We start from the raw sequence: 72,089 nt of genomic DNA, 5'->3' as shown, positions 1-72,089 counted from the left end.
AAATGGAGAAGGAGAAGAGAAGAGGGTCCTGAGTAGAGACATGGAGGTGAGTGGGCATGATGTAGATAAAGATTCCACAAAGAGTATATTAAAGGAGTGCTCAGAGAGATAGTGATAGAAACAGGAAAAATAAGTGCTATGATGACCTATAAAGAGAGAGTATCCAGCAAATGAGGGTGATTAAGAAGGTCAAAAGATAAAGGAAAATCATGAAGTTTGAGAACTGACACAAGGCAATGAGATCTGGCAATTAAGAGATTGTAGATAAATTTCAAGAAAATTTTTGGTTGAATGATGAGGTAAAAAGATAAGAAAGCAAAGCATTAAGGAGAGAGTGAGAAGAAAGAAAGTGGAGATACATATTGTAAATGGTCTTCTCAAGGAGTTTAACCATAAAAAGGAGTACATACATAGAATAATAGCTAGCAGGGATAGATGAATCAAATGAGGTTTTTGGGGGATCAGGGAGACATGGACGTATTTGTAGGCAATAGAGAAGTAACCAGTAGACAGGGAATAATTGAATATCACTGAGAGAGTAGGAATGATGGAGAGGACAGTCTGTTGGAGAAGATAGATGATGGGATTAAACCAGGACTGAACTTGGAAGAGCAAGATCTTCAATAAGATAAAGGGGAAAGGGTCTCAAGAGAAGAGGACATTGTAGAGTTGAACTGGTTTACCAGAGTCAAGATGGTTAAGAGGAGAGAATTTAGCCAGTGTGGGGATGATGGCCTAGAAAAATACTGAGAAGTTGAGGGATTGGAGGCCATGAGGGGGCTGAAGAAAAGAGATTGGAGTTGCAAGTCAGAGGGGGAAGTGGAATGACAACAGATTATGTATGACTAAGGGAATTTCAGAGTTTATCAACATGGATGCAGAACACTCATGGGTGATGGCAAGATCAAGGGTATAACCATCTGCTGTCTTTATTCCTACACATATGCTGCTGAACAAAGCTGGGGAAAATCATGAAAACTATGTTGAATGGGTCCATTACGAATTTACATTTATCCCTCCTCAAACCTTCCATGGCTCTTCCTACTCTGTTTTCTGGAGCTGAGAACTTCGCTTCATATTTCATAGAAAACATTAAGGCCATTCACAGAAGGCTCCTTCTTCTCTCTTCTTTCTCATTTCAGATCATTCAGATAGATGGCTTCTCAACTGTCTCCTCCTTCATCCCTTAGAGACTCCACTTTCTTGATTGGCAGCATCTTAGCCTAGAGAGGGGCAGCTAGGTGGCAGAATGGATAGAGTGATGGAAAGGTCCTTTAACCCTGTTTGCCTTAGTTTCCTCATCTGTACAATGATATAGAGAATAAAATGACAAACCACTCTAGTATCTTTGCCAAGAAAACCCCATATGGGGTCAAGAGGAACCAGAAACAACTGAAATAACTAAACAAGTGGCCTAGGGAAGCGAGAGTCTGTGTAAACAGTCTACCATCAGTCACTACTCTGAGGAAAGGAAATCTTAGCCTTTGTCAACATGAACTACCCTACACTAGTTATGAAGCTATGTCCAATTTGTTTTTTAATTTGATGAATGACATCTGGGCCATAGGATGTCCCATAGCAGGGGAAAAGCAAGTTGAATTGTGCAAAAACATTAGATATGGAGGGGCTAGTACTATTGGCATTTCAATCTCTGAGGATTTAGGAAATTTGCTTTAAAGATCTTTTGTGATATAAAGAAGGCTAGTGTTTGGCAATGAAGGGACCTGGGTTCAAGTTTGAGCTTTTAGAACTCTCTGGCTTTGTATCTTTGGGCAGGTTTCTGAATCTCAACTTCTTCATCTGTAAAATGAAGTTAATAATAGCAGCTACCCCTAGGGTTGTTGTGAGGATCAGATGAGATAATGTATGTAAAGTGCTTTACAAAACCTTTAAAAAACACTATATAAGTGCTAGCTATTATTATAATTGAGAAACTGCTGTGGTATGAGAGGCAACATAGCTTAATGAAGTGAGTCTTATGCCTGGAATCAGGAAACCTGGGCTTGGGTCCTGGATCTAATACTTACAAGCTATGTACAACTTAGTAAGTCAGTGAGCCCAAGCCATTTATATATTTCATAGCTATACTTCCAAAGTCAGTGTTACTATTCCTTTGAGCCTTTTATATCTGCCATATTGCTTTAAACCCTGATTTCCCCATCTGTTAAATGGACACCATAACATGTGGATTGCCTTCCTGACAGGTCTGTGGGGAGAAGTGCCTTGTAAATTTTAAAGGTGCTATGGAAAGATGACTTATTATAGAAAAATAAAACAAAGCCCAAACAAAGAGGCTGGATGAGGGCTGGCACAAGGGTTGGGGTGTGTAAGCACTTTTCTTCCAAGGGGTTGTTATGAGGTTCAAATGAGGTAATAATAATAACAATAATAATAATAATAACTAACATTTATGTGGTATCTATGTGCCAGGTATTTTACAATTATTATCTCATTTGATCATCAAAACAACCTGGAAGGTTGGTGCTATTATTATCCCCATTTTACATATAAGGAAACTGAGGCAGGCAGAGACTTAAGTCATTTGCCCAAAGTCACATAGCTAGTAAGTGTCTGAGTCTGGATTTGACCTCAGATATTCTTGACTCCAGACCCAGAACTCTGTCCACTATGATCCACCCAGCTGCTTCTATATGACAATGTATATAAGTATTTGGAGACCTTAAATGCTCCATTGATGGCTCCTCTTAACTCCCCACTGTGGATGTCTTTTTTAGAAGCCAGATGCTGGTTCTTGCTTAGCCCTTTTGTTTTATTTTGTTTCTGGTCACTACAGAGGCCATGACTGAAATGCTGTCAGTAGGCAGTAGTTGTTGACCTGATAGCAACTTCCACTTAGGGATCCCAGAATGTCCTGGCAGAAGCTCGTGCACTGAAGCCTCCTTGTCCTGCAGAGTTTATTCCCTGTTAGAATGCTTGACATGGCTCCCAGAGTAACAATCCAGTCCGATTTGGTGGAGAGATGAACAAAGGAAATGGGGAAAGGTCACCTTTCTGAATGACATCTGAGACATTTCCCCTGGCAAATAGAACTATGGGAGGCTACTGTCAATTCTGCTTGGATGTAATTTGCCAGTGAAGGAAAATCATCACTCTTCACTTCTTTTTTTTTAATCTGATCAATGCTTTCAGTGTAATATAATAGAAAGAAGAGGTTTTGGAAACTAACTTCCTCTTTCCATCGACTACATTGTGATTTAGAAGTGTCTGGCTTAGTTCTATTACAGGCTGCAAGATGGTGGAGAGGCTTGGATAATCCTTTTCCATAGCATGGGCTGTGGAATAAGGACAAGACTGAGAGTCCAGCTATTCCATTCAAACTTGATAGAGCAGGTAGATGATAGAGCAGCTGACTGTGGGTCAGGAGGTCAGGAAATCTATAGAGACTGGAAGAATGCGTCAATAATGGCACTGAGATGAGTCCAAGGACTCAGAGGAATGTAGACTTCTAGAGCTGGCAAGGATCTTAGTGATGATCTCTAGTAGTCCTTTCATTTTATGGAGGAGATAAGCGAGGCTGGGAGAAGTTAGATGAATGGCCACACAGGCCATCTACAGCAGAACCTGGATCAGGATGGTCTCAGATGTCACAGGAAACAAAGTTCCAGAGTCTAGAACGTCCGAGATCCATCTAGGCAAGGCACCAGGAAGCAGAAATGAATTGATTCTAGGATGGAGTCTATTAGTCCTTTCTCCTCTTGTATCTTTGCTTAACAGTCAACTATGATATGTAATCAAAATCAAGGGTGATTCTGGGCCCTACAGACCCCCCCTCACTCCACTCCCTCTTTCCTAATCAGATAGACCTGTTTAAAACAAGGGAATACATAGTTGGGTTATTAGATATCATTTACATATGAGGTCTAAAAGACAGAGGGCAAATAAGGGAATGTTTAATTAGGATCCAGACAGATTTAGTAATTGGTTAGTCGGGTCTTTTGTAGACCTCTGCTCGATAGCCATGTTGTATAGAGGCTGATGGGGCAGATGGGTGGCACAATAGATAAAGTGCAAGGCTTAGAGTCAGGAAGACTCATTTTCCTGAGTTCAAATATGGCTTTAGACACTTACTAGCTGGGTGACTGTAGGCAAATCACTTAGCCCTGTTTGCCTCAGTTCTTCATTTGTCAAAAAAAAGAGCTGGAAAAGGAATTGCCAAACACCCCAATATCTTTGCCAAGAATACTCCAAATGGGGTCATGAAGAATTAGATAGAACTGAAGCAACTGAACAATGACAACAAATAGAGACTGGTAGTCTTGTCTAGTTGAATAGACATAGATTCTGTCTTTGTCCTGTAGCTCAGAAGGACTAAATCTCAAAGGATGTAGCTGTCTGTGTTTGTCTGACACTCTACCCTTTCCCTACTAGATCCTAAACTCTCTGAGAATAGGAATAGAATTTTATTTAAATTTTACATCTCTCCTAGCACTGAACAAAACTACATAAAGTAGGTACTTAATAAACTTATATTCATTATAATACCTCTACAAATGTGTGCATTTCTATAACTGAAGACAGTGTGGTTTAGTGGAAAGAGCCCAGAACTTAAAAGTGGGAGTGAACTGGGTTTGACTCCTATCTCTTGTGCTTACTAGCCAGGGGACAATGGGCAAATCCTTTGCCTCGGAGAGTATTTTCTTATCTGTAAAATTCAGATGATAATGCAGATGTGACTTACCTCAGGGTTGCAGTGAGGCTCAAAAGGGATTGTGTATAAGTGTTTTGCAAACCTTAAAGAATTTTAAGTGAATTCTTCCTTAGCAGTTTATGCAGCACAATTGGCTTTGTCCCACTCTCCTCTATTCAGACCTCTGGCTTAATCATCAACACACATTTATTTAGTACCTCCAGGCTCAGATACTACACACTAACCATTTAGAGTTACAAAGACAAATGTGAAACAGTTTACATCTCTGGGGTATTGTGGGAACTAGTTGACATGGTGATCTTTTTCTTCCTTTCTCTCTGGAGAATAGACATCTGCTTGGAATTGTCTAAATACTCTGGAGTCTAGACAAAGTAACAAAAGGAGCTCATAGTTCTATGATACTTGAAGTTTTGCAAATAATCAAATTTCATTTGATCCTAATAATAATGAGAGCTAACATTTATCTAGCACTTACTATGTGTGAGGCATTATGCTAAGTGCTTTACAATTATTATCTCATTTGATTCTTATAACAAGTCTGGGAGGTTGGTGCTATTATTATCCCCTTTTTACAGATGAAGAAACAGGCAAATAGAGGTGAAGTGGTGCCCAAGGTCACTGCCCTGTGCAGTAGGTACCATTTTATAGATGAAGAAACTTAGGCTCAGAGAGGTTAAGTTAAACCAAGGTCACACAGCAACTAAGGATCTGATGTGGGATTTGAATCCAGGTCTTCCTGAAACCAAGTTTAGGATGCTAGCAACTAACTCATGTTGTCTCTGGATAGATCATTTCCCAAAATTGTAAGACTTCTCTAGATCCCTGCCTATGAAGAGGAATGGCCCTGAGATATCTGCTTCCAAATTCATTTCATGTATGTGGGTCATCCTTGGTCCTGATCAATCCAGAGCTTTGAGGATATATTTACCATGGGTTTAAATACAGATCCTTGTAGTATTAAATGTACACAAGTCCAGTGAAGGGCAACCTGATAGATAAACATTTAATTGGAAGTTAGAAAACCTGATGCTTTTGTTAGTTGTGTGAATGTGTATGTGTGTGTGTGTGTGTGTATTATACTGGGTCAGTGTGCTAAAGTGAAAAAAGAATTCTCCTGGAATTAAGAAGACCTTGGGCCTCATCCTGGTTCTGAGAAACCTTGAGCAAGGCACTTAAACTCCCTATACCTTGGTTTTCTCATCTGCAAAATGAAGGGTTTAGCCTAGAGCATCTCTCCAGTTTCTTTCCATGTCTGGTCTTTTATGGAATCCTGCACAGCACCATTTGTCTGCCTTCCCTGCTAGTAGTTTCACAGGTTTGGTTCCATACCTCTGACCCATGTGACCTAAAGCATAAATTTAATACTATGCAAAGTAATTCCCCCCCATGTTACCCAGATCATTGGGAGGCAGGAGTACAGAAGGTGGCTTTACTTGTTATTTGCAAGCTTTTTCCCAAAGGAAGCACTTATGGAAGTTTCCAGTTTTCCAGGAATCTAGGGGACAGAAGGAGAACACAGCTCGTATACTTTCCTTTCTATAGCTCCCATTCGGGGACAGCTTGCTTTCATTGTGATCTTGGACAATCCCCAATCTTTTGCTGAGAAACCAATGACAGGGGTTGATTTTTTAAAACAGAAACTGCCACAATAAAGAATGGTTTCTCTAAATCCATTCCTACGTTGAGTCCTAGAAGCCGCTATTCTGGACCTTTTACCTGGAAACAGAGCAAGTGTCATCACTTTAGAAGTCCAAGTTTGTTATTTCAGCACTTTATAGAAATTGCTGTTTTTTCCCTTCCTTTAAGTGCTTTTCTTGCACTTAGGGAAGAGGAAAGTTCATCTAATCGTTGTGTTTTGTCCGAGGTAGAAGTAAAGACTGTTTTCCCTCTTATTTTTTTTAAAACTTCTTTATTAAATAAACTGAACTCAAATAAGTCAATTTTCCACTGAAAGAAGCAGCCTTTGAAAAAAGAAATACTCAGGTATCACATGGTACCTTTATTAATAATGCTCAGTGACTATTTATTACAGCTCTGACCTTAATTAGTGACTTTATTAACCCTGTTAGTAACTTGGAGTTACATTCTCTCCATCTTAGTACATGGCTTTGAAACTTTAAGCCAGCTTTGGGGTAAAAGCCTACTGCTTTCCATAGTTGACTGGCTTTCTATGTTTCAAGTAAAAGATGTTCCATTTACTGTGCTCTGGCTGTGAGAGCTAGTTAATGAGACAGCCTCGCTTTTTCATTTTAGCACTGCTGATCAGCTAAGAGGAATCCGTTCCATAGCTTTTTTTTTCTTCACACATGGCTCTGTGTTGATGATGGTATATTACAACTGTCTATATCTCTCTATTCATCTATCTATATCAATATATAAATATAGCTCACATCATATCTTGTCACATATTATATATATCTATATAGATCTCTATCTATATCTATACATGTGTCTGAAGCTGTAACAAGCCACTACGCCTTGGTAAATGATCTCAGAATGTGGGCTAAACTAGGTTAGGGGTAACCAATTGTCCTCAAACTATTTGGGAAGTTGAGGAGGGGGTGTCTACCTCAGGCATGTGAAGACTTTCCTCAGCAAAAGGGACACATGAGAACAATTTGTTTCAATGGCCATGAAGGCGATTGAAGCAGGTGCTGTGGAGTGCTTAGACCTTGGTTAGACATCAAAGAAATCAAGGTCATCCATTGCATCTCTGGCCATTATTAGTCGTCTTGACATTTGCCTGTTCACCGGACTTGGATGACTGGAAGAGAGAGTGAGACCAATGACTTTGTGCAACTCTGTCTCACTTAAATCCAATTTATGTGTGAGTCAAAAGATATTACCAGTGATGTAATTTTGATCCTTTCTTAGTATAAAAGACATCAACTACCAACACCCATCCATCCATCCATCCCTTCATCCATCCTTCTCTCTATCCATCCATTCCTCCCTTTCTCTCTCTCCTCTATCTGTCTCTCTCTCTATCTCTTTCTGTGTCTCTCTCTGTCTCTGTCTGTATATCTCTCCCCCCCTAAACATTTTTAGGATAAATCAGTGAGAAAATGTCTTTTTACATCTTTACATAAAATCAGTTGGTGGCAATCCTAAAATTGAAAGCAACTTTAATTTCGAGAGAAATATTTATGTAGGCAGTGTGGTACGGTAAAAAAAAAAGCATTGGGTTTGGAGAAAGAGAACCTAGGTTCATATCTTCACCTTCCCACATCCTTGCTATGTGACTAATAGGTAAATCACTTCATTCTCTGTGCCTCAATTTTGTCATCTGTAAAAATGAAGCTACTTGAGAAAAGGACTATACGTGTCCTTGCTAGATGCTGCTCCAATCTCCTGGAACAGAGGAGGTACCCAGTTTTACATGTTGAATGGGTAAGTGAGCATTTGTAATTGCCAGACAATCTTTTCAATTAATTTTAGAAGCTAATTTATCTATAATTCCCCATGATTTTTTATTATTGAGACTACACACTCCTCATAAGTTCTCCCAGTCACATTATATTTTTCCATGATTTCTCATTGCTAAGACAATTCTTTTGCTTTCAGGTTCTCTCAGTCACACTAACTCCACATCTATGAGCCCATCACCGGCCTTGACCACAGGAAAATCCACAGACAGTCACTCCAACTACATTGAGGCTCCAGTCAGTGTTCCAAGGACACTTGCCTCCCCACTGAGTGCCATTGGGTCTCCTTTGAATGCGCTGGGTTCTTCATATCGAGTCATTACATCAGCCATAGGTCCTCACTCCTTATCCCTGGCTACTTCTCCAGGTGTCAACATGGTTGGTCCAGCCAATTCTCAGGTAGGTGTTGAGTGATCTCTATGGACTTCCTCACTGGTTTTTTTTTTATGATTCCCACTAACCAACTTCACTGTTGTTGTTCATTCTGTGTCTGTTAACCTGAGAATGGGAGCAGTCTATTAAGTATCAAGAATTGGGGTAAGTAAGCTAGAGATGCAAGGAAAGGAATTGATCCTTGCCTTTGAGGAGCTTAAAACCTAGTAAAATTAATGAGAAAAAAAGGAAACATATAATAGCATTTAGCTTTTTAACTATATTTTCCAGGAATATATTTGAATCATTCTGTGACCTCATCAGTTTGAGAGTTTCCTCCAATCATGCAAATCACAACTGATCCACATTTGACGATTCTGTGAGATCCTTTTTCAGGCTTTCCCAAAGGTTTGCCACAGGAGGGTTCATCCTTTTTTTAACCTTCTCCTCACAGAATCTCTTGTTTACTTCAAAATTGGAATTAATTGCTGACTTCATCATCTTTCCTAATTTTTTAGATGCTAGTCAGTCAGCTCTCACTTATTAAGTGCCTAATATGTGCCAGGCATTGTACTGAGTCTGAGGATGCAGAGAAAGGCAAAAGACTGTCCTTGCTCTCAATGAGTTTATAGTCTAAGAGGGTAGATGATGTTCAAAGAACTATACAACCAATAAATGGGGGTTAATTTTAAGGAGAAGACACTAAAACTAATGAAGCCTGAGAAAGACTTCTTACAAATAGGAAGACTTTAGATGAGACTTGAAGGAAGTCAGGGAAGTTAAGAAGTAGAAACAAAGAGGAAGATGTTCTTCCCTTCCCTCCACCAAAAAAGTCCTTTATTTATTTTGTACATGCATATCTCCATCCATACAAACACATACATTTAGAAATATACATACATGTATAACCTAGATCAAATTCCTTACTGTTTCTGGGAAGGGAGAGGGAAAGGAGGAAGGGAGACAATTTGGATCTTTTTCCTTGAGAAAACTTATGTGGAAAATTGTTATTACATGTAATTTGTAAAGTAAAATATCTTCACAAAAAAGAAATATATGTACACACATAGACACATATTTCTGTATATATAGACACACAAATATCTCTGTATACATGTGTCATATATTTTGTTGCTGTTCAGTCATTCGGTCATGTCTGACTCTTCATGATCCCATTTGAGGTTTTCTTGGCATTGACACCAGAGTGGTTTGCCATTTCCTTCTCTAGCTTATTTTATAGATGAAGAAACTGAGGCAAACAGGATGAAGTGACTTGCCCACTCTTCCTAATTTTAGGTTTGGCACTATATCCATTTGGCACTGTACTGTCTAGCTTCCCATGTAAAACATAAGCGTGTACATATAGAAATATAAATTACACATGGGGACATAACAATATAGGGCCTGGACCTGTGATTTCAATGGCAATCTCCCAATTCTTGTATCAATGCAAGTTAGCATCTTCACTGCATCTTATAGACTTAGAGACTTTCTTAAAGCATTGGTAGGTTAAGTGAGTTCCCTATGGTCATACCACCACCATGCGTCAGAGATGGGACATTCACCAACGAGGTTATCGAAGTACCAAAGTAACCACTCACATTAACATTGATGCTTTAAGATTATAAAGCATATTCTTACATGTGATATCATCTCTCTCTCTCTCCGTAACCCAAGGACATGGACAGAAGGATTATCATCCCATTTTACAGATGAGGAAACTGAGGTGCAGAAAAATGAGATAACTTACCCAGGGTCACCCAACAAATAAATGCTGGAGCTGTCCCTCTAACCCAGATCTTTGTGCCTTTTCCCTGACTTATTTTTCTGTACTATCTTGGTTCAATTTTGTGCTCTGCACACATTCCCCTGAGATTCTTTGAGATAGAGAAGGGGAGGCATAAACAGAGTTTGATGAGGATTCCTGAGCTGTCCAGAAGCACCTGGTTCTCTAACAGTGTTTGTGGGCTGGGGGAAGCATGCATGAGCCCTTTCCCTCAGCACTTAGGCTGCACCCCCAAAGCAGCCAGCAGCGTGACTGCTGAGGCAGATCTGAGCAGTTGTGACGAGCCCACAGCTTCAAAAAGCAGGCTTCAGTTGGACTTCCTCTAATGGAACCAGACAGCCAGGTGCTGGGGGACCTAGAAACCAGGCAGCTAATGGATTGGGCTCAAGTGATTGTCTCAAAGCTCATTCATCATTGCTCTTAACACACATAAACCTCAATGCAAATACTGTATATTGATGGAGGGCACAGCACCATCCCTCGCCCTGTGCCAAACCCCCAATCTAGGTTGTTTTAGGTAAGAACAGACAGAGGAGAAGTGTTTTGTGCTTTGAAAAACTGGAAATGCTCAAAACACAGCCTGGTTACTCAGGGATGCTTCTCTAATGAGCATCCTGCTCTGGATGGAGAACTGCTGGAGAGTGTGATCTAGAAGTAATTATTGAGCTTTTATTGCATTATTTTTTAAATAAAGGAGTAGAGAAGTAGCATGATGAAGCATGTACAGTCAAGAAGACCTGGATTAAAATCCTCCCTCAGACATGTACTAGCTATGTGACCCTGGGCAAGTCATTTAAGTTTGGATCTTAGCTGTTCCATCTGTAAACTAGGAGGATGTATCCAATGACCTTTAAGTTCCATCATTCTCTAAATCTGTGATTCTATGTCTGTAGAATATTCCAACACATTTTTTTGGTGGATTCCCCCACCTTAGAGGTCTCTAAGAAGAGGCCAGACTAGTTAGTGGTCACTATTTGTTGGGTTATGTTATAGTGCGATTCCCCTATTTCCAACTCTCCAATTCTCTGATTCCCCTTCTAGAAATATTAAAGTTGGAGATGAGTTATTTTTCCTGAGAAGTAATATTCGCCAATTGCATTTATTTAGTGTTCTATTATGTTCTTGCCACTATTAGGTACTGAGAATATAAATCTTTCAGAACCAGAAGGTTGTTTATTTTTCCCCTTTAGTAGGTCTGAAAGTGCTCTTTTCCTTTCAATCTATATTTTCCCATTATTTTCCTTAATATTTTAGATGTTCCTCCAAATGAATTTTGTCTTTACTTTTACATAATTCTATAAAGTATACCTTTGAACAGATATATTGCTATAAATTAACCGTGGTAGTATTTTCATTTTTATTATATTGGCATATATCTTGTATTATTGTAATAAAACAGATATATATATATATATGTATATATATATATATATATATAAAACATACCAGCTCTTATATAATATATTGGCATAGTCTTGCTATAAGCATTGACTATTTTTCAAGCTATTATTTTTTTCTTATTTTGTAATTGAATCAATCAAAGTATTGAGTGTGTTTTGGTAACTTGATCCCCAAATATTTTATGTATTTTAAGGTTATTCTGAATGGGATTTTCCTTTCCATTATTGCTGCTTTGGAGAGGCCATGAGGAGGGAATAATCATTTATTAAGCTTTATTCTTATACTTATTGGGAAACCATTTATCCCCGTGCATATGATGCTTAAACATATGTAATATACTTAAAGTTTTCCCTCTATATCTATTAAGATAATTGTAAAGTTTTGAGTATTTTTGTTTCTACTATAATTTATTATGGCAATTACTTTTATAATCTGGAACCATTCTTCCATCCCTGGTATAAATTCAAATTGGTCAAAATGAATAACTTTTTGGATAAATTGCTATAGTTTTTTGTCAGAATTTTATTTAAAAATTATCAGGTAATATTCTTTAATGATGTTGGTCCATAATTCTCTTTTTTTTGTTTTCTTATTTTAAATATTGGGGATCATGTATTAGGATTTGTCTCATAAGAGGGGCTTGGTAAGGTGTTTTCTTACTCAGTTTAGGAGAATAATTAGTGTAGTATGAGTGCTAAATGTTCTTGAATGTTTGATAACAAATCCATCAGGCCCAGGAGGACTCCCCTCTCCCCCTTTAGTAGTTTCTTTATAGTCTATTCTATTTACTTTTCTGAGACTGGAATCCTTATTTTGAATCCTGTTAGTTTTGGCATTTTACATGTTTGAAAGCAGACCTCTATTTTTTTTTGTATGACCAGTTTTGTTGATATATAATTTCGTATTAGTTTTTGACCATCCTTTTGTGATTTGCTTTGTTCATTTTTTATTTGTTCATTTGATCTGATACCCTCTTGAGCAGAATAGAATTGGAGGATTAAGCTATAATGTGGTCAGATGGAGGCTAGAAATGCTATTCTGAATCTGACCAGTTAAGCTAACTCACCATTCGCTGTTCCTAGAGAAGGGATGCCCAGTATCACAAACTGCATTAGGCTCTAGGATAAATGAATAAGTTGGCAGATCATTTGTTTTTGGCTGCTCTGCCCTACTTCCAGCCTCTTTCATTCTGATGTTCAATGCCTTCATGCTACCTTCTGGCTTTACTGTTCTATACTCTACCTGGACCTGCCTCTAATATTTTTTCTTATTCCTGCCTTCCTTTCCTCTTCATCAAAACTTTCCTTGCATCTTGGTCTTCCTGGTTCTTGTTTCCTATAAATGGCATGATGGATAATATGGAGTCAATGATTAACTCTTCTGCTTCTTGACATTTTAATTGAGAGTTCCTGAAGAGGATATTTTAACCCAAAGAAGTAATCCAAACTGGGAATTTCCAGTGTCACAGGAATAGACCTCTAGTAGAAAGGCTGAGCCTTATGCTATCCTTCAAACCACTCCACATAGGAGACTGCCTTCTTGGTCTAGAGAATTGTCCATATTCCTGGTGTTCTCCTATTGGCCCTGAATCTTTCCCTTATTTTTCTGTTTCTGAAGGCCATTTGACATGCTGCCCAAGTCACTGACAGCCAGAGTGCTAACAGTTGTAATAGTGGATGTGATCATATAGAGATCCAGAATGCAGCTTCCAGGGCTTCTAAAGTTGGTCTGGAAGAGATATTAAGCTTTCAGAATTCCAATAGCCCAGGGCCTTAAGCCAGGTTAAGTCCCAAATGGGCTTATAAGAAGAGAAGCTTCTTGTATGGTTTTGAAACAGAAACCTTGTACTCAAGGAAGGGAGGAGAAGTAAAGGGCAGGACAAAAGAGTGAGAAGAAATCTCAGTAGAACTTTAGCTAGATATTCCTACACCCTTTCTTTCTCCCATCTCCATTATCCCCAGTTTCCTTTCTATCTCTATGCCTTTGTCTTACCCATTGACTTCATCCCTCTCTTGTCATGACATACATTTCAGGGTCCAAATACTATCTACAAGGTGTTCAGTTTGTCTGATCCATGTATAAAATACTGTTTTCCATTCATCCCCCAAGCAAGTGTATATTAACCTCTATATCCCCTTCAGGTCTAGCTTTGGGAAAACTAAGGAATGTCACAACTCCTGCTCTTCTAAAATTCATTATCAGTAGTAAGAGGTACCATTCAATAACTATGATCATGGTAGGATCTCTCTATTTACTATATAGATTTGGTCCCCAGTTTTTTAATTTCACAAAGAGCCATTAGTGCCTCTGGGAAGTGGCATGGAAGTCAAAATGGCCCTGTGGTGGAAAGAGAACACAGAAAACTAAAAGAACTCTTGATGAGTTCAACTCCCTCATTTTATAGGTAAAGATGGTATGAGCCCTTGGCTGGTCATTGTTACAACTGTGTTACTAGTACCAAAGTCTCTAGGACTAAGTTGATTGCGTATATTCCCTAAGCCTAGGAATTTTGAGCTTCTTGGCTCCAATTTAATTGAATGGACTTAGGAGTAAAGTATCAGCTTCTTATGCATTGGACACCTCTAAGAAATTCTGGTATTTCCTAGAGAACACTGTCCAGCTGATGATGGAAGATAACTGCCTAACCTATGGACAATACCTCTCAAGTGCTGGGAGTGAGCCAAGCTGAAAGTGATCTGCCATACATTCCAAGCAATCTGTGGCCATCTCTCCCACCTCCCTTCCTATGGCAACAAAAAGTCAGGGGAAGATGACTTGCTGATGACTTCCTAGGCCTCCTGCATAGAGGAGATATTATATATCTTTATCGCTTTAGGGAGTATACAAGGTTAATTCTTCTTTAATCTATTAAGCTAACTCAATGGACAAAGAATTAATAGTGGCCCCCTGCTGCTTTAATACAGACTCAATGATTGAGATCTTTCAGATTCAAAGACTGGAAGAGATGGCAGACTAGTCCAAGCAACTATGAAAAGACATAAAAAGGAATTCTATTACTCGTGGTCCTGTCTATTCATTTGTCTCATAATTTAATCATCTCCTAAGTAGGACCAATTGGCTCAATAGTAGCCTTCCTGTCAACAGTACAGGTAAAATCTTTTCTGCAACCAAATAGCCCATTTCATTTGGGGGATGGTGTGGGGAACAGACCAAAAATGGTTGCACGAGTTCTACTGTGTGATTTCAGATGATATAATTAAGGTGAGGTGTTCTAGAATGATCAAACCTGGTTCTAGCAGTATGTGTCTGAAGCTGATCCTCAATTCTAAAGATTCTGCTTAATTTATGTTGGCAGAGATTTGGCTAATTTCTTTTTCAAGGTTTTATCCTTCATTTCTTTCTAAGACCCTCTATAAGTTGTTCCCTGGTTGCAAGCCAAATCTTAACTCATTGTCCAGAAAGTGTTAGAGTTGCTAATAAAGGCCAGTCCCTGTCTAAGATCCTGAATCATCCTTTGACTCTCAGACCAAGTCTTCAGAAAAGCTTTCTTTGAATCTGGAGACAAAATTCTCAATCATTCAGAAGGACCCCTTTCCCTTTTAATTATGTCAATTATTGACTGATCCAAATAATTAGGAAATTGGCGAGGCAACTTTGTTTTGGTCACTGGGAAAATTGTTGGATAGTGGTGGTGATGGTGTAGAATAGGTCCAGGAATACTGACAGCTTGTCTGTTAAAGCCAGAAACTCATTCAGTTTTATACCAGCTATTCCAAAATTACTATTTGTAAAACTTCTCAAGACCTTGCTTAATTTACTTGCCTTTAAAAAAGGAAATCTGTTAGAGACCAAATGATGGGTTTTAAAGCAAGACAGAGAGAAAATAGCATCAAGGTGAGTAAGTTGGCAAATATTTATTAAGCATTCCCTATATGTCAGGCATTCTGCTCAGTGCTAGTGATACAAAAAGAGGCAAAAGAAAGTCCCTGTCTTCAAGGAGCTTACAATCTAATGGGGGGAGATAACAAAATACGTACAAACAAGCTACACACACACACACACACACACACACACATACAATAAATGGGAAATAAATAAGAGGAGGAGCTCTAATTTCTTAGAAACAGAGGAATCGGCAAATAGAACTCAAGAGGATTAAGATTGTAGATCTAGAGCTGAGAGAGCCATCTAGTTCACTCTATCACTGACAGACTGGGAAACTGAGCCATTTGGAGATGAAGTGGCTTTCCCAAGGCCACACAAGTAGGAAATCCTGAGATAAGATTTGAACCTAACTCCAGAGATTTTTCTTTTGGATATGGGAGTTCTTGACTAGAAGGCTAAACTTGCATGCCCAGGGTTTATATGGCCATTCAGCTAATGGTTATGAACACCTTATGGCTCTGCCTAATCTTTGCATCTCTGGGTAATTGGGCCTAAGTACCTCATAATTTTAAGATAACCACACGCACAAAATTGTAACTTGCATCCCCAAGGCTATATCTAATATAAGTAGTTTACCCCTTCTCCCTCAAGAATGTATGAACAAAAATGTTTGGTAAATAATTAATAGTGCTGTCCAATTTGCGATAGTAATTTTTAAGCCATTAAAGAAAACTTTCGCAGAACCTTAAAAACCACTTTAGTAGCATATATTTACATAAATCAACATCATAGTTATAAATTATTCTTATCTGTTCAATGAAGCAGGTTGGGTAGGACCTCTATCCCTGAAGGAGTAGCTTAGAGATCTGTCCTCAGCCCTGTGTTCTTTAACACTTTTATCAGACTTCAGTAAAGGCACAGATGGCATGCTCATCAAATTTGCAGATGCAACAAAGCTAAGGGGGATAGCTAACACACTGGATGACAGAATGAGAATCCAAAAGCATCTTGACAGGCTAGGGGTTTGGGCTAAATCCAATAAGATGAATTTTAATGGGGATAAATGTAAATTCCTAAAATTGGATTCCAAAAAATCAGCTTCAAGTATACCAGATGGAGGAGGCATGGTTAGACAGCAGATCATTTGAAAAAAAATTAAGGAGATTTAGTGGACTGCAAAGTCAATATAACTTATCTTGACGATATTGCTGCCAAAAAAGCTAATTCAAGTTTAGATATAGTATTTACGATGAGGGAAATGGTAGTCTTATTGTATTCTGCCTGGCAAGACCATCTGGTATGTTAGGTTCAGTTCTATGGACTATATTATTGGAAGCACTTTGATAACCTGGAAGGTATCCAGAGAAGGGCAACCTAGAATGGTAAAGGACTATGAGATTTTATGTCAGATGAACATTAATGTAAGGATCTGGGAATGTTTAGCCCAGAAAATAGAAGACTTGGAGAATAGAGTCTGGAATGTGATAGCTCACAAAGATGACTTCCTAAGTACAAGATGGGGAGAAATGATTAGGAAATAATGGGTCTAAAAAAAGGTCGAGAAGTTTTAGTGGACTGTAAGTTCAATATGAGTCAACAGTTTTGTTGATATGACAACCAAAGAAAGCTAATATGATCTTGGACTCTGGACACCATAGTTTAGGAAGAATACTGAAAAACTAGTGAACATCCAGAGAACAACTGGTTCAGTAAAATGTCTCGAGATCATGCCTTTAAGTATCAATTGGAGGAATTGGAGATGTTTAAAATGGAGAAGGAAAAAAAACTTTAGAGGAGGTAATGACTGTATTCAAGTGTTTGAAAGACTCAAATATGGAAGGAACATTAGACATTCTATTCATCCACAGAGGAGAAAACCAAGAGAATCACCTGGAAATTGCAAAGTGGCAAATTTAGGTTTAGTGTAAGGAAATTTTTTTCATCATTGGAGCTATCTAAAAGAGGAATATGAAGGCTTAGGAGGTTGTGTGCTCTCCTTCACTAGAAGTTTTCAAGTGAAGACTGGATAGTCAGTTGTCAAATATATTGTCATGGGAATTTTTCTCAGGGTATGTATTGGACTAGATGTTCAATGAGGTAACTTCCAAATATGAAATGCCATAATTTTGTGATTTCTTCATAAAACTTTTCTCCCAAAGTATTTTTCTTTATTTGACTAAATAGTTCACTTACATGTAAGTTTTTTATGTTCTTTTAAAAAAACAGTTCCAGATTCTCTCACCCCTTCCTCCCTTCCGTTCTCCTTGAGAATGTAAGCAATTTGACACATGTACAGTCATGTAAAACACATGTCCATATTAGCCATGTTGCAAAAGATAACACTGACCAACAACCCCAAACAAAATAAAAAGAAAGTTAAAAAGGTGTGCTTTGATCTGCATTCAGACTTCATCAGTTCTTTTTCTGGAGGTGAATAGCATTTGTCATCATAGTCCTTCAGAATTATCTTGGATCATTGTATTGGTCAGAATAGCAAAATATTTCACACTTAACCATTGTACAATACTGATGATACTATATATAAAGCTATCCTGATTATGCTTGCTTCACTTTTCATTAGTTCACATAAGTCTTCCTAGATGTTTTTTTGAAAGCATCCTGCTTGTCATTTCTTATAGCACAATAGTATTCTATCAGTACCAAATACTATAATTTGTTCAGCGATTCTCTAACCCATGAGCGTCCATCCCTTCAATGTTTTGAATTCTTTGCTACCACAAAAAGAGCTGCTACAAATAATTTTATTCAGATAGAACATTTTCCTTTTTCTGTGAAATCTTTGGGATACAGACCTAGCAGTGGTATGATTGGACCAAAGGATATGCACAGATTTATAATCTTTTGTACATTGTTTCAAATTGTTGTCCAGAATGGGGACCAGTTCACAACTCCACCAACAGTGTATCAGTGTCCTAACTAGTGTCCCACACTTCTTCCAACACTTGTAATTTTACTTTTCTGCCATATTAGTCAATTTGATAGGTGAGAGTTCGAACTTCAGTCATTTTAATTTGCATTTCTCTAATCAATAGTGATATAGAGTTTTTCATATGACTATAAATAGCTTTGATTCCCGCTAATGAAAACTGCCTATTCACATCCTTTAACATTTATCAACTAGGGAACAACTCATATTCTTATAACTTTGGATCAGTTATATGTGTGAAAAGTGAGACCCTTATCAAAGAAACTTGTAAAAATGTCCCCCCTATTTCCTGCTTTCCTTATTATCTTAGCAGCATTAAGGGTTTTTTTTTTTTGGTGCAGTTTTTAAAATTGAATGCAACTAAAATTTTGCATTTTACATTCCTTAATGTCCTTTATCTCTTGTTTGGTCATAATTTCTTCTCTTATCCATAGATCTGACAAGTAAAATTTTTCATACTCTCTTTTTTTTTTTTGTTTGTTTTTTTTTTTTGTTTTTTTTAAACCCTTGTACTTTTGGTGTATTGTCTCATAGGTGGAAGATTGGTAAGGGTGGGCAATGGGGGTCAAGTGACCTGCCCAGGGTCACACAGCTGGGAAGTGGCTGAGGCCGGGTTTGAACCTAGGACCTCCTGTCTCTAGGCCTGACTCTCACTCCACTGAGCTACCCAGCTGCCCCTTCATACTCTCTTAATTTGCTTATGACATCATCCTTTATGTCTAAATCATATGTCCAATTTGATATTATTTTGATATACAATGTGAGATGGCCTCTATCCCATTTCTGCCAATCTGCTTTCCAGTTTTCCCAGCATTTTTTTGTCAGATAGTGAGTTCTTATCCTTCAAAATGCTTGCATATCTGGTTTTTAATCAAACGCTAGTTTGTTATGGTCATTTACTACAGTGTTTTATGTACCTAATCTATTCCACTGCTCCACCATTATATTTCTTAGTCAGTACCAAATTGTTTTGATTATTACCACTTTGTAGTACAGTTGAAAACTTGGTACTTCTAGGCCCTATCCTTCACATTTTTTTAAATTGATTCCCTTGATAACTTTTGACCTTTTCTTCTTCTGGATGAATTCCATTATTATTTTTTCTAACTCAATAAAATAAATTTTGGTAATTTGGTATGGCATTGAATAAGTAAATTAATTTAGGTGGAATTATCATTTTTATTATTTTGGCTTGGTCTTACCCATGAAAAATTAATATTTCTCTAATTGTATAGATCTGAAATTGTGAAAAGTGTTTTGTAATTGTGTTCATATATTTCCTGGATTTGATTTGGTATTTCATATTGTGAACAGTTATTTTAAGTGGATTGTCTCTTTCAATCTCTTGCTGCTTGGGCTTTTAAAAAAACGTATAGAAATGTTGATGATTTATGTGGATTTATTTTATAGCAACTTTGCTGAAGTTAATTGCTTCGATTAGTTTTTTTGGTTGATTTCCTAAAATTCTCTAAGTATACCAGCCTATCATCCACAAACAGGGTTAGTTTTGTTTCTCCATTGCTTATTCTGATTCCTCCAATTTCTTTAGCTAGCATTTCTAGTCCAATATTGAATCAAAGTTACGATAATGGACATCTTTGCTTTACCCTGATCTTATTGGAAGGCTTCTAACTTATCCACATTACAGATGATGCTTGCTGATGGCTTTAGACAGATACTAATTATTTTAATGAAAGCTCCATTTAAGCCCATGCTTTCAATTTTTTTAAATAGGAAGGAAAGTTGTATTTTGTCAAAAGTTTCTTCTACATCTATTGAAATAATTAGATGATTTTTGTTGTTTTTCTTATTGATTTGGTCAATTATGCTGATAGTTTTCCTAATATTGAACCAGCCCTGCATTATATCTATCTATCTATCTATCTATCTATCTATCTATCTATCTATCTATCTATCTATCTATCTATCTATCTATCTATATCCCACCTGGTCATAATGAATGATCTTTGTGATATGTTGCTATAATCTCATAGCTATTATTGTATTTAACATTTTTGCATTAGTGTTCATTAGTTGGGTTTTTTTTTTTGGTTTCTTTTTCTGCTTTCTTTTTTCCTGGTTTAGGTATCAGCAATATATTTGTGTCAAAAAAGGAGTGTAATAGGACTCCTTTGCCTATTTTTTTCAAGTAAGTTATATAATATTAGAATTAATTGCTCTTTAAATGTTAGGTAGAATTCATTTGTGAAACCATCTGGTCTGGAGAATTTTTCTTAGGGAGCTCCTTCATGGCTTGTTCAATTTCTTTTTCTAAGATAGGATTATTTAAGAATTCTATTTCCTCTTCTGCTAATCTGGGTAATTGATATTTTTGTAAATAGTCATTTTAGATTATTAGATTTATTGGCATATAATTGGGCACATTAACTGATGGTTTATCTATTTTATGACTCCCTCTGCATAAAACCAGGTCCTAGTTTTATTTATTCATTCAATAGTTGTTTTACTTTCTGTTTTATCAATATCTCCTCTGATTTTTTAGAATTTCCAGTTTGATGTTAATTTGAAATTCTTTTTCTAGTTGCCTATCCAACTCTTTTATCTGCTCTTTCTCTTTTTTATTGATGTAAGCATTTAGAGATAAATTTTCCCTCAAGTACTCTTCAGCTGCATCCCACAAATTTTGCTCTGTTGTCTCATTAGTACCATTCTCTTTAATAGCATTATTTATTATATCTATTTGTTATTTGATTCATGCATTCTTTGGAATTAAATTCTTTAGCTTCCAATTATTTTAAAATCTATATTTCCGGGGGCAGCTGGATAGCTCAGTGGATTGAGAGCCAGGCCTAGAGATGGGAGGTTCAAGGTTCAAATTTGGCCTCAGACACTTCCCAGCTGTATGTCCCTGGGCAAGTCACTTAACCCCCGTTGCCTAGCCCTCACCACTCTTCTGCTTTGGAGCCAATATACAGTATTGACTCCAAGATGGAAGGTAAGGGTTTAAAAAAAATAAAATCTATATTTCCACAGCCTTTTGTTTAACTGCATTTTGTATTGCATTACAGTCTGAAAAGAATGTATTGATTATTTGTGCTTTTCTGCATTTGGTTGTGAGGATTTTATAGCTTAATACATGGTTAAGGTTTGGAAGGTTCTATGTAGAGCTGAGAAAAAAAAGATATATTACTTTCTATTCTCTTTCAGTTTTCTCCAGAAGTCTATTATATCTAAATTTTCTAGGTTTCTATTTACCTCCCTAATTTCTTTTCTATTTATTTTATGGTTATACATTTCTAGTTTTGAGAGAAGAAAGTTGAGGTCCCCACTAGTATAGCTTTATTGTCTCTTTCCTTCTGTAACTCATTTAACATTTTCTTTAAGAATTTAGGTGCTATGCCATTTGGTGCATATATGTTTAGTAGTGATATTACTTCATTGTCTATGGTACCTTTTAGGAAAGTGAAGTTTCCCTGCCTACATTTTTGCTTTTGCTTTATCTGAGATCATGACTGATACTCTTGCTTTTTTTTTTAACTTCCTTTGAAGCATCATAGATTCTGCTCCAGTCCTTTATTTTTACTTTGTGTGTGCCTCTGTTTCAAGTGTATTTCTTGTAAACAACATATTGTTGGATTCTAGTTTTGAATGCATTCTGCTATATGCTTCCATTTTATGGGTGAATTCATACTATTCACATTCATAGTTTTATTTTTTTGTATTTCCTTCCATACAATTTTCTACTCATTAATTCTTTTCCCTTTTATTAACCCTGTCTGTCTCCAAAGTCTGTTTTGTTTCTTCTCACTGCCTCACTTAAACTGACCTCTCTTCTATAAGCCACTCCTCGTCTTATCCCCTTCTGCTCTAACTTCCCTGTAGGGCAGTGGTTCCCAAACTTTTTTGGCCTACCACCCCTTTTCCAGCAAAAATATTACTTCTCTCCCCCTGGAAATTATGAAAGTATTTATTGAACTTAGAATGTAATACAAAAAAAGTGTGGCCATCACCGCCCTCCTGGATCACTGTAGCACCCACCAGGGGGTGGAAGTACCCACTTTGGGAATCACTGCTGTAGGGTAAGATAGATTTCTATCCCCAAAATGAACATGTATATTATTCTCTTGACAGTCAATTCTGATGAGAGTAAGGTTCAAGTATTGCCTGAAAAACACCCTCTTCCCATTTGCCCCTTCACTATTAAAAAGCTCTTCCTTACTTTTATGTAGGATAATTTTACCCATTCTTTCCCTCCCTTTCCTCTTTTCCCTGTGCATCCCTCTTTCTCACTCTTTAATTTTATTTTTTTAGAAATAATTCTAACATACTAAACTCACACCTGTGCCCTGTGTCTATGTATATTTCTTCTCATTGCCCATATAATGATAAAGTTTTCATGAATGGCATATATCAAAAATACATTATCGGGGCAGCTGGGTAGCTCAGTGGAGTGAGAGTCAGGCCTAGAGACAGGAGGTCCTAGGTTCAAACCCGGCCTCAGCCACTTCCCAGCTATGTGACCCTGGGCAAGTCACTTGACCCCCATTGCCCACCCTTACCAATCATCCACCTATGAGACAATACACCGAAGTACAAGGGTTTAAAAAAAATACATTATCAATATATACAGGTTTACCTTATAGAATGCTTTCTTATTTCTTTTTCATGTTTACCCCTTTGTGTTTCTCTTTATTTTTGTATTTGAAAGCTAAATTTTCTATTCAGCTGTAATCGCTATCAGGAATGCTTAAAAGTTCTCTATTTTATAGCCTTTTTTTTATTCTAGAGAACTATACTCAGTTTTGGGGGATATGTTATTCTTGGTTGTAATCCCATTTCCTTCACCTTCCAGATTATCATGTTACAAGCCCTCTGATCATTTAATGTCAAAGGCACTAAATTTAGTGTGATCCTGGCTTGGGTTCTACAATATTTGAATTGTTAATTTTTGGCTATTTGCAATATTTTTTGTTGACCTGGGAGATCTGAAATTTGGCTATAATATTTCTGGGAATTTTAATGTTGGTATATTTCTCAGGAAGTGATTGATGGATTCTTTCAATTTCCATTTTACTCTCTGTTTCTAGAGTATCAGAGAAGTTTTCCATGACACTTTCTAGAAATATTATGTCTAAGTTTTTTATTATGGTTTTTAGATATTCTAATAATTCTTAAATTATGTCTCTTCAACCTTTTTTTCCAGGTTAGTTGTTTTTTGATGAAATATTTCTTTCTATTTTTTCATTATTTTAAATGTTTTGTTTCTTGATGTTGAATAGAATCATTAGTTTCCACTTACCCAATCCTAAATCTTAAGGAATTATTTTCTTTAGTGAGCTTTTTTTACTCCTTTAAATTTTTTTTGCCAATTCTATTTTTAAAGGAATTCTTCTTTTCAGTGTATTTTTGTGCCCCTTTACTATTAGGCCACTTCTGTTTGTAGGGCATTATAGTCTTCAGTTATTTTTAAAATGCCTTTCACTAAGATGTTGACTCTCTTTTCATAATTTTCTTGAACAAATCTTATTTCTTTTTTTCAATTTTTCCTTTACCTTTCTTATTTGATTTTAGAAATCCTTTTTGACCTCTTCCAGGAATTCTTATTGGGTTTATGCCGAATTAACACTTTTTCCCTTTGAGGTTTTGCTTGTAGCTGTTCTGATAGCTATTCTTTTGAATTTCTGCCTTGATCTTCTACATTGTCATAGTAACTTATCATGGTCAGGTTTTTTAAATATTTGCTCATTTTTCTATTCTATTTCTTAAGTTTTAGCTTCATATTAAAATTGGGCTCTGCTTTTAGTGTGGAGGTGGTACCATACTAAATTCTAGGTTTTTCTTGCCCCTTTCATGCCATTTTTTCAGAACTAGATATAGAGATGTATAAGTTGTTGGTATTTCCAAGGTGGTATAATCTAAGGAGAGTTGTGGTCATTACCTGTATTCTGGTATTTTCCCAGGAAGGGACTCTGTTTCCCTGTAGGCACAAGTGCTAATGCTCTACATAGCCCTGGAACTATGACCAGGTCTCCTGCTTTCCTCTGACTACAAGCACTAGTGCTTCTTTCTACCTTAGAAGAAAGGGCCCTTGCTCTCTTGGGAGAGACCATACTTTTCTTCACTCTGGAATTATAATTCCCTGAGTCCACAAGTGGTAGTGCTCCTCTTTACCCTCAAACTGCAAACAGTAACTTCATATTGTTAATCTAATAGAGTCTTGAACTCAGTATCAGCACAGGGTCCCCTATAATCTCATTCTCACCAGTTGTCCAACTCCCTTACTTGTCTCTGGGCTGAAAGCTCCTGATTCTGCTGTTGCTACTGTCATAGCCATAGACACCTTCTAGGCTCCATGTTGGCCTTGCCACTATTCTGGCCCCAACCACCAGCTGGTAAGATTTTCTTGCTGACTTCCTAAATTGTTTTTGCCAGGATAATTGTTTCACTGTGACTTTTTGTTGACTCTGTCACTCCACAATTCAATTGGAGGCATTATTTTAATGCTGTTTATGGGGAATTTGGGAGAATTCAGGAGAGTTATTGCCTCTACTCCACCATCTATATATTGCTTAAAATCTTATAAGAATATAAAGTAATGGCTTTTCTTCTTATTCTCAGTCACTTTTTCTAACCAAGGTAATTTTGCAAAAACAAAAATATGGGTTTTTTGTAAATTGCTGAATCCTTTTTCTTCAATTCAATTTGAAATACCATGGGATGAGAGATAGTGGAGAGAATGTTGACTTTGGAGTCAGAGAAACTGGGTTAATACCCACCTCTAATACATATTAACCATGTGACAATAGCAAATTCACTTAGCCTCCCTGGGCCTCAGGTTCTTTATTTGTAAAATTAGGTGGTTGGACTAAAAGACTTCTGACCTCTCTTCCATACCTAGATTACTAGCTGATTATTCTGAGCTGTTTAACTTCTGTCTACTCTAATTTCCTCATCTGTAAAATTGGGAAAATAAATAACAGCTACCTCATTGGACTGTTAAAAAGATAAAACAGAAGATAATATTTGTAAAGCTCTTTGTAATCCTTAAAGCATTATATAATTACTATAACTATTACTGTGGTTGGTTGTTGTTATGCATGTTAATAGTTTTCTTTATTTCCCTGGAAGGTGTTAGTAAGGTTGCTGCCTGGTATTCTGTTGATTTGTTATTATTATTTTTCAAAACCCTTACCTACTGTCTTAGAATGGACACGAAATTTTGGTTTCAAAGCAGAAGAGCAGTAAGGGTTAGGCAATTGAGATTAAGTGTCTTGTCCTGGGTAAAATAGCTAGGAAATGTCTGAGGCCAGATTTGAACCCAGGACCTCCAGATTTTAGGCCTGGTGTTCTGTTTACTGTGCTCCCTACCCCTGATTTGTTATTGACAGAAACTTCTTTACCTCTCCTTGAAAGCATGTTTTGGATGAATAAGACAACATTCACACCCTAGGATAGTTTTTAGAGCCCACACCTCTTGATAGCCTTAGTATATTTGATGAGAAAACAGTATTAGTCAGTCATTGAACCACAGATAATAATGAAGAGAAAATGTGACATACATGAGAACTTTAGGGGTTTTACCTTAGTTCAACACAGCAGGAAAATTTTCCTGCCATTTAATTTCTTATGGAGGGGCAACTAGATAGAGATTGGGCTCCAGGGATGGAGATGGGAGGGCCTGGGTTCAAATCTGGATTCAGATACTTCCTAGCTATGTGACCTCAGGCAGGACACTTAATACCCATTGCCTACCCCTTACTGCTCTTCTGCTTTGGAACCAATACTTATTATCAATTTGAAGATAGAAGGTAGGAGTTTAAAAATATTTTATTTTGGTAAAACGAGACAACATGGTATAAGGGGGAGATCTATGGTCTCTTTTTTCCTGGGGCTCCAGGAAGCTGTAGTATGCACAATGGCCACACTTCAGTAAAACCATCTTGGCAGATGGGCTAAATCAGATTAAGAAACCAATAAACCTCAAACTCATTGGTGAATTGAGGGGAAGTGTCTACCCCAAGCATCTGCCCATTCCATCAGGAATGGACAGATGAGAATAATTGTTTCCATCAGCCATGACTGTGCTTTGGAGCTCTTTAGGCTTGGTTAGACATCATAGACTCCACGACCATCCACTGCATCCCAGGCCATCACCAGTTGTCTTGACTTTCTTCTTGCCACTGGACTTCAATGACTCTGGAAGAGTGAGACTGATGACTTTGTGCAACTTTGTCTCACTTCAATTCAGTTTCCATGCAAGTTGAAATATTACCTTGTGAATATAATCAATCCTTTTAAAAAAATTAAGGGTGAACAAAACCAATAGCTAACTTTTTAAATAGCTCATTAGGGTATGCAAAGAGTTTTGCAAATGTTATTTCATTTTATCCCCACAACAATCCAGGGAGGCAAGTGCTATTATTATCTCCATTTCATAGATGAAGAAACTGAGGCAGCCAGAGGTTAAGTGACTTGTCTAGGGTCACACAGCTACTGAGCATCTGGGGCAAGATCAGAATTCAGGTCTTCCTGACTTGAGGTTCATCTCTTTATCCGTTGTAGTATCTAGAGGTTCCATCATCTGATTTTTTAAAAACTCAAATCTAAAGAATTTAAAATTATCCCTATTAAGATTCTTCTTTTTTTGGACTTAGTCCAAACTTCTAGCCTGTAATTATACTTTTGGATTCTCATTCTGTCATCCAGTGTGTTCTAACTGAAAATGAATCCTTTCTACAAAACCCCTAACAAGTGGCCACCCAAAATCTTTGCTTACTCACTGTCTCTCAAGGCAGTTTCTATTGGTTCCATGTTTACCTCATGTGAGAAAGGATATGGAAGGCCATGTGTGAGGAAGAGAAGATGGGGTGACATATGAAGATGAGATCAAGCGCTATGTTTCAGGAATAAGAAGACCAATTTGGTTGGCTCAGTGTATATGATGGAGCATGATAAGGGTAAAGATAGGAAGATAGGTTGAAATCAATGCCAATGGAAGGGTATATATTTAATCCTAAGAGTAATAGGAAGTGAGTCATCAAGTCATAGACAGATCTAGATGTGATGCTCACCATCCAAGAGAATGTCTTCGTCCTGGCTCAAGCAAAAAACGGTTGAGAATATTGCTAGAGGTTCTGAGCCCAAGAAAGGAAGAGGAAAACTCTTCAGAGGAAGGACTTGGACAATTCGATAGAAGCTCTGTCTTGACATAATGGGAACTCAATGAATGGAATTATCCTTTTTAGGTCGAGCTCATCAATTGGCTCTCTGTGGAGACAATGGTTTCTCCTTTTCTTATTTTTCATTGTAATTATTTGAGATTGCAATATCAGGATTTTGTTCTTGAGAGAATATTCTCTTATATGTGCCCATTTCCTTTTTAGTCTCTTTCATCTTGGACCCCATCATACATCAGAGGGACAACAGCCCTCTGGTCAACCATGTGAGGTTGACATATGTAGTTTAATACTTCTGTTGGTGACTGGAATGAGCTAGAGGGCATGATTATTACATTTACAAATAACACTTGTCTCTTTTTCTTAATTCTTTTAAACTTCGCCTAAAATACAAAGTTTGGGTTAAACCATACCCCACATTCCCCTCTTTATTTAGAAATATAACATGACATAATCACATTCTTTCAAAGTTCTCATGAGTTTTACTTTCACATCATTTTTTCTTTTTTATACAGAATAATAATGATCATTTCTCTCCTTTTTATCCAGAATAAGTTTTCCTCATTTTCTCTGTTTTATGAAAGGTAAACTTATGAAATAGGAAAAGTTAAGGATTTGTTAGATAGTTTTCTTTTAATGGAGCTCACCAGTAAGTAGATATTAAGTTGTCTAACTAACTGCCTCCTGCTTCTGTGAAAATTATATTATCTATATCAAGAATTTCCATTCATTTTAAAAAATCTGGACTGGCCATCTTTATATTCCCAATACAACATCACTTTGACTCTATTTATCTTTTATCTTTTTTTAATACCTTACTTTCCATCTTAGAATCAATACTATGTATTGGTTCTAAGGCATAAGAGTGGGAAGGACTAGGCAATGGAGGTTAAAAGACTTGCCTAGGGTCACATAGCTAGAAAGTATTTGAAGCCAGGTTTGAACCCAGGACCTCCTGTCTCCAGACCTGGCTCTCTATCTGCTTAGCCATCTAGCTGCTCTCTCTCCTTTTGTCTTAAAACAAATGCTCCCTATCAGATTTTCCACTTCTTGGCCAGTTTTCCATTTCTCATTTTCTCCTTAACTTTCTAAAGTCTGGTTGGCAAAAGTTCTGAAAACACCACTTGTATCCTTAAATTCATTACTCTCTTACCTGGGCTCTTATAATACCCTGAAAGGTTTTCTGGATCAGTCCTGGTATTTATCAGCTCATCCATGTTTTCTAGCAGGGAAACTAATTTATATTTAATACACAAATAATTGTCAGTTATCTCTAGTAGAAATACAAATGTTACACTGGTTCTGATGGACACTAACAATTCCTTAATTTTCTGGAACAGCTAACATCAAATTCTGGCTCCTCTGTGGTTTCCCCTAATTAACCCCAGTGCTCATTGCACTTCAAGAAAGTTCGGGGCCTCTGCTATCTTTCATTGAAACCTTTCTAATAAACCCTACTGCTTGAAACCAACAATCATCTTGCTGAAAGGGTCTAAATTCAGAAAAAAACTTCACATGTAGAGTGAGAGCTGGAAGGATCTTAAAGATCATTGAGTTTAAATTTCCCATTATATAGAGAAGGAAACTGGGGCCCTAAGAGGTAAAGTGACTTCTCCCAAACCACATATATAGTTCATGGTGTTTAATTAATTAATTATTTTTTTAAAAGCCCTTAACTTATGCGTATTGGCTCCTAGGTGGAAGAGTGGTAAGGGTAGGCAATGGGGGGCAAGTGACTTGCCCAGGGTCACACAGCTGGGAAGTGTCTGAGGCTGGATTTGAACCTAGGACCTCCCATCTCTAGGTCTGACTCTCAATCCACTGAGCTACCCAGCTGCCCCCCACATATATAGTTAAATATCAAAGCTAGAACTCAAACTCAAATGAATCCCCTCACACAAGTCCATCACCTCTCCTGTTCACTATGACATGCTTCTTCTATTATCTGTTTCCTTCAACCACTCATTGACTAGCTTCATGTTTCTTTGGTACTTTTTGGATTCCATGATTTGGAGCTTAATAAATATTTGTTGAGTGAACTGAATGAGCAAAGAACCAATTTCTAGGGAAGGAACTAACTTGTCTGATACCTGTCTCCAGATCTGTCATATCTTGCATTTTATTGATTTTTTTTCTGCCTCAAAGGTCTTGAGTAGGAAAGGAAATATTTGATTTTTTGGGGGGAACAGCTGGAGAATTCCAATGACTCCAATTAGGGAGTTTGATTTAAAAAAATGTACCAGAGAGTTCAAGTTTTGTCCTTAAAAAGGGGGCAGAAAACATTTTGCTCAAGAACTCAGATGCTGTGACTGATGTAAGGTCTTTGTTATTGCCTATTGTATGCAGAATCTAAACTACTAATTAAATATATGATTATCTATGAAGAATGGTTAAAAATGGGAGTAAATTTTCATTTTTCATAGGCATCGTTTACTTAAGATGAACCTGTTACTGGATACCCTCATTTATTCCTTTGGTACTCAGAGTTTCCATATTAGTTATATTTTTGTTTCTAAAATAAAAAATATTAAGAGTGTCTTGAAATTCTTTGTTTTCAACTGCTTATAGCATTTGTGCATTAATACACTCTTCAAGATACATTCTCTTCAATTAATTGAAATAGGAATGAAATAGAAGAAAATTTCTGCTTGCAGGGTCATCACGATGGAAGGGTGACAAGAACTTTGACTCAGGGTATTTAAATTTAGAAGATGTAAAAGTTTAATGCATGGGATATTTGGAGGAGTAGTTGTTCAAGTTCTGAATAAGAATTAAATAAAAATGTAAAAGATTGCATAAGTTCTACCAGCAATGCTGAAGTGAGGATAATAATTAATTCACACTCTTACTGAAATAAATTTGTCTGAATTATTTCTTATGTTTCTTTCCTATGAAAAATTATGGAGCTGACTTGAAGTAACATTTCATGTTGCTGATCTTGAGTGTCAAAAATTATTAGTTATAATTTTGCTATATTTATAGGCATTTTAATTAATGAAAGTATTATAATACTTCAGAGCATGCTATAAATCTATTCAAGGACTGTAACTTTTTCTTTATGTAATGGATTGTTTGAGACTTGGAATCAGGAGTCTTTGGCTCAAATTCTGTCTCAGTCACTTAGTAGATGTGTGGTTTTGGACAAGTCATTCAAATTCTTTGAGGCTCAGTCTTTAAATCAGAAATAAGAGACACTTCACAGAGTTGTTGAGATATTAAACAGGATCTATTTACAAAATATTTCATAAATGTTGAATCCTATTTAGAAGTAATCTATGATAATGGCCAAGTAGCAATCACTATAATTCTGTGATGATAATGGTTTATATTTCTATAGTACTTTAAATTTTATAAATTTGGTAGTAGAATTAACATTACTTCCATTTTCCAGATTGGGAAACAAGTTTAGAGAGATTAAGTGACATAAATGAGGAACCACAAAACCAGTAAGTATTAAGGTAGAGATTTAAATCCAAGTCTTTTCAGATCATCTTCATTTCTGCCAAGGTACCTGTCAGTGGGTATATACAGAATGGATATTTTAATGCAAGATATGTTTTAGTCCCCCCAGCCCAACAAAAAATTTGAACAGGCTCAACAAGGTGGCTCAGTGGGTTTAGAGCCAGGCCTAGAAATGGGAGGTCCAGGTTTCAAATCTGACCTTAGACACTTCCGAGCTGTGTGACCCTGGGCAAGTCACTTAACCCATACTATCTATCATTTTCTTCCTTGGAACTAATGCAAAATATTGATTCTAAGATGAAAGGGAAAGATTTAAAAAAATAATTTAAAAAGATTTTCAACAACATCCCAGTAACCCTCACCAGATATTGGGTGATTTAAAGGAGAAGCCATGTGGTGAAAGGGAAATGAGCATTAGGTCTAGTGTCAGAGGACTTTGTGCCAAGCCTAACTCTACCACTTAATACCTAGAACATTAAACACTTCACTATGTCTCAGTTTACTCATTTGTAAAATGAGAGGTTTGGATTAAATGGAATCTGAGGACCCTTTTGGTTTCAAATCATTCTTCATTGATTGTCTCAAAAAGCAAAAGGCTCCCTTTCACTAGTGATGTTTGGGCAAAAGCTGGATGATCACTTGGTTATGTTGTAGCAGAGATTCTTGCTTTGATACTGTTTGGATTAGATGTCTACAAAGATTTTTTTTTTTAGTAATGAGCTATTGTAACTCTGTGAGAAGATAGTTTTGTAAGGGGAAAGCTATTATCCTTTTAAAAAGATAAGCTAGATGGATGGATGAATATATATATATCTATATATCTGAATAGCTGGATGGATAGATAGATAACATTAATTAAACACTTATAATGTACCAGGGACTGCACTAAATTATGAGAAAATAAATATTGGCAAAAAGAAAAATAATAATTCCCTACCCTCAAGGAGCTTACATTCTTTTTTTTAAATTTTATTGATTAAGAAAAATTTTCCATGGTTACATGATTCATGTTCTTTCCCTTCCCTCTTCTGCCCCCATCCCCATAGCCAATGAGTAATTCTACTGGATTTTACATGTGTCATTGATCAAGACCTATTTCCATATTATTGATATTTGCACTAGGGCAGTGATGGCAAACTTTTTAAAGAGGGGGCCAAAGGAAAGGAAATGCTCAACTGTCAATTTGTTTCTAAGGTATCTCTTTCGAAGTTTCATTGTATTGTATCCTTCTCATTGTATTCATCAGATTAGGAATAATGTTCCTTCCTTCCTTCCTTCCTTCCTTCCTTCCTTCCTTCCTTCCTTCCTTCCTTCCTTCCTTCCTTCCTTCTTTCCTTCCTTCTTTCCTTCCTTCTTCCTTCCTTCCTTCCTTCCTTCCTTCCTTCCTTCCTTCCTTCCTTCCTTCCTTCCTTCCTTCCTTCCTTCCTTCCTCAAATCTATAGAGAACTAAGTAAAATTTATAAGAATATGAGTCATTCCTCAGTTGACAAATGGCCAAAGGGCATGAACAAACAATTTTCAGATGAAGAAATCAAAGCTATCAATAATCATATGAAAAAATGTTATAAATCACTTTTGATTAGAGAAATGGAAGTTAAAACACCTTCACACCTATCAGATTGGCCAATATGACAGTAAAGGAAAGTGATAAATGTTGGAGAGAATTTGGCAAAATTGAGACGCTAAAGCATTGTTGGTGGAGTTGTGAATTGATCCAACCAATCTGGAAGGCAATTTGGAATTATGCTTGAAGGGTCATAAAATTGAACATGCCTTTTGGTCCTATAATACCACTACTGGGTCTGTATCCCAAAGAGATATTTAAAAAGGGGAAAGGACCTATTTGTACAAAAATATTTATAACTGCTCTTTTTGTGGTGGCAAAGAGTTGGAAATTGAGTGGATGTCCATCATTTGGGGAATGGCTGAACAAATCGTGGTATATGTTGGTAGTGGAATACTATTGTGCTATAAGAAATGATAAGTAGGATGATTTCAGAAAAAGCTAGAAAGATCTACATGAACGAATGCAGAGTGAAATAAGCAGAAATGGGAGAACATTGCACCCAATAACAGCAATACAGTACTGCACGATGATCAATTTTGAAAACTTGGCTACTCTCAGCAATATGATGATCTGAGACAATCCTGAAGGACTTATGGCAGAGAATGCTATCCACTCCCCAAAGGAAGAATTATTGGAGTTGGGTGGATACAAATTAAAGCAGACTATTTTTTACATCAGTGTATTTATGGTTTTATTTGGGGGTTTTGGGTTTCATATGTGTGTGCTCTTACATCAATGATCAATATGAAAGTGTGTTTCATATGATAATACATTTATAGCCTAGATCAGATTGCATATTGTCTCCAGATGATGGAAGGAGGAAGGGAGATGGTTTGGATTTTATAATTTTGGAAAATGTATGTTGAAAATTATTATTACACATAATTGGAAAAAATAATATGTCTTGGAATTTAAAAAATCCTTCAGGAGAAAAGTTTCCTAACCCCAAAATTGCTTTCCCTGGGATATTAACATTTTGTCCTTAAAAGCTCCAGACTCTGAATAATCCAGCCTTGTGCTCTGTTCTTTCTTCTCTCATAGCTCAATGTCATGAACAATGTCAGAAGCTCGGATGATGTCAAGCCCTTGCCAGTGCTTCCAGGGATGGGAACCATGAGCTATCCATCCACTAGTCCAGGCTCCCTTGCCAAACATATTTGTGCCATCTGTGGAGACAGATCATCAGGTATAAACCTTAACTTGAATATTGTCCTAGCTGTCACTGAGTTGTGGTTCATGGGATGGATCCTGGAAAAATGGAGGATTAGGCAGTGCTGGACCACTAAAGGCCCAATTATTTGCAGGAACTGAAAATGGTCAAGAGGTTTTTTTCTGGAAATATTGACTTGTGGGTCCATACCTTAAAGTTCATGCCACTGAGTTTTTTTTTTAATTTAAACATTTATTAATATTCATTTTTAACATGGTTACATGATTCATGCTCCTACTTTCCCCTTCACCCCCCGCACTCCCCCCACCCATGGCCGATGCACATTTCCACTAGTTTTGTCATGTGTCCTTGATCAAGACCAATTTCCAAATTGTTGGTAGTTGCATTGGTGTGTTAGTTTCGAGTCCACACCCTCAATCATGTCCACCCCGACCCATGCGTTCAAGCAGTTGTTTTTCTTATATGTTTCCTCTCCTGCAGTCCTTCCTCTGAATGTGGGTAGCGTCTTTACCATAAATCCCTCAAAATTGTCCCGGGTCATTGTATTGCTGCTGGTACAGAAGTCCATTACATTCGATTTTACCATACTATCATGCCACTGAGTTTTAACACTTTGGATATTTTTTTATTCTGTTGGTTTGGAAATAGTAACTCCAATGGCCATCATGAAATGAATAATTTCTTCTTAACCTTAATTATCTTTTCTAAGGAAATTTGAAAGTCAAGATACTTTAAATGCCAATTGGAAATCCTAAAAGCTGTGGGAAAATAGCGCGTTGGGCAAAATATGAAGGAAGGAGTCAACAGATCTCTCTGTTAGCTCTGGAAATTGTACTTAGGATCCAAAACTCTTGAATTTTGCTTGGCCAGCTGAATGGAGACTAACCCATTTTTTTGGGAGAGGGGCACAATCATCTCAGTGCTGAAGAATACAGGCCACTACCACAAGATACAAAATGAAACACTTAGTTCCCTAAAATAAAATAGCTCAGTTTGAGTTTCTACTTAGTCATTTTTGCCTTGACAATCATACTTAATCATAATAACATTATATTGCTCTTGCTTTGTAAATTCCCTGATGCTATGGCTAGAATGAAGCTGAATCTTCCAGAGAATTTCTGTACCTTCTAGGAAATTTCGATGTATGTATATGTGATAATAAGATTCTAACATATCACGGGACCTGACCCAAGTAAGGGTTTGTCGTTGGTCAGCTTGACTACTCCAAGTCTCCACCCCACACGCCATCACTACCCAATAAATCTTTATTTTGGCTTCCACATAACCAATAATATTAATGAATGGTCACAGACACAAGTTAGAAGTTCATAGAAAAGATCCATGAAGACATTAGGATAACTACTTAGACCTTGGAATAATAGGCTGAAAACTGAAGTGTGGCATGCTTACAACTTCTGGAACCTAGAGAAGTAGAAATGGGCCCTCTAAGACTTTTACTTACTAGTCAGCATGCTAAGATTTAGATCAGGGGAAAGAGAATGCCCTTCTATCTAAAATGAATATTTAGGTGTCAAAGTGGTATAGTGGAATAAGCCCTGGTTTTGAAATTAAAGGATCAGGATTTCATACCTGCTTTGACCATATACTACTGAGAGGTCTTGGCCATTTCATTTAACTCTTCTGGGGCTTTGGCTTCTTTATCTGTGAAATAAGGGAATCAGATCCTTTCTAGCACAAAATCTATGATCTTTTGGTTTGCTTTGAGTTTGACCATCTGACTTGGCCAGTATTGAAAATAACAAGTCGGTGTCACTCTGACTACATTGCTTTGTAAATTCCCTGATGCTATGGCTAGAATGAAGCTGAATCCTCACACACATGATGAACTACAACAGACTTGGGCTGATTTTAGTGAACAATTAAAGTGAGACACACATTACTCTATAGGTAGAAGGTGGTCAGAAGATGGCACGGCTCCATTTAACAAAATCCTACAATTGGAAATATGTACTTACAAATAAATAAATGAAGGAGTGATGCTTGCTCAAAATATTGCATTCAAGTGGAATTGTAATCTTATTGACCTGGATATCCCCTCTAATGACAGAAGTCATCCATGCCTGCCCATTTCCTACTTTAAGTTCATCACATTTTATCATTTCCCCTAGCAGTAATTCATTGTACAGTCATTCATTGATCTTTGAACAAGAATCTCACATCCAGGGTACTAAAAGTCAAGTTAAACTCGATAGATGAAACTGTGTGATTCTTAGCATCCAGTGTTGCCTTTTATTCCACTCTATTATTCTACTACTGAAAAGGCAGAAGGGGACACAAAGAGATCAAGAGCCATCTTGTATTTTTCTTTGTTTCTTAGGTTGCTATGGACAAAGATACCAAATGTGCATCTTCTTGTGAGGAGCATCTCTGTGCTTATAGACTGATCCTCAGGAAACAGACTTGGTTTGCTGTCTAGGTTATTCTTGAAGCCTTTCCAGTGTGTACAGCATGCTAGCTCTTAGAGTCACTGTCATGGAAAAATGTAACATTGGAGTTGGATTCTAGGGAGATAGCAATTATTGAAATGAAAAAATATATTTTCTTTACAGAATGATTGACCACAACTTCCCTTTAAAAATTAAGTTTTTTGGGGCAGCTGGGTGGCTCAGTGGATTGAGAGCCAAGCCTAGAGACAGGAGGTCCTGGGTTCAAATCTGGCCTCAGACACTTCCTAGCTGTGTGACCCTGGGCAGATCACTTAACCCCCATTGCCTAGCCCTTACCAATCTTCTGCCTTACAGCCAATACACAGTGTTGACTCGAAGATGAAAGGTAAGGGTTTTAAAAAAATTAAACTTTCCTAATTTGTTTAAAATATGATTCAATTTAAAAGAACAAAATTTACATGGAAATTTTCCAGAGCAAACATGTTGTATTATAAGGTGCTCTTAAAATAGAGATCAGGAACCTCGACTGACTTGAAGACACTCAACTAGGGTTTTCAGGTATGAAAGGAACATGCATTCTATCTTCTGTATTACTCTTCTCCTGTTGACTAAATTATTCTTTTCTAGACTTTATTTTTAGATGATGGAGGTGAGCTAAACATATTGGCTGGTGGTATTTGTCTTCAAAGAATTTTCTCTGAGAAATTGGAGAAAAGGTGTTTTTTTTTGTTAACTTTCTCATATCCCACCTGAAAGCTCCCTTCCATGACCATCACTGTAGCATTTGTGAAATGTCTTTTGTGAAATGGCTATGGGGAATCCAATGAGCCTGTTCTCCCTTAGCTGGCATGTTTTTGCTGTCAAAATAGTCCTAACAGAAACCTTCAGATCCAGTCACTCGGTTGGAATTCTTCACAGTCTTGTACTCTGAACTGCAAATAGAAGACATTCTATATTACTTTAATTGAAACTCTGGGAAGATCATTCATTAATGTCAGGTAGGTACTCATGAATGTCCCGTGTTCCTTTAAGAGAAATAGTGCAGAGGCCAGTAACATTAAAATTTGAATTCCTAGAATCCACAAAATTCTTCCCAAGAAGGTAAAGCCACTTCTTTCTTCTTCTGTGTCAAGGAAATGAGAATAGTCAACTTTCAGCTTACTACCTATGGCTCACCCACTTGGCAGATATCTCTGGCCAGTGTTTATTCTTATGATGACTTACTCTTATTACCTACCATGATACCAGGTTACCAGCCCTGACTGTCAGCAGATCTATGCTAAGGGAGGCTATAAGTTCTTTTTCATTATAATTTAAAAATCCAGGATTAGATGGGTAGGTATATAGTAAACTAAGCCACAGAGCATATTAGCCAGAGTCAAACAGAAGTGCTTTATGGTTTACCTTCTGTGTTTCCTTTTTCATGTCATTACCTTTCCCACATGATAGAAACTCAGGAAATACTTGTGATCCCCATGTACCCCCATAAATAATTGAGAATTGACCATATTGTATATTTGGTGAGGGACACTGAAAACAAGCTTATTATAAGACTAGCCATGTGATGGGAGGATTATCCAGGATCAAGCAGAACAGCATCCCCCAGACACATATGTTATATCTACAGATTAAACATGGTGCTACGGCTAAAACAATATCCAACACTGACTTATGCTACCAATGGGGAAGAATTATGGCATCACAGAATGTGAGAATAAAAATAATGAGCATATTCATGGACTCTCTTTATACTTTTATAATGAAACATAGTCTTTTAATCGTTTAATAGGATGGTATTGGCCAAAAATAGGTTCTCCCATTATTGCAGAATACAAGATAAACATATTCTCAAGTAATTTTTTTTAAACCCTTGTACTTCAGTGTACTGTCTCATAGGTGGAAGATTGGTAAGGGTGGGCAATGGGGGTCAAGTGACTTGCCCAGGGTCACACAGCTGGGAAGTGGCTGAGGCTGGGTTTGAACCTAGGACCTCCTGTCTCTAGGCCTGACTCTCACTCTACTGAGCTACCCAGCTGCCCAGTAATTTTTCATTTCTGTATCTAATAAAGGGAGATCTTTTACTCAAGATATGATTAAACTCAACAATTAAAATTGACACAGAGTCTAATTAATGGAACTGTTTATGATTCTTTCCTGCGACTTACACAAACACAAAGGTCATGCAGTAAATCACAAACTTTGATCCTGAATGTTTACTTTGTTTTCTGAGGTCAACCTTGTGTCTAGCCTTCTTTACCAACCGCCATTCAGATCCTATTCCTTGATCTAACTTTTAGCACAATACCTGGGACATAGTATGTTCTTAATGTTTATTGGTTGGTTGTTGGGTTGATCACATTTGGATGAAGTCTTGGACATTCAATTGCCAACTTCAAGTTACTCTCTAAACTTTCTCCTTTTTTGAACAGGGAAGCACTATGGGGTGTACAGTTGTGAAGGCTGTAAAGGGTTCTTCAAGAGGACCATAAGGAAAGACCTCATCTACACATGCCGGGATAACAAGGATTGCCTCATTGATAAGCGTCAACGTAACCGCTGCCAATACTGCAGATATCAGAAGTGCCTTGTCATGGGTATGAAAAGGGAAGGTAAGGACAGGTCTTCTTATTGAGAAGCAGAGCTTATACTCCTCTAGCATTTGGCACATAGTCAGCCACCCTACTGAAATCAACCAGTGGAATTGGGCAATATCCCAAAATATGACCAGTAGACAGAAGAGAGGACAGGGTAAGAAAGGCAAAAATGTGGAAAGAACATGGGATGGGAAAAACAGAGTCCTTATAATGTATAAAGTACAAAGACAAATCTTAAACTGTTCTTGCCCTCAGAGTGCTTATATTCTGTTGGTGGTGGGACACCACATACACTTTTTGGGAGATACAAGGTAATATGGGGAAACAGAGGATGCTAATGACTTCGAGGATTGATAAGGCTTCACAGAGGAGAAAGCATCTGTGTTGAGTCTTGGAGGAAGACAGGAAACTTGATAAGGAAGATAAAGCAGAGTTGAGGAGGACATGTATTCTAGGTAAGGCATGTAGCCCAGTAGGTGACCATGGGCAGGTCAATGAGCCTTTTCTAGCCTCATTCATAAAAACAAAAGAAATAATAGAATGCTAAGGTCAGGGATCAGCTAATGGGCCACTTTAGATGAAATATAAATTGCATAAAGGGGAATAATGTAGCTTGGAATGGTAGAAAGGAATAAAAAAAGTAGAGGGCTTTAACACACTGGGGTATTTGTATTTTATGCTAGAAGTAATAGAGAGCCAATAAATAGGAAATTATTGAGTAGGGGATTGACATGGCCAGAGCTTCCCTTAAGGAAATCTCTTTGGCACCTATGTGGAAGTAAGATTGGTGTGAGGAGAGACTTGAGTCAGGAAGACCAATTACAAAGCTATTACAGTGGTCTAGACAAGAGATGATGAAAGTCTCTATTAAAATAGTAGTTATGTGAATGGAAAGAGGGGGATAGGCATGAGTGGTGATTGGGGGACAAAGAGAAAAGTATTGAGGAAGCAGAATGGACAGGACTTGGTGACTAGGAGATTTGGGGTGATAGAAAGAGAAGGCTCTGAGCTGAGTTCGTAGTTTCAACCCTGGATGACTTGGAAAATGGTGGTTTGATTTGTGGACCATTTAGTTTAATTGAATTACTGAATTCTGGCAGGCCCAATCACTATTATTGTGCAGTAAAAGAAAATATCTTAAATAGCTAGTTTCTGGGGAATCAGAAGGGGGGGGGAAACCAGGAAAGAGCCCCCACTTTTTTGAAAGACAAAGAACAAATCTATTGAACTCATACTCAAGATAAGAGTAGGCAGTAGTTTACGTATTCACGTGGGGAATGAGATGAATGTGAATGTAGCACAGCAAGAAATATTATCTCTTTGCTTTCAGCCTTGCTCACACCATGCCTTTCTGTAAATAAGGGGTAGTTTAATTTGTAGGTATTGAACAAAGAAGACTGTAAACTCCATGAGGAAAGGGATCCTAATCTGTTTCAGTATCGTACCTTCTTCAATGACTAGCACAGAACTCTGAACCCAGAGTGCCAGAAGAACCAGTTCCTTGCACATAGTAGGTGCATAGTAAATGCTTTTTGACCTGACTTTAAGAATTAGACAAAAATCCTGATTCTGACACATAATTACTCTATGACCCCAATGGGCAAATCTGTGAACATTTTCTAGCCTCATCCATAAAATTGAAGAAATTATAGCTCCCATTTCATGGGATTGTTGTAAAGATCAAATGAATATGTGTATGTATACACCAATACAAGCATATATAAACACACATATGTATTGTTTTGCAAACCTTAAAGTACTATATAAATTGTATTTATTTCTTATTATTTACTATTAAGAATAAATGTAGAAAGAATGAAAAGGTTTCTTTAGACTCTGTGGCAAGAAAACCCATAGATAAGACAAAAGCAAAAAGAGATGGTATTTTTAGCTTTTCTAGGATAAACCCCCAACTTGATGTGTCCTTATAGGACTAACTTCCCGCCTCTTCAATTATTTGTGTTGCTCTTCTGTAGACCTGCTGTTGTTCAGTCATTTTCAATCATGCCTGATTCTTGGTAAACCCATTCGGGGTTTTCTTGACAAAGATATTGGAGTGGTTTGTCATTTTCTTCTCTAGGTCATTTTTACAGATGAGGAAACTGAGACAAAGAGAGTTAAGTGACTTGCCAAGAGTCACACAGCTAGTAAGTGTTTGAGGCTGGATTTGAACTTGTGTCTTTCTGACTTTACCCCTGACAATCAGTCCACTACACAATCTAGTTGCTTCTACTTCTATAGGCTACTCTGCAACATATTTTTTAAATGGCAAAACTGGAATTAGACACAATCATTCCTCCAATTTAAGAGTCAGAAAATCATAAAACGTTAAAGCTAGAAGGGCCTTTAGAAGTCTCCTAATTTAAACTCTGCTTTTGATGGAGAAGGTAGCAAAGCCCAGAAAGACTAAAATGGTTTTGCTTTGTCACATAATGGGTGGGAATGAGATTCTGGGCTTCTTCCTCTACCAGGGATCTTGTCACTATAACATATTTCTCCTTAATACTGGGCTTAGTAGAAATATTGTCATTCAACTCTCACTTACCATATTTCCATTACAATATCACATAGTGCTGTGAACTTTTATATGCCTAATATTGCCCACTTATTCAATTTGTGACCACTATGACCCCAGGATATTTTGCTTGTTTTAAATCTCTAAACCTTCCCTTTGTAATTTGGGGAACTTTTAGATTAAATTTTGAGAAATGGAATTAATAAACAATTTTAAAGAGTTAGAATCCTATGGTTCTTCAGATTTTTATAATTTCGTTTCATCCATACACTTCATGGAAGTCATTTTCTATGTCAACTTGATACCAACCATTTTTTGTTCTGAGAAAAGCAGTAATCACTCATCAGATGTCTCTTGTTGACAGGAAGCATTTTGTGGTGGTTTATTTTCTCTTATGGCTTTGGCCAAAAAAAAATAATCCCACAAGAAGTAATAATTTCTCTAAAAGTGGGGAGTAGTCCATCACTTAAAATTTTGGGGCATGCTTTCTTGTCTGTAAGAACATCATTGCAAGAACAGCAGCAGCAGAAGGCATAATCATTATAGCTCCTTCAATATGAAGGATGCATGCTTATGCTTAAGTAGTCATTTAGGCTAGTAAAGAGTAAGCAATGAATAGAGATGGAAATATCAATGAAAAAATTTTAAAATGACTTTCCTTCCTTCCTCCCTCCCTTCCTTCTTTCCTTTCTTCCTTCCTTTCTCCCTCTCTCCTTCCTTCTTTCCTCTTTCCTTCCTTCTTTCCTCCTTCCTTCCTTCCTTTCTTCTTTCCTTCCTTCCTCCCCCTCTCTCCCTCCTTTCCTTCCCTTCCTTCCTTCCTTCCTTCCTTCNCCTTCCTTCCTTCCTTCCTTCCTTCCTTCCTTCCTTCCTTCCTTCCTTCCTTCCTTCCTTCCTTCTTTCCTTCCTTCCTTCCTTCCCTCCAAACCCCCTTTCCTTCTTAGAAAAAACAAACTCATTCAATATTTTACAAAACAAATGCGTAACTTCTATACACAATCAGTGAAAGGAGTACTACCAAGTAGACAGGGAAAGAGAAAGAAGAAAGAAGATAGAGAGACCAAGCAACAGAGACAGACAGACAGAGACAGAAAAAGAGAGAGTAAGAGAGAAAGAGAGAGAGAGAGGAGAGACAGAGACAGAGACAGAGACAGAGACAGAGACAGAGACAGAGACAGAGACAGAGATAGAGACAGAGACAGAGACAGAGACAGACAGAGACCGAATCCTCCATACCCAAAGACAGGAATTTAGGCCAAAGCAAGCAGAAACATGTTTTTGGAGAAGCACTACCATCTTGTGGCCATTTCTGTTACTGCTGCCAAAGACTTCCAAAGAAGTTTTTGGTTCCCCTCCACCAAAAGCATAGACTATTAGGCTATTGAATGAAGTTAATGAAATGCAGGCAGGAGTATATTGGAAGTCTTATCTTCTGCACACAATATCACTTTACCATCCGGACTTTTTATGAAATACTCTTTGTAGCTTGAAAAAAAACCCAGATGCATTGGTAGGAGAGAAGAAGGGTGAGTTGGGTTACTGGAACTGAATCTGTGGCCAGCAAACTGCTTTGAAAGATGACATTAATGAGTCTTGGGAAGAGAGGGGTTCCAGCATTGACTTTTCCCCATGCTACCTTTAGTAGTAGCTGTTCCCAGCTTTCTTGTTGATTCCAAAGCCTCAAAGAAGGTGGGTCTCCTTTTTAAAAATCCCTGAGTGCTCTGTGGGGTTCTCCTTTTATCAAAACCCTCCTGGACAGACCTAGGATGTTAGCTCTGGAGGAAATTGAGGACAAAATGACTGAAATCTAAGGCTCAAACTCTGAACTCCATCCATTTTTCTATCCTTCTCGGAAAATAGGCGATTCCTCTGAATTAGAGGAAGGTGATAATTTTCTTCCTTTCATTGAAGATTGACAGTTGCCTACCAGGAGATTTTCTACAACATGCCAGACATTAGGAGGCTGGGCATAATGGGTTCTGAATGACAGGGGTGAGACACATCCTGCAACTTTTCAAATTTTTTGTTGGAAAAGATTAACTTACCTTTAGCTGTTGCACATTCACAGTGCAGGTGACTGATACAGAAGAAGATGGATTTAGGGAACAAATAAATGCCAGAAGGAGAGGAGTCAATAACATCAGAAATTGAAATTCTAAGTTCCTTGAAAGTAATAATGGTGCTATTTAAATTCATGACCTTGTAAATATGAAATCCAATATCTTTTTAATTTTTATTTTGGTTGTCGGGTAAAGCAAAGGTTAATAAAAAAGAATGTCATATGAGGATAAAGGTGGGGAGGATTCTATTGTCTTCTGATCTTATTTTTAAACTGAAAATCCTACTGAAAATAATAATAGATACCATAGCATTTGAAAATTTGTAAAGCACTAAAGATATATTTCTTAATTTTATTCTCATAATTCCATGAGATAGGTGCTATCATCCTCATTTTTTGGATCAGGAAATTGAGGCTGAACAAAGTTAAGCAACTTGCCAAGGGTCATTCAGGTAGCAAACTACCCAAAATAGGATTTGAACTGAAGTTTTTTTTTCCTAACTCTAATCCTGGTACTCTATCCATTATGCTATCTAGATGTCAGCTGCACAGGAATAGGAATCTCATTTTGCTCAGGCTTGAAAGCTTTCAGTATGTTAAATTTAATTTATGAGCCTTAAAGAAGGTCCTCCCCTAAAGTTGACCTCAATACATATCATGGCATAGAGGCGACGCAGGGTTCTCCAAAGCTACGTCTGTGGAACCCAAGCCTTAGCTGGTTCTACTAACTTGGTCCAGCAATATTCTAGGTCTAACCTAAGTGAAGGTCCTCCCATGGTTTGTTTATAACTCATATAGGTTGTCTACTAAGGACATTTCAGAGGCACTGGATTGGGAAAACTTCAGGGTTCAAAGTGTACTCTTTAGACCTTGACAATTTTATTCTAACAGTGGTTTGGGGTCCTAGTGGACATAGTGTAGGTCTTGGAGTTAGGAAAACTTGAGTTCTACACTTGCTCCAAACACTTCACTAGCTTTGCGACCCTAGTCAGTCACAACAATTTTCAGCTTCTGTTTCATCTGTAAAATGGGAAAAAAGAATAGTGTCTATCCATCAGGATTGTTGTGATGATCAAATGTGGAAAGATCTTTGTACAAGTTTTTATTAAATATTTCCTATGTGCCAGTCACTATGCTAAGTACTTTACAAATATTATCTGATTTTATTCTCTAAACAACCATAGGAGATACATTCTCTTAAAGCATTTAGCATATTTGATACATAGAATTTACTAGATAAATGGGTTCCCTTCCCCCCTTCCTAATTTTATCCCCATTTTACAGTTAAGGAATGGAAGCAGAAAGAGGTTAAATGATTTGCCCAGGGTTGCATAGCTCATAAATATCTGAGACCAGATTTGAATTCAAGTCTTCCTGGCTCTTAAGCTCCACACAAGATCTACTGATCTACCTAACTGCCTTAAAAAGTGCTATTGAATGAGATGATGATGATGATGATGATGATGATGATGATGATGATGATGATGATCCCTGCAAAATCTGAGCTAGGTCTGGCCACTAGAGAATAAGGGAAGAATTCATCAGAACATTCTGTTCCTCCCTATTAAGAGACCAGCCTTCGCTATGGCACCAACATCAGTGTTCTCTTTCATCCATTAGGAAATCTGAAAACAGATGCCAGTTTCTTACTGTTAGAGATAGCAGAGACAGAAATCAATGTTGTAAATTGGTAAAGAATAGAGGAAACTGAACCCATGTCAGTGAAATCACAGATCTTTTGAAATAGCAAAGCCCAATTTTCGATGTTTCTTGGAAAAGTATGATTTTCTCTTTTCAACTGAAAAAACCCAACAACAACAAAATTTTCTAAGATTCTGAAGAGAATCGAGATGGATTCCCAGAACTTCAGACTTCTCTCACTGGGGCAATGAGTGTAAGAACTGGAAGACTCGTTTTTCCTTAAAATAAGGGCAGTGTGAATGTACCTGTTTGGGGGGAGCGGGTAATGCTTGTGTGCCCTGCTGTATTCCAGCTGTGCAAGAGGAGAGGCAGAGGAGTCGAGAGAGAGCTGAGAATGAAGTGGAGTCCACCAGCAGTGGCCATGAAGATATGCCCGTGGAGAGGATCCTAGAAGCAGAACTTGCTGTTGAACCAAAGACTGAATCCTATGGTGACACAAACATGGAGAACTCAGTAAGTGTATGTGGTTGGGGCTCCTGGGTGGCCACTTATCTGCCTCTATATCCAAAGTTTGGGATTTCCAGTCTTGTTTTTTGTTTACATATCTTTGCTATTTGTTCTTTCTTTAGACCAATGATCCCGTCACCAATATATGCCATGCTGCTGATAAGCAACTCTTTACTCTGGTGGAATGGGCCAAACGCATCCCACACTTCTCTGACCTCACCTTGGAAGACCAAGTTATTCTTCTTCGGGCAGGTAAAGGGGCTGTGGGTCCCTTCTTTTATGGCTGCTTGCTCTTCATCTGAGCTGCCATTTTGGAATTATTCTGGAGCTGTTATACTATATAGCAGCTTGTTGGCACAGTGATAGAAATTTGGACCTGGAGTCAGGGAATACTATGTTGAAACCCCATCTCAATACTTACTAGTTATGTTGTCCTGATACGCCCCAATTTCCTAATCATAAAATCGATATAATAGCATCTATCTTCCATAGGTGATATGAAAATTAAATAAGATAATATTTTTAAAATGTTTTGCAAACCTTTAAATGCTACATAAATGCTAGCCATTATTATTAATCATTGTAATTATAAATATTATGACTCTATGTCATAGGATGGGGCAGCCAGGTGGCACAGTGGGTAGACAGGAAACTCATTTTCATGACTTCAAATCTGGCCTTTATTACCTAAATGATCCTAGGCAAGTCACTTAATCCTGTTTGTCTCAGTTTTCTCATCTGTAAAATATTATTTCTTGAAGGGAATCTCATAAGAGCAATAAGGAAGCCAGGTGAATTTGTTATTTTGGAGAGTCTTGTGTGTGTGTGTGTGTCTTTGTATTGTATCCATCCTTAGAGAAATGTATGTCAGGCTTAACTTGTAAATGGCTTCAGGTCTTGACTTTAGAGGATATGGAAGGTTTGGGCAATGAGGAAAGTATAATGAAGTCAGTGATAGTCAATTTTTGAAGGTCTTCCCTCTTCTCTCAGCCTTTCCTATGTCAGAGATCTCAAGATTCTGACAGTCCCACTAATGAGTTAATACTAAACAGAATTATGGCTGATTTTCTGGGGTTTTTTATTCATGCTGTTTTTGATTGTACCTCTTGTTTTAATGTATGCTCATGTGTAAAGTCCGGTTTGTTGGACTTTTCTTTGGAGACCAATTACAAAACCATACCATTTGCTTCTCAGGCACATTCATGCAGGTATGATACATTGATGATCCAGGACAAGGTAGTTTTGAATACTAGTCAATATCTGAAAATGTATTTCTTGATGTTTTGAAAACATGCACCAATCTGATAATTTTTTCTTTTTCCTTTTCTAAAATGTGTTTTATTCATTCATTCATTCATTTCTTCTATCTATCTATCTATCTATCTATCTATCTATCTATCTATCTATCTGTTGCTGCCATGCTCCGGATTGACTCTTACCCTGGTATCACAAACCTCACCTGTCAAACTTCTAAGTTGTCTTAGACAGGAAAAATTGTCTCATTCTGGCCTTTTTCTTGGCTCAGATGAAAAATTTGATAGGAGAAATTATTTTAAAGTTATTTGGGAGGGAATGTAGGGAGAATTCAGCTGGATTGCTGCCTGGACTCTATCATTTTGGCTCTGATAACTTTCTTTTTAATCAAAGGACTCTTGAAGGCCATATAACCACCTCTATAATAAAAGAAAGAGACATGACTGTGTATAGAATTCCATTTTTGCTCAGGCACAAAGATGTCTTGAACAGCTGCATGCTTTTAAGTCATAGAAAAAAGGAATTAGCCCTAGTTCCAGGCAAAATTGTGAAGTGCCTACTTTTCCTCAGGAGTCTATTCTTCTTCCTCCACAAACAAAAACCATCTCCCAGGAAACAATCTACTAGTAACTAACTATTGAGATTTGAATGTTGCTTGCTGAGTCACTAGATTAGGGGAAACATTCCCTATGTAGGTCTTCTGAACTGTGGGGTAATGAATGATTTGATAACTTTGTCTTCATTTATTGAGGTTGTGTCTTCTCTCTGATTTCTTGCATTGATTCTATCATTGAATAATAATGTGAGCTTGGAAAAATCCCATACATACTCTTTTGGGCCTCAGTTTCCCTACCTTGAATATGGGAGGATTGGGCTAGATATTACCTGAAGACCCCTTACTTCTGGTATCCTTTGCTTCTGTGCCAAATTCAGCTTTCCAGATTTTTTTTTGGCCAGGTGGGTTATAAGGGCTCTTTACAGGCTGCCTAAAATGCAGTTAGGTAACCCCCTTGTCTGACTGTCTTCTTCTTCTGTACATAAGAATACCCAATCAGCACCAGCAAGTTGTGTTCCAGATCAGCAACTCCACATAACTTAATATTTTACAAAATTAGGTTTTACTCTTTCTATGTCTCTTGTGGCACTCATCACATCCTACTTTATTGTCTGTGTCCTTGTCTAAATCCCTTTCTGGTCTCCTGGTTCTTTGAGATCAAGGACTGATTCTTATCCATCTTTTCATCCACTAAGATGCCTCACTTAGTACACAATAGGAACTTAATAAATGTTTGTTACATTGAATAGAATCCTCTATTTTAACCTGAGTGCAAATTCGTACTCTGATACTTATAATCAATGTGATCTTGGAAATGCCACTTCCTTCTCTGGACCTCAGTTTCCTCATCTATAAAATGAGGGGACTGGATTTAATATCTCCTTTAAAGTTCCTTCCAGCTCTAAGTCTAATATCTTGTGATTTGAACAAGTTTTTTAAAACATGTTTTAAAAGAAGTAAGACACTTCCCCTTAACCATCAGCAGTGTAGGATTTTGCATGACATGGAGGGGAGAGACAGACAGACAGAGAGAGACAGAGTGAGAGAGAGAGAGAGACAGAGACAGAGAGATGGACAGACAGTGACAGAGACAGAGAGAGGTAGTTTGGATAATTTTCCAAGTCTAAAGAATTAGTTATTGGGAATAAGATAAGGAATTAGTCTCATGAGAGTTTAACATATTGAAACACTATTATTGTTCCCATTGTGAAGATGAGATGAAGGAAGGCAAAAGCATTTGTTTCAGGATGTTTTGAATTCTAATGAGTAGCTAGGTGACACAGTGGAGAGAGTGCCAGGCATGGAGTCAGGAAGACCTGATTTTATATGTGGCCTCAGACATCTACTAAATGTGTGACCCTGGGCAAGTCACTTAATCCTGACTACTTCACTTTCCTCATCTTTGAAATGAGTTAGAGAGAGGCAGCTAGGTAGTACATGGATAGAATGCTAGGCTTGGAGATGAGGTCCTGGGTTCAAATCTAGCCTCAGATAAGTCCTACTTGTGTGACTCTGAGCAAGTCATATAACCTCAATGAGCTAGCCCCTTGCTATTCTTCTATCTTAGAATTGATACTAAGAGAGAAGATAAGGGTGTTATAATTAAAGTTATCTCGAGACACTTATTTTTGGGCAAGAATATAAGATAATTGATTATATCAGCTTTATTGCTTACACAGCATCATAACCAGTAAAGTGATATAGGTTTCCATGGCTCTCTTGGATCCAGGAATGACTCAAGCTAGGTCAGGCATCCTAATAGATTTTTAGGAACTTATTATTCAGTCCCTCCCTTGACCATTCCAAGACATCTTTAATTAGTGATAGCTAATTAAGAGGTGGTCCATCAATCTATCCACCTCTCCCCATTCTAACAGCTTCACAGGTCACTGAACATTGGAAAAGAACCCCTTTCCCCGTCGTTTATTCACCCAATTTTTTTTAAAAAGAAAGATATTTCATGGGGTTACCAAGGACTTAGAAAATGCAAAAAGTAGAAGACTGGATGATCTCTCTCACCTAGATCCCAGTCACAGGAATATACAGTAATTATCCCTAATACATAGGAATTAATACAGCATATGAAATAAATTCTCACAAAGGATTTTTTAATGAACTGGAGAAGGAAATGGCAAACAACTCTAATATCTTTGCCAAGAAAACCCCAAATGGGGTAGGCAAAGAGTGTGACACAACAACAATGAGGATTTTAACTCCCAGACATGTGTATGGTACAGAGATGAGCCAGGACAAGGTATTTTTGAATCTTAATCAGTTTGAAAATGTGTTTCTCTATGTTTGAAAAGTCGATTCCTATTTATTAGTGCCAAGTGGATATTTTGAATTTTCATTGCAGAACATGTGACATCTTATAAAAATTAGCATGTGCATCACACGATAAGAAATTTCTGTCATTAAAACATGTGCATTTATTTTTTTAAGTAATATGGAAAAGTGTTCCTTATCACATTCCCCGATGTATTCCACTGTAGGAGGATAATATGCATCTTACTCCCTAATTCTAGATCTTAAGCACCATTTAATCCAAGAATAGTCTATATCTCTTCAATTCTTGAGACAGCACTTTCATTCGTCTCTGCTAGACTACAGGCTCCAAAAATGTTGGTGATCACATCATCCTTCTTTGTATCTTGAACAGTGCCCAGTGTGGTGCTAGGCAACCAGCAGATACTCAAAAACTATTTGTTAAATGAATGGGGAAGAAATAAATTGCAAGGAAATTAGTTGTGTAATCATCATCCAATAGATGAATTAAGTAAGATTAGCAGAAATGGATGATGTGGGTGGGAAAACAACTATGTTATGATTATTGTAGGAGGTGTTATTTGCAGTGACAAATTGAATTAGATTATGAGCTTTTTGAGGAAAGGAATTGCATCTTATATTTCTTTATGCCCTCCGCCATTCTTAGCACAGTATCTTGCAAATTATAATTCTCCCTCTCTGTCTCTGTCTGACTCTATCTCTATCTCTCTTCCTCACTTCTCTTTCCATTTATGCATATATATGTATATGTATATATCTATCAAGAGAGAGAGAGAAAGAGAAAGAGAGAGAGAGAGAGAAAGAGAGAGAGAGAGAGAGAGAGAGAGAGAGAGAGAGAGAGAGAGAGAGTATATCTCTGGACTAATTTACTAAGAATGGTAGGTAGAACTGGAGAGCCACAATAACATAAAAAAGAGTGCACTAATACTTAATTTTAGCTCTTCCATTTATTAACTACATGACCTTAAGCAAGTTTTAAAATTTATCTTTATTTCCATTTCCCCCTCTGTCAAGTGTAGCTAATAAAAAAAGAAGATAATACTTAAAATGAGACTAAAATTGTACAAACACTTTGACGAAGTTAAAAATAGGCAATGTGTAAATATGAGTAATGTCATTATGTCTAGATTAAAGGGGTTGATTTCCACCCAACTCCTTCTCCTTCTGAGCTCTCCTTTCTCCTTTCTCTCAGGCTGGAATGAATTGCTGATTGCCTCCTTCTCCCATCGCTCCGTGTCTGTGCAGGATGGAATCCTCCTAGCCACTGGTTTACATGTTCACAGAAGCAGTGCCCATAGCGCTGGTGTTGGCTCTATCTTTGACAGGTGCTCTCCTTTCTCCTTCCAAATTCCTGGGTGTGGGTTTATACTCCGGGTAGGACTTGGCAGCATTGAGCCTGTTACTGCTCTGTGTTTAGGCAGAACATCTGCAGTTTTCTTTTTGCCTCAGATGGCAAGGAAGGAAACAAATATATGTGTTTACATGCTATGTATGCATATATGCATAAATCTATACATATGCTTGTATATATGTATATATGCACTCATGTGTATATAAATACCCATGTGTATACATCTATCTTGGTGTAAAGTCATTTTCAGCTGGGCCCAACTCTTTGTAAAACCATTTAGGGGTTCTGTGGCAAAGATACTGGAATAGCTTGCCATGTCCTTCTCTGGCTTATTTTACAGATGAGGAAACTGAGGCAAACAGGGTTATGTGACTTACTCACACTGCTAGTAAGTGTCTGAGGGTGGATTTGAGCTCATGAAGATGAGCTCTGGATCCAACACTCTATATACACTGTGTCACTGAGCTGCTCCCATATATACATATATATGTGAGTGTGTATATACATGTATTTATGTGTAAATACACATGTAGACTTACATACAGCCCAGTAGGTAGTGGAATGGATATACTGCTGAGCCAAATCCAGGAAGAATCATCTTTGTGAATTCAAACCCAGCCTCCAACACCTACTAGCTGTGTGACCCTGGGCAAGTCACTTAAGTCTGTTTGCCTCAGTTTCCTCATCTGTAAAATGAGCTGGAGAAGGAAATGCCAAACCACTTTAGTATCTTTGCCAAAAAAAAACCCAAATGGGGTCATGAAGAATAAGACATGATTGAAACAAGTGAATGACAAAAATAAATATGTGTCTATATATGTTATATATGTGTGTAAGTATGCATACACATATAGTTTTATGAAGAGAGACATTCAGGGAGAGAAAGACAGAGAGAGAGAAAGGGAGAGAGGGAGACAGAGAAAGAGAGATACACATAGAGACAGAGAGAGACAGAGAAACAGAGAGACAGAGACAGGGAGGGAGAGAGAGAGGCTGAGATAGAGGCAGAGAGACAGACAGAGACAGAGACACAGAGAGAGTTTTGTGTATGTATGTGTATGTGTGTGTGTCAGATAGTTTCCCCAAGAGGGATGAACTATTATTTTAAAGGAGGCAAAAACAATTAGTGTGGAGATTGGTGACCTTGGATGGGGCAGATACTCTCCATCATTTTCTGTATTTCCGTATGGCTTCTATCTTCCTGCTATTATGTAAATACACACACACACATTTACTTGCCTAGCTCTGGTGTCTCTTTCCTTCATGGAATAAAATTCTAGAATTTTAGAGCCTTCACGGAACCCAGAGTTATGATAGGTGAAGAAATTGAGAGGAAGTTACTTTTTCAGAGGCACACAGAGTTTATTCCAGAGCTGGGATTAGAACCCAGGTCTTCCCTTTTCCTCAGGATCTGATTTTGATATGGTACATATCAGTCTATAAGTACTGAGTATCTACTAAGTAGATGGGAAGAGGTCCTGCGCAAAGTTAGTGTGTAAAAGGCTGGTTGAGGAATCAAGAAGATCTTGGTTCAAGTCCTGCTTCTTGCACAAGCTGTGACTGTGTGACTATGGGTATATTGTATAATTTCTCCGTGCTCTGGATAATTCTCATAAAATTAAATTTCAGATGAGTAGCTAATTGGCATTAGTGAGAGAAATTCTTCTAACTCTTGAGTGGAAAGTACGTGTGACCCTGGGCACTTAAACTTACCTTCTGTTTGCCTCAGGTGGTAAAAATATATTTTGTAAAAAAAACAAAACCTATTATGCAAACAAAAACACTTGGTTATGTTAATCCCTTGTGGGGAGAATCAAAGTGAAAGAACTTTGTTGGCTACCTTGGATAAGATAGATAAAAAATGATTCAGATCCAGCCAGTGCTCTTTGGGACCTTTGAGGCCAGCAAGAAAGCATCCTATGAAGAGAAATGGGGGAAAGCCAAAGCTTTTTTTCAGAATGAGTCCCCTGAGGCTATCTCTTTGGATTTCTCTGCCCTATGCTGTGTGTGGGCTCTATGTCTGGCATTTTTTCATTTGCTAATTGTCTCTCCTTGCTTCCTGTGAATAGAGTTCTCACTGAGCTGGTTTCTAAAATGAAAGACATGCAGATGGATAAATCCGAGTTAGGCTGCCTGCGAGCCATTGTCCTGTTTAACCCAGGTAAGTCCACTGGACTAAGGCCCTCTGGAGCATTGGACTTGGGGGGAGGGAGACCTGAGTTCCAATCCTGCCTTAGGACTTCTTTAGCTATGTGACTCTGGGCCTCTCATCATTGTCAGGCTCACTTTTCCTATCTGTAGAACAGAAATAATAATAGCATTTACTTCACAGAACTGCTGTGAAGAATAATTTAGATAACAACATCTATAAAGCACTTGGAAAACCATACACCTCTATGTAAATGTTGACTACTGTGATGATTATTTATTTTTTCTGGGCTTCCAGGGTACTATTCAGTCTTCTGGGTTAGTGTTTTCAATTCAATTTAGTAAACAATTTTAACTATTTGTTATATGCAGAATACAATGCTATGTTGAAGGTGGTGTAACAGTGTGGACTGAATTTTGCAAAGGAGAGCAGGCAATTGGAGTTCAAGCTAGCCTCAAGGGACCTAGAGGAGTTCTGTTTGGGAGGGGCCAGTGAAGGAGGGAGTTTGGTGAAGATTCTGAAGATTCTAAACTGCCAGTGGCCAACTGCCAATCTTGGGAGAAGACATTCAGGCTCTCTGGTGGTCTTGGGGTGGATGATTGTGGGTGGCTGGGAGGTTCTGGATAGGAATTTAGCACTTCTGAACCCCAAATTCAGGGGAAATCTGGAGATTTCAGCAGCTAAACCTTTCTACTGACTTCATTGCCAATGAAGAAGATTTTTGTTGTGCTCCATAATTGGCCTTAATGTCCAGACTCCAGGGGGAGAGGGCACTTGGGGGACCCTTCCTTGATCCAACTTATTTCCCATTCCTTGCAATTATTATTCCCCTGTTTGATAGTTAGTGTTAAGGAGAGGATATTGTGAGGAGAAGGAGCAAATGTATGAGGGTGAGTATTGAGGGTGGGGGATGTATTTATCAGGACCCCCACCCAATAGTATTCAGTGGGCCAGATCAGCTAACCACCCCAGGGAAGACCTATGAGGGAATAAACTCAAAGAGGTTTCCAAACTGGCAAAGCTAAAGTGGGGATGTTGAAGGAAAGTGTTGGGGTTCCGTTGTGGGTTGGATCCAGCCCTCAGTGCCAGTAATACTGAGACAAGCCTAAGTTCTGGTAGCTTTGCCCTTCAAGATGCTGTTTGGTAATCGTCTTCCCCTCAGCCACAAGGTCAGTCTTCCTCCCCTCAAAGTACCAGCCTCAAACTACCACTAATAAACTAATAGAGATTTATTAGAAGGATAAGGGAATTCAGGATAACAAGATAAGGGTTAATTGTGGATTTAGAGGAAGGAGGGAAATAGGATAACTTCTCTATCAACTATGAACCCCACAACAAGAGAGCAGTTCTGGTTTCTTCTGTAGTTTGGACTCAGAACTGACTCTCCCTCCCCTCATGATATCCTATCCTTAACACTAACTATCAAACAGGGGAATAACTGCAAGGAAGGGATATAAGATGGATCAAGGAAGTGTCCCCCAAGTGCCTGCTCCTCTCGGAGTGCTAAATTCCTACCCAGAACCTCCCAGCCACCCACAACTATCCACCACAAGCCCACCCAAGAACTCGAATGTCTTCTCCCGAGATTGGCAGTTGGCCATTGGCAGTTTAGAATCTTCAGAATCTTCACCAAACTTTCTCCTTCACTGGCCCCTCTCAAACAGAACCTCCTCTAGGCTCCATGAGGCCAGCTTGAACTCTAGTTGCCTGCTCTCCTTTGCAAAATTCAGTCCACACTGTTTCAGTGGTGGAGGGTGATGGTCCAGGACAGCAAGATGGTTCATGGGAGAGAGAGCCAGGCTTGGAGTCAGGAGATCCTGGGTTCAAATGTGGCCTCAGGTACTTCTTAGCTGTGTGATCCTGGGCAAGTCACTTAACCCCAATTGCATTGCCTTTACTGCTCTTCTGCCTTAAAATCAATACCATAAAGGCAGAAGGTGAAAGTTTAAAAATGACATGTTTCTTGCTTTGCCTGAGATTATTTTGATAAGAGGGACTATTGGTAAAAATAATAATAATAGAAGCAATAATATTATATCTGCATGGGGCTTTTGAGTTTACAAAACATTTTTATATTCAATCAACAAACACTGAAATGCCTATCATGGTCATTTCCCTTTTCCATGAAGCTTTTGCTGACCCCAACCAAACTAGCAGTGCCCTTCCTCTCAAACTACCTTGCTTTTATTTTGTATTTAATAATACACACATATGTTAGTCCATACATATATGTCTAGACGATACAGTCTTATTAGATAACATACTAGATGTCCCCAAAGTCTCGGTGTAGGTAGTTTAAGATGGCACCAATAATTTTAAAACATCCTGTAAAAGCTCATTGTAAAAAGGAACTTTTCATTCTTTGTCTTTACATCTCTAGGACCTGGAACAGTTCCTGCTACCTAGTAGACACTTATTAAATATGTGTTTATTGGTTAGTCTTTGGACTCCAGAATCAGTTGATGGACTCAGCTTGAAGAGCCTGCCCAAACTTGCCCTCCCCCCCTCTGGCATTAGCCTTTGAGAGCCCAGGGTCACTTCCATAATATAGTGAGTGACTAAAAAGGCTTTTATTAGAGATGTGTTCTAGTTGTACAATAGAACAGAGGGTATTCCTGACTCCAGGCTCAGTGATCTACCCAGTGTATCAGTAGATGGGACAGATTCATCCCGTTAGGTTAAGATATTGTTTCCAGAAAACTAATGTTAAAATGCAGATATCTCATACATGAGAGGGAAACATTAGAGCATTAATATATTAATGTTTCAGCACCAAATTATTAGTTGGGGACCTGGCAGTAGAGAAGAGAGTCAAGGAAAAAGGAGGAGGAGGGTTATGAAAATCCTGAAACTTTCATCACAATTTTTCCCCTGTCCCTCTGGAGAATCAGTACTACTGGACAGCTCCTCAGGTCTCCAAGAGCATAGGCTGAATTGGTCTTCTTTTTCAGATGCTAAAGGCCTCTCCAATCCCTCTGAAGTGGAGGGTCTCCGAGAAAAGGTTTATGCTACCCTTGAAGCATACACCAAGCAGAAATACCCTGATCAGCCTGGCAGGTGAGTCAAAACCTATATGTGAGTGGGCAGCTTCAATTTCCTCCATATTTTGGAAGGGGAAGGCAATGAAGAGGAGATTGGGGATGGATCACGTTGACCCATATGGGAAATCCTTGGCAAAGATAGGGTTTACAGGGAACTGGGGATTCTTGTATAGGGGAAACAGAAATTTTCTTCACAGGGCATTGTGTACTGGGTTCTCCAGTGCTTCCCCCTGATATTTCCGTTTTTGTTTCTGAAATTAAAAGACACTATAAATGTGGAAATTTCTAGACCCTATCACTTCCAAGGTGTATAGAATTCCTGGTGTAAAACTGTTTCTTGATCCAGACTGGCAACTTACTTGTAATTTAGAGTCTTAGAGAGTTTTCTGGGGGACATAGGGATTAAGTGACTTGTCCATGATCACACCGGTAGTTTGTTTCAGTAACTCAAACCTATATCCTTCTGGTTTAGAAGCTAGACCTCTATCCACCCCTCTCACACTGCTTCTTCATTATAGATGGTGTGAGCATTAACTCGCACCATTGAGCTAACATGGTCGATGTCTTAAATCAGTGTCCATATAAACATAGCTTACCAAAGTAAACCCATTATTCCAAAATGGTCTTACTTCATTGACTCATCATGTTTTTCTACCTCAAAACCTTTTCTCATTCCATTCTCCCTCACTTAGAACACTTTTCCTAATCTCTGCTTGTTCAAATCTATCTCCATGGAACCTTCTTGCCATCATGCTTGTTAATCATGAGCTGTTTTGTGACACAACATAGTTAAAAAACTTTTTGCATATTAATATCTTGTCCTGAAGTACAGAGACTTTGTCATATTTATCTTATATCCCTCATGACAATCATCAGAGTGCTCTGCATATGTCCAGGCCTGAACAAATATTTGTGGATTGATAAAACTCATAAAGAATGAGTTGGTAGGTTAGTGGAAAATATGACATCAATTATCTTCCTTCCCTATTGAAAAAAGGCAGATGCTCATTCTTCAGTCTTAATCTTCAGAGTTTACTATTTTCCCTCAATATATTTCTAAACTTCCTAGCTTAACAGGTGTCTCCTAGGAACAGAGAGGGATGAAGCTATTTATTTCTGTTCATATGTCATTTATGGGTTGTTTTTATTTTTGTTGGGAAAATGGGATGAAATGATGAGGGTTTTAAGTCCTTGAAACTTTTGTGGCCTTGACTTTTCTGAGCCTCAGTTTGAAGAAACTGGACCAGATTGATCCTAAAGAATCTTTCAGCTCTGTCTTTATTCTTTAAGTCCTTTTCAACTCTAAAAGTATGATGTTAAGGAGTGTGACTATAATTCCATAGTAAGGATAATAAGGTGGCATAATGGATAGAGGGATGGGTCTGGGGTCAGGAAGACCTAAGTTCAATTCTCACCCCAGCCACTTATTAGTTGTGTGACTCTAGGTAAGACACTTACCTCAGTTGACCTCAGTTTTCCCATATTCAAAATGAGCTTGAGAAGGAAATATCCAACTAATCCAGTTTCCTTGCCAAAAAACTCCCCAAATATGGGGGTACTAGAAAAGAGGGAAAATTTGGGGAGGGGGAGGTTAGAAGCTAAGCAGGGGGTAAATATGATGGAAAATAACACATAGTAAACATAATGGTCCAAATTTTTTTTATAAATTTCTCTAATAAATGCCTTATTTCTGAGATACATAGAGAAATGAGTTGAATATATAAGAATACAAGTCATTCCCCATTTGAAAAACCATCAAAGGCTATTAACAGGCAATTCTCATACAAAGAAAATAAAACTATGGTTATGCAAAAACACTTTAAATCACTATTAATTAGAGAAATGAAAATTAACAAAAACAACACTGAGGTACCAGCCCATGCTTATCAAATTGACTATCATGACAGAAAAGGAAAATGACAAAACTTGGAGGGAATGTGGGAAAGCTGGACATCAATGCATTGTTGGGGAGTTGTCAACTGATTCAGTCAATCAGAAGAGTGATTTGGATCATGCACAAAGGGCTATAAAACAATACATACCTTATGACCCAGAAATACCATTACTAGGTTTGTATCCCAAAGAAAAGGAGAAGGACCTATATATACAAAAATACTTTAAGCATTTTTTTTAGAGGGAGCAAAGATTTGGAAAATGAGGGTATATCCATTAATTGGGGGAATGTATGAATAAGTTATAGTATATGATTGTAACAGGAGACTCTTGTGCTGTAAGAAATGACAAGCAAGAGGACCTTCGAAAAACCTGGAAAAACTTACATGAACTGAAGCAGAGTGAAATAAGCAGAACTAGGAGAACATTGTACAGTGACAGGAATATTTTACAATGAATAGCTGTGAATAACAGTTACTTTCAGCAATATAGTGATTCAAAACTATCCTAAAGGACTCATGAAAAAAAAATCATCAATTTCCAGAGGGGGGAAAACACTTGAGTCTATATCTAGATCAAGCAAACTTTTTTCACTTTCTTAATTTTTTTCTGTCTGAATTTCTTTATGCAAAACGATTAATATGGAAAAATGTTTTACATGATGCACATGTGGAATTTATATGAGATATCTTACCCTCTCAAAAGAGATAGGGAGAGGGGGCAGCTGGGTAGCTCAGTGGATTGAGAGTCAGGCCTAGAGACGGGAGGTCCTAGGTTCAAATCTGGCCTCAGACACTTCCCAGCTCAGCTGTGTGACCCTGGGCAAGTCACTTGACCCCCATTGCCTACCCTTACCACTCTTCTACCTAGGAGCCAATACACAGTATTGACTCCAAGACAGAAGGTAAGGGTTTAAAAAAAAAGAGAGATAGGGAGCTGGAGTGGAGGGATAGCATTCAAGACTCAATATTCTTTTGGAGGGAGTTAGATTTCCTTTAGTGCTCTAACTATATATTATTTTCATGGATAACACATTTACATTTGTTCAAATATTAACATTACTAATGCAATCATATTGTAGAACAGAAAGCCAAGACTCAATATTCTTTGAAAAATTCTGGAAACTGTTTTTACATGGAATTGAGTAAAAAGAAAGTATAAAAAAAGAAAACCCATGTGGAGTCACAAAGAGTTGGATACGATGGAAATGATTAAACAACAAAAAAGATGTTCCTTGTGGTGGCAGGATGATACAATGGATAGTGGTGGGCTTGAAGTCAAGAAGACATCTTCCTGAGTTCAAATCTCCCCTCATACATTTATTACATGAGATCTCGGGTGAGTCATTTGATCCTGTTGGTCTCAGTTTGCCTGTAAAATTGGCTGGAGAAGGAAATGGCAAAAGACTTCACTGTCTTTGTCAAGAAAACTCCAAATGGGATCTCAAAGAGTCAGACATGACTGAACAAATGAGAAAATTGTGAAGTGTTTCTTTATATAGGAGAGAAATCTGTTACCTTTTAACTCCCTGGTATGGAACTCAGTTCTGCCTTCTGGAGTGTTGTTTAAGCCCCTAATTGTTCAAATGATTTAAAATAACACATTCTTTTTCCATATACTGGCTGGACAAAGCTGGACAAATCCCTTTACCTTTCAGTTCTTTAAGATTTATATATGGCAAAGTAGGTGGATATAAGCACTGGCAGAAGGAACTTCTTACTGGTTGCTCCCTATCCTGATGAAATTATAGACCTAGTTAAAAAAAGTTTTAAGTCATAGATTTTAAAATTGCTTACAAATATATTCTATAATAATTTATATAACATATTTATATAATGATGTTTAATAGTATAATATATTTATATAATGATAATTGATATAACATGAATATATAGCAATTCATATAACATGAATTATGCATATAATGACATCTATATTTATATAATATAAATATATTTATGAAATAATACTTTATATAACACATAATTTTTATAATATATAATTATATACTAGTATATTAGTAATTTATGTAAGGGTTTTCAATGTATTTATGTAATATATTATATATGTATTCATATAACACATAATGTATACAATACATAATATATAATAATTTATATAATACATAATAATAAATATACGTATGTCATATACATATATTTATTCATATAACCCCTTGCCTATATGTACAAATATACATAATTAATATATAATATGCAATAAATTTATTTATAAAATAATAAATAATATTTATTTAAATATTTAAATAGATAAGCACTCAAATGAATAAATAAATGAAATTTATTCATGGAATTATTTAAAAATAAAACATAAATATATAATATAATATGATATACAACATAATATAAATATATAAAATATATTTTGTGTGAAATTTATTTTATATAATATATATATAAAACTCCTTGCCAAAAGCTGAATTTAAGAATAGAGGTGTTACCTGCAAAGATCCATCCAAGGAAATCCGGACAAGAGACAGTATTGCTGACATAGAGGGGCTATGTCTAGTAGAGGTGGTTGCTTCAGTAACTTTCTTATCATTTACATCTCTGGGCAGCAGAGGCAAAGGCATCTTCTCCATGGGAGTGCGCTGCCCTCTAGTGGTACACTGAACAGCTTAGCATGAGAACTGGTCCTTCTCTCTGTTGCTTGCAAATCCCAGAAAGGAAAAAGTCCTAAGAAACATTTTGCTGTTTTCACTGGCACAAACTCAGCTCCCTAAAGTAAGAGTCAAGACCTCTTCTAATGGGTTCACCCATTGGTACAGCAATGTCATTGTCTTAATGACCTGCAAGGAGCAGGGCTGCTATTTCTATGTCTCTGCCGATCTGGAGAGAGTGGGGATTCTTCAGTTCTGTTTTGTCATGAACCACTTTGGCAGCAGCCAGTTGGTGCCTGGGGACTTCTTCCAAAATATTGGTTTCCAATACATCAAATTAAATACTTAGTATTACAAAGGAAACCAATTTTATTGCAATAGTTATCAAAATATATTTAAAAATCTGTTCACAAACCTAGGCTAAGTACTCTTGCTGCTCTAGAGGAAATGAGGCACGTATGTCTGAATGCTTTCAGCACTCACAGAGATGGGGTATAATCTAAGCATCCACCTTAGTGATACTCAGCAATTTTCTAGGTTGCCCAATCACCCAGATTATTCCTGCTGAAAAATCCAACCTAACCTGAATGATATAGATCCTGAATTATCTGTGAAGTTATTTCTATAGTTAGTCTCTCTCTCTCTCTCTCTCTCTCTCTCTCTCTCTCTCTCTCTCTCCTCTTCCCTCAATATCAATCCTAAAACAGAAGATCAGCAAGGGCTAGGCAATTGAAGTTAAATGACTCGCCCAGGATCACACAGCTAAGACATGTAAAAGACAGATTTGAACCCAGTTCCTCCAGGCTCCAGACTTGCTGCTCTATCCACTGTGCTACCTAGCTGTCCCAACATCAGTTGTGATCCCATTTGGGAGGTTTTCTTGGCAAAGATCCTAAAGTGGTTTGCTATTTTCTTCTCCAGCTCATTTTACAGATGGGGAAATTTGAGGTTAGATGTGAATTCACAAAGATGAATGAGTTTTTCTAATTCCTAGCCAAGTGCCCTATCCATTGCACCACCTAGCTGCCCCCTTGGAAATTTACTGTTATGTGACCTTTGGCAAGTCTTTTAATCTGTTTCAATTTCCATTTCCTAATCTGTAAAATGGGGGTAATAGCACCTACATCTCTGGGTTATTGTGAAGCTCAAATGAAATAATACATGTAAAGAGATTCGTAAGTGTAGAAGTGCTACAGAAGTGTTAGATATTCTAAACAAACAAAATAATTTATTTATTAAAGATAAATGTTAGACATTGTTATTATTATAAAAGGTTCAGAAAAAGTAGGGTGTGAATCTGAATAGTTTATCAAATTATAGCATATTAGATTTGATAAGGAACTTAGAAATTCCCTGGTTCAACTCCATTTATTTTTCAGTTGAAAAAATTGAGACCCAGAGATGGGGATGTGACTTGTCCAAAGTCACCCAGTCAGTAAATGGCAGAGCCAACTAGTTTTCCTGACTTTCAGTGATATGGCTTTCCCCTTGAACATACATGATCACACCTGAAGTTATTTGAAATGTATCTCTAAAGCAGTGGTTCCCAAACTTTTTTGGCCTACCGCCCTCTTTCCAGAAAAAATATTACTTAGTGCCCCTGGAAATGAATTTTTAAAAAATTGTAATAGCTATTAATAGGAAAGATAAATGCACCTGTGGCCATCACCACTTCCCTGGATCACTGCAGTACCCACCAGGGGGCAGTAGCACCCACTTTGGGAATCACTGCTCTAAAGCTTTGTGCTAGCTTAAAGTTTTCAATTGTCCATGTAGATAGAGAAGGAGTTCCCAACCTATTTAGAACAAAAGCCCCCACCCCTCCTGTAAAAATTATATTTTGAGAATTCTGCAGCACCCACTCCCTGAAATAATATTGTCCCACCCACGGGCATCTGCAAAGTTGGGAACTGCTGTTGCAGTTGAACAAATTGCTTCCCTTTGGGTCTTTATGTTTTCTCTTCTAAGTGGCCTGTAATTATCCCACTTAAAAAATAATATTTTTAAAACCCGGGAGCATATCATAGGAAAAAGTAGAGTGTTAGAAACATTAACTCCTTGTTGAAGAAAAACTTGGGACTTTGAAAGGAGAATGGGTGAATAGGTGGAGACCCAGGAACATGACAAGGCTGGAGAAGAAAAACAGAGGCTAACGTGGGTCAGAGTCATGGATCCTTTCATTGTGAAAATGTCAATATTGCTAACATTTTGGAAACTGGAACTGAGCCAGGTTAGAAATGAATAGGAAGATCAGTTATGTGTACTTTCTCCAATGGAGTTTCTAAATAAAAATTCACCAGTTGGATGAAGAAGGTATAAGAGGAGAGATATTTCTAGGTTGAGAATGATTCTGGGACTGAGAAAGAGAAGTAGTTTGGGATGTTATGGGCTATTAAGTGCTTGCCAGCTATCAGGCACTGTGCTAAGTATTGGGGAAACAAATACAACTAAGCAAGGCTTTGCTTTCAAAGAGCTAACTGTATTGGGAAAAGGATAGAGCTATCCACTCTGGGTCTTTCATCTTGGTCTCTCTCCCTTATATCTTTTTTTATAATCTAGATTTAATGAGAAAATCAGCATACATGGGGAGCTAGAAGGGTTGCTGGTGGGATGGCATGGCTTGGATTTGAACTCAAGTTTTCCTGACTCCAGGATTGGAGCTCTAGCCATTGCACTACCTAGCTAGAGAGAGTTAGCAATAAATCTTTCTTGACTGAGGGGGTCTATGAAGTTCAGAGGTGGTTAATGCTTTTTTTTATCCTAAAAGTTCTTCCTTGTGGTTAAAATCTGCCCCACCAACATCACTGTCACCCATGTTCAAATATCTTTTTCCAGATTTGCCAAGCTCCTGCTTCGACTCCCGGCGCTCCGGTCCATCGGCTTGAAATGTCTCGAGCACCTCTTCTTCTTCAAGCTTATTGGAGATACACCCATTGATACTTTTCTCATGGAGATGCTGGAAACTCCCCTCCAGATTACCTGAACCCATCAGTTATAGCCCATCATACCTGGGGACTCTCCAGGGCCCAGGATCCTGTGATTCCCCTCTTCTGCACATCCTCCTCCCAGCCTCCCAACCTTGACCCTCTTCCCATCCCTGTAATGTGACAGACAGCTTGTAATAAAGAAAGCCTTTTTACACATGAGAACTTTTTAGGTGGAGTTTTGCATAGATGATAAACTTAACTGTTCCTTCGTGGAAAGGGGTTGAGGGGTTCTGGTCTTTCTGATGGTTTTCGGGTCACTAACCAAACACTGTACATATAATTGGTTTAAATTATTTTTTCACTTGCCATAGAAAACAAAGAAGTAAAAATAAAAAAAAATAATATATGACATTGCCATTTGCTGTTGTATGAGATGTGTTACTGCATTAAATAGTTCTCCATTGTACCAGAAGGAAGGAGTTGCCTGGGGGGATTGGACAAGTATATTTTTCAGCAGTGTAGTGTCTGGCAGATAGTAGGTATATAAATGCTTATTCTCTTCCCATTTACAGATGAAGAAACTGAGAGCGAGAGGTGACATGCCTAGGGTCACACGACTATGGGTAAAAATTGCAAATTTGAACTCAGATTTTACTAACTCCAGATCTGGTACCTAGCTGGATCCTACACTCTCTACAGATGCTAATGCCTTACCTGGCCAATCTTTAAGCCTGTCACTGTCACCAGTCTGAGAACTCCCATCCTCAGCTCACCAGAATTTCTCTGAATTGTCCATCCCTAAGGACAAAGAATATCATTGGCAGTACTGTATATTTGTTTCTTCATATTATGCATGTCAGTCAACTTGCATTTTATTAAGAGCCATTTATTAGTGTGCCAGGCACTGTGTTAAACTCTGGAGATGTAATTAAAAGTAAAACCCCATGCCTCCTCTCATGAGCTCAGGTCTGTTTGGGGGAGACAACATGAAATCAACTACATGTAATAAAATATATACAGCATTAACTGGTGGTAGGGAGGGCAGTTAGATTGAGGATTGGGAAAGACTTCTTTCAAGACTATGGGACATTATTTTAGACCTTAAGGGCACCATGGAAACTGGGAGGCAGGAAAGAGATGAGGAAAGAGAATATTCCAGGGATATTCCAGACAGTCAGTGAAAATGATCAGGTGGGAGATGGTGCAAATGGGGAACAGCAAGAAAACTAATGTTGGTTTAGAGTACTTGGAAGAGAATAAGGTGTAAGACTGAGAAAGTAGGGAGGGACTAGGTTGTGAAGGTTTTTTTTTAAAACCCTTACCTTCCATCTTGGAGTCAGTACTGTGTGTTGGCTCTGAGGCAGAAGAGTGGTAAGGGCTAGGCAATGGGGGTCAAGTGACTTGCCCAGGGTCACACAGGTAGGAAGTGTTTGAGGCCAGATTTTAACCTAGAACCTTCCATCTGTAGGCCTGGCTCTCAATCCACTGAGCCACCCAGCTTCCCCCTACAAAGGGTTTTAAAGGGCAACTAGAGGTTTTCTATTTGATTCTAGAGATAGAAGAATCAGTTCTTTTCTTTATATGACTATATATACATATAATACACATATGTGCATATGTTATATTTATCTGCCTATCTATCCTATCATCTGCTTGTCTAACTATTCTATCATCTACCTACCTATCTACCTGACAATGTAGCTATTTATTTATATATTTATCTTTGTCTTTATCAACTCTCTATCCATTCATTCATCCATCTTTCTATCTCTGCTATCTGTCCATCTATCCATCTATATATCAACTGGTCATCTATCTATCTATTCACCTATTTATCTATTTGTCTATCATCTATCTGTTTATTGATTTATCAATATATCTTTGTCTATCTGTCTATCTACCTATTTCTCTATCATCTATCTGTTTATTCACTTGTCTATCTGCTTCTTGATTTATCAATGTATCTTTGTTTGTTTATCTCTTTGTCCACCTATTTCTCTGTTTATCTATCAATCTATCATCTATCTATTTATCTATGCATTTGTCTCTTTATTGACTCATCAATCTTTGTTCATCTACCTATCTATATCTTTATCTATTCATCTATTTTTCTATCTGTTTATTTATATCTATCTATCTATCTATCTATCTATCTATCTATCTATCTATCTATCTATCTATACTCTAGGACTTTCAGGGAAATTAACCTGACCTCATCAAGAGAAGTTTGGGCTTTCCTGGATTAGAGAATGAAGTGTTAAAAGTGAAATCTAATTTCTGATGCTTTTCACATACTTTTCTTAGGATATGTTAATTTCCCATGACCTGTGATGGAAATGGTTGCCCAAGAATTTGCTTGAGGGTCTCCTCTCCCTCCTCAGGCATAAATCACTGGCCAGGATACAGATGACTTTCTAGTGACACACTCAGGACTCCTGGAGTAAATAATTTCTCTCCCCACCATGGATGGTAACCCCATGTCCCATTCCAATCTTTGATCCCTTCTTAACCCAGCTCCAGTTTTAGCCTGGAGTGAAATCTGAGACTGTTCAATGAGTAGCCCTTATCACATCACATCTATCAGGCATGGTGTTTCCAGTAATTGCAGTTACAGAACCTCAATGAATTCTCTACAGAAGCTCAGCAGGAACCAGACTGGCCACTATTCTTGTCTGAGTAATACTACACTCATTCTGTGACACCACAGGCCACTTTCATTGTTACCTAGTACTGTTTACTCCCCTGGGTTGGCAACTCTCAGCTATTCTGCCCCAAATGGAGAAATGTTCAGTCTTCCTTAAGGCGCATCTCCATATTAGTCATTAACAGGTATTAAGGGAACACATACCTGGAGAATAAGATATTTAGTTATTATAGAAGCCTAGTAAAAAAAGTTTCACCAGTCTCATGGAGGACAAAAATTATACTATAAGTGTCATAGGTGTTTTTCCCCCCATCACAACTCTCCATAATTTTTATTCTTATAATGCTTTAAAGTTTGCAAAATGCTATATGTATATTATCTTATTTGATCCTCACAAATAGCCCTGTGAGACAAATCTTATCATTATCCCCTTTTCATAGGTGGGGGGAAATGATAATTCATCAGAGTGATCAAATGATTTGTCTAGATTATCCTGTTCTGTCTGCTACACCAAAGTTGAACAAGTTATGAAGGTTGAGATACAGTGGTAAGAAAATAAATTAAGTTAACCTTTTCTCTACTGGACACTGATAGCCTATGACTGGTCTTGAAAATGTGATTCCCTTCATGGGTGAGCTTAGTAACAATTCCATGCCTCAGACTTTAGGATTTTTAAACTGACTTTATTCAAGTCAATTCAATCATCATTTATTAAGTGAATATTATGTGTCAGAACTTGTGTTAGGGAAACAAAAAGAAAGAAGGGAAAAAAGGAGAGAGAGAGAGACAGAGAGAGAGAGAGATAGAGAGAGAGAGAGAGAAGAAGAAGAAGAAGAAGAAGAAGAAGAAGAAGAAGAAGAAGAAGAAGAAGAAGAAGAAGAAGAAGAAGAAGAAGAAGAAGAGGAAANGAGAAGAAAAAAGAAGAAAGAAAAAGGAGAGAAAAGAAGAAAGTAAGAAAGAGAGAACATGGAAAGAAAGAAAGAAGGAAAAGAGAGAGAAAGAAAGAAGGGAAAAGAGAGAGAGAGAGAAAGGAAGGAAGAGAGGAAGAAAGAAAGGAAGAGAGGAAGAAAGAAAGGAAGAGAGAAAGAAAGAGAAAGAAAGAAAGATAGCTCTTGTCCCGAAGAAGGTTGCATTCTCCTGGGTAGAAATATCATGTGCAAAGATAAGCAAGTACAAAATGTATAAAATGATTTTGATGATTGGGGCTGAGTGCCAATAACCAGGAGAATAAAGCCAGATATCATGTAGGAGGTGGTTCTTTAGGTGACTCCAAACATAGAACCCCTCTCTTGTTACTTTAGTATCCTACTCCCCTCTTTTGTGATTCAGACTGAGGAAAAAAAGACTGCTAAGTCCAATTTTGTAGCAACAACCTTAGATAGTACAGAAATAACCAGTATTTACATAGTGCCTGGCATACAGTAGACACTTAATAAATGCCTACTGAATTGAAAAAGAACCAATTCATACCACTCCTTACTCTCAAATCCCTTTCCCCTTGTCCTATCACTGCTCATCCCTTGCCAATCGCAGACCTGGACTGCTCTGACTATTGGCTTTCACTCCTACTCCCCTTATGCTGAATAGAACTGGAGAAGTTACACAATCATACTGAGTAGTTAAATTCAAATTTCTGTTCTCTAATTTGAATTGGGTTTTAACTTAACACTTAGTAGGGTCCCTGGCACATAGCATATGCTTAAAAATAAATGTTTATTGACTAACTGACTTGTTATCCTTTAATTATTTTTCATTTGATTCCCTATTTCATTCCCCACAAAAGTTACTCCAATTCTCTCAGTGAAGGGTGCTTCTTACTTAATGGAGACAAATGTTTCTGGTGAGTTCTCTCTTTTCCCAATTTCAAAAACTCTTCTTGTTTTCCAGTATGCCACCCCATTCCCCTTTTGTTTTCAGGGTTTTAGAATAAGGTAGCCCTTCTCCTTGCCAAAGTCAACTCCTATACATGTGTCTTTGATCTCATTTTCTCCGATTTTCTCTAGCAGAGCACTACTTCAATCATTTATGATTTCTTATTTTACTACAGCTCAATTCACTTTCAAACCTGCTCTATCTCCTTACCAGTTGCTTCACCTCCAAGGACATATCCTTTTCTCCTATCCTACATCTACCTTCTAGGTTTCATTTATGTTTTGTCTTCCCTTGTTAGAATGTAAGCTCCTTGAGAGTAGGGACACACTTGTTTCTTATCCCCAGAACCCTGACACATAATAACTGTTCTTTCTATCTATTCTTCATTTGTCTCTAACTTTGTTGTTCAGTCATGTTTGACTTTTTGTTACCCCATTTTGAGATTTTCTTGTTAAAATATACTGGAGTGGCTTACTATTTTCTTCTCCAGCTCATTTTATAGATGAGGAAACTGAGGAAAACAGGGTTAAGTGACTTGCCCAGGATCACACAGCTAGTAATTTGAACTCAGGTCTTCCTGACTCTACTAAGTCCAGTGCTCTATACATCACTCCTCTTAGGTTGCTCACTTCTCTGCTATTTATTTATCTCTCAAATCTTTAATATTTATCTATTAGTTTCTTCCTTAAATATGACCAAGTTTCTTCCCTTAAAAATATACCCTTTCAACTGTGGAATCAGAAATGCATTAGAAAAATATTTGATTGATCTTGTAGTGTGATAGAGATGTGATTAGAGTTTTAATGTTAAAGGATCACTTTACTGCAAATATGAATAACAAATATGAATAGGTTTTGAACAATGATACATATATAACCCAGTGGAACTGCTGGGAGGTGGGGAGGAAAGAGCGGGATGGGGGTGTAGATCATGAATCACGTAACCATGGAAAAATATTCTAAATAAAAAATTTTTAAAAATATACCCTTTCCTAGAAGCTGCCATTCCCTTAAGGTATATCTTTTTTCACTGTATAAGCCAAACTCCCAGAAAAAAAGTTGTTTACATTTATTACTTAAAATTCTTCTCCTCTTGCTCACTCTTTAAAGTTTTGCAATTGGGTTTCTGATCTTTTTTTATTTAACCAAACTGCTCTCTCCATAGTTGATCATGTCTTTATTGATTGTTCTGAAGGTCTCTCAAGTGCCATCCTTTGTGACCTCTCTGCAGTATTTGACACTGTTGATCACCCCTCTCTTTCCTGTTCAGTCTCTCTCCATTTTTGTGATTCTTGCCTCTCCTGAGTTTTGCTACCTTTCTAACGTTTCTTCTCAGTCTTCTCTGCTTTTATATGATTTATCATCTGCATTTATATGATTCACCAATCATATAAATTCATAAAATCATATAAATTCCCCTAATTATTGATATTCTCCAAGGCTCTGTCCTAGACTTCCCTTCGTTTTTCTCCTCTGTATATTAACTTTCTTTTAATGGCTTCATCAGGTCTCATGAATTTAATGAGGTCTATGTAGATGAGTCATAGATTGATATATTCAATTCCAGTTTCTCTCCTGATTTTTAGTCTCATGTTACCAATCACCTATTAGACATTTTAAACTGGATGTCTCAGAGTCTTGTGCAACTCAATATAATAAAAAAGTCCTTAACCAAACGTTCTATTGTAAGTGCTATAATTCTCTAGTCTCCTAAGATTTTATCTGATATTATCCTCATTCTCTATCACTCCATGACCCAGTTATGTGTCAAATGTTGTCCTTTTACTTCCACACTATCTCTCCTGTCTTGCTACTTCTCTCTTCTTTACATAGCTAACTTGGTATAAGATCTTTGTTGCTACTTGCCTGAATTATTACGCTAGACTTCTAATTGGCTTCCTTGACTCTAGGTTCTCCTTTCTCCAATCCATCCTCTATGAGGCGAAGCTGGCAAAATGATTTTCCTGGGGGAAGCTGGGTGGCTCAGAGGATTGAGAGACAGGCCCAGAGATGGGAGATCCTGGGTTCAAATTTGGCCTCAGATACTGCCTATCTGTGTGACTCTGGGCAAGCCACTTCACCCCCAATTGCCTAGCCTTTACTACCTTTCTGCTTCAGAACCATTACATAGTATTACTTCTAAGGCAGAAGGGAAGGGTTTAAAAAAAAGTTATTTTCCTTAAACTCAGATCTGAAGCCTGTTATTCCCCTATTCAATAAAGCCCAATGATTCCTTGTTGTCTCTATTATCCCTTGTTTGGCTTGTGAAGCCCTTTACAATCTGGTCTGCAGTCTAGTTTTCCAGCCTCCTCTGACATTAATTCCTGTTTCTTACTCTATGATCAAGTATATCAAATATTATCACGTATTTATTTTGAATTATATATATATATATATACACATACACATTCTGTATATACTTATCAATGTAATATTGTTTCCCCTAATAGACTGTAAGTTCCTTGAGAGTAGGAATTATATATTAAAAAAATTCTATTAGTATCCTTGGAGCCTAGAATGGCTTAGTCACACAAGTGACTACCATTTCTATGCCTTTGCACATATCCTTCTTTATCCAATTCAATCTAATAAACATTTATTAAGCACCTTTTATATACTGGGCACTGGGCTAACACACCGAGGGCACAATTAATAAAAAAGAAAGACTCTTTTCTCAAGAAGTTTACAGTCTAAAGGGGAACATAACACATTGAAGAAGATGACAGCAAAGTAAGGACCCACAGGAAGGAGACCCCAGAGAGCATCTTAGTCCATGGAGTTGATACCAGGAGGGGGTAGCAACTGCAAGGTAAAATGTCTTCATGCCTGGAAATTTCTGCACATTTCTGTCCCAAAGAATCCTTTTCTTTCTCAAAAGATGTAGTTCAAGGGAATTTGTTTGGCTTGACTGCATACTAGATACATAGTTTTTGATTTTTTTTACCAATGAAGGAATGATTTGGAAGGAATTGAAAGCAAATGTCTATTAATTGAAAAAGAATTAAAACCAGTTCAAGCATCATCCTCTTACTGAAACCTTTTTAACCCCATAACTACTAGTATCCTTTTATTACTACGTATTTATTTTGGATTACATACATATTATTATGTAGAGATGGGTTCATGGAATCCATGCAAAGATACAGGGATAGCCTCACCCAGAATTCCAGGGGACCCCCCTGGAGAACTTTGGGTTAGGGGGCAGTTGAGAAGAGTTGGCAGTTGCTTTGTGGGGGTTGAGGTGAGCAGACACTTTGCTTACTGCTCCAGACTTTGGGGGTTCACCTGAGTGGCCATTGTGGCATAAGCCAGTGTGGTTTCTACTTAGGGGTTAGCCTGTTTGTTAGAATTAATCCTTATAAATATCAATATAATAATTATTTAGTGATTTAGTGAATTAGATATATAATTTATCTAACAAGAGAACAAATTCAGTTAGGTGCTTTCATCCCCTCCTGTGGGGGGGAAGGGCAGCTTCAACCTAATAGTTCAGAGTCACCTTTCCTTATTCAAATACCTTCATTAATTCCTCTAGTTTTCCTTTTTACTTCTTAATATAACCTTTACCTTCAATATCTGTGCCTGGAAATTATTTGGGGGCATACTCACAACTCAAGTCTGGTCATCTAGTTTGAATCCTGTCAGCTGCCAGTTTTAAGAAGGTCATTTATCTCAGTCCTCAACAGTCATATAGCTAACTTCTACTTATTCCTCTATCAGACCTGTGAGGAATATAAATTAAAGAAAGGGAACATTATTGGGGTTCAGCCATAACAGAAACTTACCAGAAGAATCTTAGCCAGTCTCCATTTCCAACTGAAACAGCAACTGCTAGGGGGGAGGGACTTGAGATCCAGGAGTGTCTAACCCCCTCCTTTCTCACTGAAGCCTGTCAATCAGTGATTGTGACTTGAAGGTCTACTGGCCCTGACCCATTTATCTGCTTCTCCAAAATATCTATTATTATCATCATAACAATATGTATATATACAT

General features: G+C 37.6%; 1 protein-coding gene across 1 annotated transcript; it reads left to right on the top strand.

Annotated features, from left to right (window-relative positions):
* The first annotated feature begins 33,710 nt into the window (after positions 1-33,710).
* On the top strand, positions 33,711-63,772 carry RXRG (retinoid X receptor gamma). Its single transcript, XM_044672227.1, has 8 exons — positions 33,711-33,798; positions 38,621-38,800; positions 45,350-45,516; positions 45,627-45,756; positions 50,793-50,925; positions 53,021-53,112; positions 56,052-56,157; positions 63,490-63,772. The coding sequence occupies exons 1-8, from the start codon at positions 33,717-33,719 to the stop codon at positions 63,635-63,637; spliced, it is 1,038 nt and encodes a 345-aa protein (XP_044528162.1). The 5' UTR covers positions 33,711-33,716; the 3' UTR covers positions 63,638-63,772.
* Positions 63,773-72,089: the final 8,317 nt, after the last annotated feature.

Source organism: Gracilinanus agilis, chromosome 4 (genome assembly GCF_016433145.1).
Source record: "Gracilinanus agilis isolate LMUSP501 chromosome 4, AgileGrace, whole genome shotgun sequence".
NCBI lineage: Eukaryota > Metazoa > Chordata > Mammalia > Didelphimorphia > Didelphidae > Gracilinanus > Gracilinanus agilis.
This window is presented reverse-complemented; position numbering and strand designations above follow the sequence as displayed.

What these genes read in the sequence shown, in the direction of transcription:
- RXRG (XM_044672227.1), top strand. Translation starts at nt 33,717, where the DNA reads ATGGGAACCATGAGCTATCCATCCACTAGTCCAGGCTCCCTTGCCAAA. An exon ending in AGTTATTCTTCTTCGGGCAG is followed by an intron (nt 45,757 to 50,792) that starts GTAAAGGGGCTG and finishes CCTTTCTCTCAG; the next exon opens with GCTGGAATGAATTGCTGATT. An exon ending in GTTGGCTCTATCTTTGACAG is followed by an intron (nt 50,926 to 53,020) that starts GTGCTCTCCTTT and finishes TCCTGTGAATAG; the next exon opens with AGTTCTCACTGAGCTGGTTT.